Source organism: Lygodium microphyllum, chromosome 20, assembly GCF_053477565.2.
Source record: "Lygodium microphyllum isolate KBCC chromosome 20, Lygodium_microphyllum_v1.1.10, whole genome shotgun sequence".
In the NCBI taxonomy this organism is placed as follows: domain Eukaryota; kingdom Viridiplantae; phylum Streptophyta; class Polypodiopsida; order Schizaeales; family Lygodiaceae; genus Lygodium; species Lygodium microphyllum.
Genome location: NC_141154.1, coordinates 116283053 through 116355141, shown reverse-complemented (window position 1 = coordinate 116355141; position 72089 = coordinate 116283053). Strand labels below are relative to the sequence as shown.

General features: G+C 37.9%; 1 protein-coding gene across 1 annotated transcript; it reads right to left on the bottom strand.

Moving 5' to 3' along the window:
- Positions 1–19278: 19278 nt before the first annotated feature.
- Positions 19279–58667, bottom strand: LOC148019287 (uncharacterized). Its single transcript, XM_087701330.1, has 3 exons — positions 57724–58667; positions 57058–57681; positions 19279–19400 (listed from the first exon to the last, which is right to left on the bottom strand). Exons 1-3 carry the CDS (start codon positions 57875–57877, stop codon positions 19279–19281), a joined length of 900 nt encoding a protein of 299 aa, XP_087557456.1. The 5' UTR covers positions 57878–58667.
- Between the last annotated feature and the right edge of the window lie 13422 nt (positions 58668–72089).

Genomic DNA, 72089 nt, shown 5'->3' with positions numbered 1-72089 from the left:
TCATACTTACCTGTCCGTTGCGTGCTGCGCCCCTCCCTCCTTGTTCCTTCTTCCTCTATAGCCACCAACCCTCCCTCCTCTTCCTCTCCCCCTCCTCCTCTTCCTTCCCCTTCCTCCTCCCCTTCTCCCTTTCCTCTGCTGCTGCTGCTTCTTCTTTCCTTCTCCTCCCTCCTTCTTCTTCTCCTTCCATTTCTTATACCCCCCCTCTTCTCCCTCTCCAACTCTGCTGCCTGCTCCCGTTGGCCACCTCCTCTCCCTCTCGCGGCCTCGCTGCTGGCCACCTCCCTTGCCCTCTCGAGGCCTCTTTCTCTCGGCCCCGCCTCCTTCTACACTGGCCCCGCCTCCTTCTCCACATGGGGCGCCACCGCTGCCATCTCCTTCGGCCGCCGTTGCCACCTCCTCCAGGCGCCGCCGCTACCTCCTCCTGGGCCTCCTCCAACCACCGTGGCCACCTACACCACCTCCTCCTCCTCCCCACCACCTCCACCTACTCCGCCGCCTCCTCCTCTGCCTCCTTCTCCCACCCTCTAACCACCCCCAAGTTAGCAACTAACCTAAGTTTAGTTAACACTAACCTAATTGTAGTTAATCACTAACCTAGCTTTAGTTAACCCTAACTTAACTTAGGTTAAAAATTAACCTAACTAGGGTTAGGTCACTACTAACCTAACTAGGGTTAGGTTAACCCTAACCTAACTGTAGTCAGTCAACTAACCTACCTCAGGTTAGTCCCTCCCCCACTAACTAACCCTAGGTTAGTTAGTTTCACCTAGGTTAGTTAATGCTTGCCTAGACTAACTTTACTTTTCCTAACTGACCCCAGACTAACCTAATTGACACTTCACCCTTCACCCGTAGTTTGCGTTTTTTGTGTTTCTGCGTTTTGCATTCAGGGTTTGCGCTTAGGGTTTGCAGCCCCAAAAAGGGGCACCATCCTAGATTGATTATGCCTATTTATAGGCCACTCTCGTTCATTCGTCACAGTTGATTCATTCAATCCGTCACCTCTTCTCTCCAGCCTCTCCATTGCCCTCACACCCCTTCAGGAGGACATTGTGGTTCATGGTCCGTGGTTGTCTTCATCATCTTCCTTATGCTATGACACCCTTGTTCCCTTGTATCGCATTCACTCCATGATTCAAATCTTCATCATTTCATTCATTAGAGTTTCTTCTCTCTTCTCTTCTCTTCTCCATGTTTATCGAGTTCACTCCGTGTTCCTCCCCGCAAACCCTACTGTCTCGCTGGTACGTCATCTTTTGACATGGTATCAGAGCTGGATCTACTCAAACAGCGGCAAAGATCCTCCACTCCAGTAAAGGCAAAGACCGGTGGCAAGTTCAGCATCCACTTCTCTTCTTCTTTTGCTGCATCAAAATCTCGTTTTTGCAAGTTTCAAGTGTTTTTTGTTTGCTGCCCAGACTTAATTACCCCTAGACAAACTCAGACTAACCTAATCACCCCTGCCTACCTTGACTACACCACCCTGACTTACTTGACTTATCTAGACTAACTTGACTTAGTTGACTTAACTTGACCTTACTTACCCAATTAACATGATTTCCATCATTTAATTGATTTACTTAATTTAAAAATTCATTTAAATTCAAAAAAATTACAAAAAATATCTAAAAATTCCCAATATTTTTGTAATTTTTTGGAAATTTTGTTAGGTAGAAATTTCAACAAAAAAATACAAAAAATTAAATGTTTGATAATTCATTCAAAATTACCTAAAAAATGCATAAATTTCATTTAAAATTAGTTTAAAAACAAAAAAAATTTAGAAATTTCCACCCATCCCCCTTGACTATTTTTCACTAATTTCTCACTTCAAAATATTCTCCTACAAGGCCCCAATATTCTTTGAAGATGAAAAAAAACAGAATAAACAAAAAAATACAAAAACTTATTTTCATAACATAAATTGTGGATATTTCCTAAATGGCTGTTTTTTTTTTCCCTTTCCTCACATATCCATGTGCTTTATATCTTGATTTAATTATTATTCCTTTTGAAAAAAAACAACCACATACAGTTTATTAAAAAATAAAAACGAAAAAAATAAAATAAAATAAACAAACAAAACACACTTAATAAAATAAATTAACTAAACCACACTATTCAACCAAAACAAATACACCTAAAATATAACCCCCACACAATCTAAACTAAATAATAATAATAATAAAATATAAAAATAAAAATACATTAAAAACTATTAAACCCACTAAGGGGTTTTCTGTTTTATTCAGTCAGTGGTCTTTGATTTTGTTTGACTGGATTCATTGCTTTTGGGAGACTCTTCCGTGCGCCTTCAGGCCATTGCATACACACCCCTGCCATGTATTTATTTTGTGAGCTTTATTTATTTTCATTCCCCCTTAATCACAATTAATTGCTAAAATAAACTATTTATTCACCCACATTTTCCACGCGCATTCACGCTAAATACACAATTTAATAATTTAAAAAAATCAACCAGCCGTTCACTTTGCACGCATTACGTGCACTTAAGAGGCACCTTAATTTGTAATAAAAATGAACCAACCGTCACGAAGAAGCACGTGCTGGCAAAAAAGTGCTCCACATCACTATTAATTTTTAATTTAGGAATTTGCATTTAGAGATCCAGTCTGGGAATCGTAGTCCAGGTTGCGCTAAAGCACCGTTTAACCATAATAATTTGTAATTAAACTTTTAAGAAGGAACCACCGTTTTCTTATTAAGATTTATAATCTAATAAAATGACACCCATTGGTGATAATTTCTTAAAATGAACCCTTCATTAAAATAATTCCCCCTCATTGCACTTTTTCCCCCTTTTTAATAAACATGCTTCGTGGGATGGGCGCGTAAAAGTCTTTTAGTTGACACTGATAGTCTAGGTTATGGTCAAGTCTTGATGTATATTTTTATGGTAGTCTGATTTGTCTGTGTTACGATTACGGGTACGGTGTGTAGTTCTTTCTTTCTTGCCTGATACGGGGATTTGGGTGCTTGAATGTTGCATCGCATGAAGCTTTCGGTCGCATATGTGTAGAGGTCATGCTGAAATTTTTCTAGGATGTGTATTGTCTGGGGTGGTAATTGGGTTAGTTACGTCTATGTTTGTATGTGTGTCCTTCTTTTGGATTGATTCCTTTTTTATAGCCCTTTGGTTTTTTTGCAAGCATTCTTTGTGACTGTCTGTGTTGTTGTGTGTGTGTGTTTTCCATTTGAACGGTGCCTCACGCTCCTCCCCCTATCCAGTATGTCCCACTGGTTAGTAGGGATTACTCTTCCCTACTCACTTTTGAGCCTATTGCGAAGGCAGGACTTGCGACTTTTGTGGCTACCTCCTTCCCCTTGATTCCAGAAGATCCATCCATGTGTGATGAGTTCCTTGCCTCATAGAGCAAGAAGTCGATATTGGTCCATGGTACTTCCATGACATTGACACCCCGAGGGTTAGGGAAGGCTTTGTCTCTTCCCTACAAAGGAGAGCCCTTTGTTACAGCTCGACAACTATTCTCTAACGATAAGATTTTGAAGTTTTCACAGAAACAGACCAAGGAAATTCTGGATATCAAGAAAGTGATCAACACTTCACGAGTTTCATTTTCCATGATCATTGATCTTGTGTGGAAGTTGGTCTGCCAGTTTCTCCAAGATAGGTTTATCCCTGCCAAAATGCCATCCCATTACTTGTCCAAAGAGCTCTTTATAGCTTCAAGGATGGTGTTAAAAGGAGTAGCTATTGATTGGAGCACTTACCCACTCACCAAGATGGATCAACATTTCGTTAAAGTAACCAGGGGCAATGCCACAAATGTCACCTATGGATCCTACCTGTCTGCTTTCTTGACATACTCAGGTTTAAAGAAAGGTGTGCCTCCACCTCCTCCATGTGATCCAGTACCTCCCCCTCCACCTTCAGAAGAGTCGAAACCAATTGATATAGATGATTTGGATTCTCCTCCTCCACTGGTCATACAGCGCAAATGCTTGAAGCGGGTGGCAGATAAGGCTCCTTCAGTTCTTCCTTCAGTTACAAATTCTGCTACATCTGGCAGTGACCTCCCTGCTTATCTCACATGTAACAACCTGTTCAGAGCACATAGAGAGGGTTCATTGGACATATCAGTCCCTTCACTGAACAGTCTAGTATCGGGAGATGCCATTCCATTCCTATGTAAAGTCATCCAGAGTTCAATTGAACTGTAAGTGACAGCCTATGTTCAATAGTTGTATGCTTTCTTTTATGAAGAACTGATGCAGTCCAAAGACCAGTTGCATAAGGCAACATCAGAGTTAGCCTCTACTAAAGACACATTAGCATATTTGTTTAAGCAGATGGAGCAACAAACCCAAATGATTGAGACCCAAAGAGAAGAGATATCTTCTTTGAGGATTCAGTTAACAAAGGCTCAATCAGAGGTCACTAAAATCTCAGAGGAGAATGAGAGGATGTCCAAAGAAGCACAAGAGTTTCAAACTCTTTTAGATGTAAAACTCTCCGTCTTAGAGACTGCTAATGACACGGTGGAATCACAAGCTTTCCAAATCAAGCAGTTGCAAGATCAACTGGCGTAGTCACGGTCTGTTCCTCCAAGCCCTAATGTTCCCCTGATCCCTTCTCTCTCACAGTAGGACTTCGCAGTTCTTCAAAGACATGCTACCTTGTGTCCTTTATTCCAAGATAAAGTGGAAAGATTGTAGTCTAGGATGGATCTGCTATGGTCTACATTTGAGCATTTCTAGGAATATGTTCCTCTGGACCATTCTTTCTTTGTCCACTATCAATTGCAAAAGTTGGCCTTTTACATGAAGCTTTCAATGATGGATCTTCCTCTTCCAGAGGATGGTTGGAGTGGGGCTTGGTCTATTGAGTTGTTGTGACAGAAGTGGTCCATATGGTATTTGAAGATTCTGTCATGATGGATACCATGTTGCTGTCATATATGTATCTACGAGGTGACTTGTTGATTCCAAATGAAGTAGATATGGCCTGGTATGTGGGCGATGTGGTTTTACAAGCTGTTTTGCATATCAATTATTTGGAGTTGCGAATAGATGACATATTCCAGAGTTACTCCTCAAAAGTGACTACTTGCCCTGATAATTCCTGGCACTCCATGATTGATTCTGTGGTCCTGAATCAACGACAGAAGACAGCTTCTACCTATGTATAGAGCATTAACCAAGTAAGTGTGGATCTCTTAGCTCACCTTTCCAAAAATAATCCATTTGATTCAACCTTTTTTTATGCCTATCAGAGAAGATCAATCTTAGGTCCCTCTGTTTCTAGCCTACTATATTACCAACAAATGGCTCACCATTATGATACATATATTTCCCTCTATCAAACCAATTCAACCGCAATCTTACCCCTTCTTTTCCAACCTCAATCTTTACCTCAAATTCCAATATTTATATATTGCTCTTTTATCGAAGATAGAGTATTTTTCCCTTCTCCACCATGCCATTTTCCATCCATTCATGTACCTTCTACCTTTCCTATTTATCAATTAACACCCTTCCTAACTGATTCCCTAAAAATTTCAGCCACTCCTTCTTTAACCTATTCCTCCTTTTATGATTTTTCTTACCCATCTCTTCATCCTCTTTTACTTATTCCACTTCCCTCTCCTACCACTTCTATCTCTCAACCCCCTCAGTTGGTTAGTGAGTATGAAGGGTTTGATAAGCAGATTACCAGAAGAAGAGGATGGAGCTCGACTGATTCTCTTACAGGACCTCAAATAAACTAGCCAATAATTCTTGGGGATTGGACAACTGCCAGTCAAGCATACCAGAACTACCTTCATTTTGCTCACCAATATTCACAATCGCTAGATCGTTCAGTGAGATTGACAGCTCATTTTGCTTGGTATCTAACATACATGCATAGGCATTTCCATAATGATCAAAGGGCCATTCCAAAACTTTGTATGAATGTCAATGTGAACATTGACTCCCACCTGTTGGATGTCATGTACTTCCATGCCCTATGTCTACCTAGCAGATACCTTGTATTGCTAGAAAGGATGTGTTGCTTGCAGTTCTTTCAAAATCCTCCCAAGACATTTGTAGATGAATCCTTCTCCATGGATTGCTTTCGAAACCACCAAGCCTTCAAAAGGGATCATCTTCACTGATGCCTTTGCAATGTATTTTGGATGATTCTTAATGATATATATCTCTTTTTGGAGGTGTCATTCAGATGGTTGTGTTAGTGTTTATGTGTGTTGTAATAATTGTGTGTGTTGAGTTCGTGCTGGTTGAGAATAACTTGTTCGAGAGTTCTTTTCAACCGATTGATGGTGGATAAAAAGCCTACGGTGGAAAGCTGAAGAGAACCTCTTATATCCTTTACAAATTTTTTATGGCTTTTAAATGATTAATCAAATGAGTTAATGAATGATGAAAGTTTTCCTTTAGTAGTATTTTTCTATCAGATACAGGTGATAAGTTGGGGTTGTGCTTTGGAGAGATTATTGAGGAACTGACATAAGATAAAATTGAGCTCTTTAGTAAACTTATATTCTTCTTTTCCTTAGTTTGTGAGGATGCTTCCTTTCTAAGTGTGGGGATATGTTGAGAGTGGAAAAAGACTGAATTTTGGATTGATTTTTGTTGTTTTTGAGGACTGAATGATTGATTTTTGATGGATTTAGAGTGATGTATGGTTGTTAAAGGAAGTATTTGAGAGTGTTTTGGATGATATTGATTATTTTTTGGAAGTTCATGATGATTCTCAGTGGAGGTATGAGGTTCTGTGATGTTCTGTTGAGGTTCTGATTGGTTTTGTATAGCTTCTATTTTGTTCTGATTGTCTTCTGTATGAAGCATGGATTGATGATTGATTGAGATCTTTTGGAAGCCTATTGGATATTTTTTGATAGTTTGGAATGGTTTGAGTATGACTTATGAGGTTTTGATGACCTTCTGTAACCCTCTATAGACCTTCTGTAGAGCCTTTGTCTCTACTTTGTAACTGTATTGTAACTGTTCTGTCTCAAAACTGTAACTGTTCTGTAGACCTTCTGTAAGTGTTCTGTAGAATGTATGTGTGACTTTGGGGAAGTTTTCTAACCTTTGAAAAGGATGAATCTAAGTTCAAAAGAGCTAAAACAAGTGGAAGAAACAACTGCTGAAGACTGAAGAGAAGACTAAGTGACAATGACAGTAGTGAGCTGTGAAAAGACACTGTAGTGGCTCTGGTGACTCTTCATATCAGACATACCTCTTGGGAGGTGCATCCACGACCTAATAAGGATTATTGAGAGTTATGATGAGAGCATTTTAGTGAGGATATGATGTACTATTGATGGAGAGAGAGAGAGAGAGAGAGCCAAATATAGTAAATTCTATCAAAACAGTGTAACTGTATGTGAGAGATTGAGAGAGAGAACTATGAAGACATTGAAGATGAATAATATGTGATTGATTTCCATTCAAAGATGGTGTATTCTTTTGTGTTCTTTGTTATATTGATGGATTCTATGAAGATGTTGAAGATTATGGTTGATTCTATCAAATCCGTGGGAGAAATATACTATGATGCTGTGTGAAGAATTACTGTTTTCTTTGTTTTGATGATCAAAAGAATGAAATAAAAGCTTGTTGATGTTACAAGATAGAATTTCTTGCAAGAGAATTCCCTTTTCCTTGGTGTTCCTCTTGGAGCTGCAATGGATGGCTTGCATGATACAATTGTTGAGTGTTTTTGCCTCATGCATAGTAAGAATGAGGTTCTTGATGTCATCTCAAAGACCCCATCTGAATTGGTTGATAAAATACTCCTTACGCCAAGTGAGGTCACATATTAATTGTCTAAATTGAGATGCATAATCAAAGGCAAGGCGGTTACCTTGTCGTAGCTTATGAAGTTTTGTTTCTACTACTCGACCAATGTCTACATCTCCAAATGTGAAAGTGAGCTAGCAATGAAATGTCTCATAGTTATGAAGTACTAGCATTTTATTTTCCAAGATTGGGGCAAACCACGATAAAGCTTGACCACAAAGAAAAGTCCCAATGAGTTCCACCTTAGTAGCATCATCTAGATACCTATCCAATTGCATGTAGATATAGAGCTTTACTTGTTGCCAGAATCCCCTGAACTTCCAATGATCACCATTGAACTTCTCTGGCATGCTAATCTTGGGTTCTCTTGTTGGGGGTTGATAAACACACAGAATCATCTTATCACTTCCTCTTTTGTTCTGCAAGTCTTGAATCTGGACTTGCATCTCTTTAAGCACAAGGCCTAGATGCATAGGATCTTCTATTTGAAGTTGTGCTTTTCATTCATTCAAGTCTTGAATTCGTTGTTGGAGGTTTTGAAGGGAAAGGCCTAAATACATAGGGTGCTCTATTTAAAGTTATGCTTGTCATTCATTAAAGTCTTGAATTTTTTGTTGGAGGGTTTTGAAGGGAGGCCACAATTCTTCCAAGGGTCACCTCCATGGTGCTTAGTAGGGCTAGAAAGTAGTCTTGCTAAGAGCACTAGACTATGTTGTCAAGAGACTAGACTCAATGCAAGATTTGTTACAAGAATTTTGATTAAGATAATCCCATGTAGGGGCACAAGGAACAATGATAACTTAAGAAGATACGGAATATCTCACAACCCAGGACCATAAATATGGACAATAGGACTTGATAGGATATGAAGGATCCCACAACTTGGGACCGTAGGTATGGGTACAAGATATCAGAATTCTAAGATCTCCCTCAATGAGGATAAACAAGATAGAAGATAGTACTAGACAAGATCTCATACTACAAGATTACAAGGTGACAAGACAAGAAGAGTATAATGGAAGTCAAGACAAGACTAGAATACCATGACTAGATAAGAACTAAAACTAGAACTCAAAGTTACTTACTTGGAGGTCTTGACTCCTTGAGCTTCTTAGACTAGCATTGGCAAGATTGAGCTCTATAGTAAGCCCCGCCTTTTATAAGTGTTGGAGGGCAACTAAAGATTTTCTAGAATGTTCCTTGATGACATCATCAATGATGTAGACAATGACATGGCATATTTTTAGAAGGTTCTATGATGACATCATTGATGATGCAAGCAATGACATAACATATCTTCTAGAAGGTCGTACAATGACATGGCAAGGGTGGGTTCACATGGTTAGTTTTTGAGGATGTCCTATTAAGGGTGCATTCACATAGGGTGTGGATTCATATGGCATGAGCAAGAATTAATCCGTACACTTGATCATGGAATGTTTGTGATATCCATTACCTTCTAACTAAGTATGACCATCAAGGTTAGTTATCCACCAATGCAACAACACTGCTACCACAGCTAGCGAGCTGCGTGATGCACCACCTTGGGTAGGGCCATAGCCAACCAGAAGTAGTAGCTATCATAACCATAGTCCTTTCCATAGGCCTTGTCACACCAATCAAGCTAAGTAGAATAAGGTCACTGACTTAAAATATTTCTTACACCATAGCTAGTATTTGACTCGTATAGGTTTTCAACTTGGGGTTGAAGCATAACAACTATCGAGATTGATCTTAAATTTTTTCAAAATTAAAGGTCTTGGATTACTAACTCTCAAGTGAAACACAACCAAAATGCACTGGATAGCAATTCAATTCAAGCTTCATTGTGATAAGATAAAGGGTATTTTTTTAAATCATGTTGTGCTTCCTTGCATAATGCATGGGATTTTTTAAAGCTTTAAAGCTTTAAAATTTAGCTTGATGACCAATAAAACCTCCAAAAACTAGAATTTGGGCTAAATTTCTTCCCTATTTACCCCAATTGATACCATTTTTAAGTGCCTTATCATATCAATTGCATGGGAGCATGTGGGAGATCAAAGAGGAAGTTAAGAATGAAGGAGTAGATCTAGTTGATTAAGGGCTTAATTGGATTATGCCATTGGTTGCATATTAAACATATGAATCTCCTTGTTCACTAATTCCACCACTTCCTATCCATGAACTAACATTTGCCTATACCCTTCACATTAATAAGTGCATAGTACACCCTTGTCTATGGTTGTGGACCATCCTTGTGCACAAAACCTCTAGTGCACCCCACAATTGTGTACCCCATGAGCACACCCTTTCTCATCATGCACCTATGCACTTGATACCTTGCACAACATTGAACCCCGAGGAGTCCACCTTATAGAACATGTAAGATACCACGTGAGTTCAAAAGAAAGGATATATTTATTATGTTGACTTACAGTTTTTAAAAAACACAAGGGGTTTATAAATGTGCTCAAAGTAAATTCACATTATGGGTTTTATTATTCAAAAAATTTTAGAGGCACAATTTGGGGGGGGGGATGTGTCCTGAGGGGAGGTGTGGGGTGCGAGAGGGGATGGGTGGGGGAAAAAAGGGGGAGGGGAGGCAATACTTAGACTAGGTTCTCTCTATGTGTGCATTTGTGCTTGATTGGTTAGGAAGAAATTGACATAGCTTGCTAGATTCTATATAAAAGAATGGAAGGGATGAGCCCAAATGTACCTAATCTAATCATTCTCCCTGTCTATTGTGCCCTCCCTAGTAAGATGTAGACGTAAATTTTGAGCCAACTCCTCCATGAACAAGGAAAGTGGCAGTACCCACCAACATTGTTGAAGTCTCTTTAAAATTGATAGCATTTATAATGTAGTTGACCCAGGATTTGCAAACCAAAATGTCTACAATCCCAAACTTGGTTTAGACTCCCTCGTCATTACATCCATTTCTCAAGCATTTGCAGAACAATGCGAAGGAAGAGTTCATCGTATTGGATTGGGCAAGTGTTACTTACCAACTCTACACATAAAGTGCATATGAAAATGAGATGCCTCCAACATATGTCCTAGAGTTTTAGAGAATCAACCTTGGTATGCCAACTTTATAGATGAAGGCTATGGGCATTAATGATTTATTAAATTTATTCTATATATAATTTATAAGTTTGCCCCTCAAGGATCCTGAACTAACCAAAAGGCTACCAAGCCTATGTGGTATAAGGAAGAGAAGTTTGATATTCAAGAAATAAAGAGAGCTTTTTCTTGAAGGGTGAGTGGGGGTTATCTTTACTCTTTCTCTCTCTCTCTCTCTCAACTAAACACACACACTCTCTCTTTTCTAATTGAGAACACACACATACTCTCTCTCTCTCTCTCTCTCTCTCTCCTTTTATTTTTAAATTCAACATAGCTCAATTGAATGCATGCACATACACTCTTTTTTAATAAAGAAGTACACACATACTCTGTGTCTCTCTCTCTCTCTCATTAAATTCAATATAGGTCAATTAAACACACACACACACACACACACATAAATATATTTGTGAGAGAGAGAGAGAGAGAGAGAGAGAGAGAGAGAGAGAGAGAGAGAGAGAGAGAGAGAGAAGGAGAGAAAAAGAAAAAGATAGAATAATAACGAGAGGAGAGTACTTATGGGCTCACATATATCAAATACACACATGCACACATCTAAAAATATATATGAGTGAGAAAAAATAATAGTGGAGAGAGAATGAATACACTCACACACACACACACACACACACACACACACACACACACACATGTAATGCATACACACATGTGCATACACACTCACACACATATATATATATATACATACATACACAACATGCACACCTATACGGAGATGAGAAATAAAAATAAGAGTTCGGTCGCATAGAGGGTTAGGAGGTGTAGTTGGAACCCGCTCTCCCTACTAGCTCTTGGTTGCATTAGGGAGGTGCATGGTGAGTGGTGGAAACTCAACCCCACAATCACCCTACGAGGACCTTGAGGAAATGGGGTTTCTCAATCAGTGCTAGCCGGGTTAGCCAAAGCTTAATTTGCGATTGGTGTGTTAGGAGCTTTCCACCCCACTTGCTTGTCAACGTGAACAGGGGATCCAATCTCACTAACTTGTTTTTTTGGGAATGAAAGGCACTTAGTAGTGATTCAATTATTTCTCTCTCTCTTTCATTTCCTTCCCCCTTCAAATTCTGACAGAACCTTAGGAGTTACTAAAAGCCATTTGCGATGGTCACCTTGGAACGACATAGCTCTAAAAGAGAGAAAATAAAATGATGAGAATGAGAGAGAGAGAGAGAGGACATACATTTATGAGACCACACAAATAGACACACATATTAAACACACACACACATATACGCGCATGTGTGTGTGTGTGCGTGTGTGTGTGTGAAGCTCCTAAGAGCTGAGTCATACCAGCTCTTACGGTGTAAACCCAAGCTTATGAGGGCCCTCGCTTCCCTGTGGTCGTGCCTAGGAGAAGGGAATCTTTTATTTGAGCATTAATGGCTGATAGAAAGGAGGGGATTGGTGTTGGACTGTACCTATAGCCTCTAACTGGTGAATAAGAGTCGATGCTCACTACAAACCCCATTAACCTTTTGCTAAAACTCCCTTTTTTGCAAGGGTTTGTGGGGTAGTGAATTGCTAGTAAAACCCCACTCCCTCTAGGCACTTGTTGATGCGACACAATTTTTGGAGGGGGGTTATCTTTCCCCCACTAAATAAGACATGGTAGCTCATGGTAGCTCTAGATGTTAGTATGATGAGTCATGACTTGACACTGTCAATGAGGCTCAAAAATTCCTCAACTATGTGCAGTGTAGCCATGGCATCATCCCATCCTCCCCTTGTCACCTTCTCTCAGGTGCAGGATCAATAGCAACAACAAGAAGAAGTAGACAAGGTTGTTGTTCAGTCATCCATGGGTTCAATTGTCAATGCGCCATTCCCTTCTTCATTGGGGAGACTTGGCGGTGGGCATGGCAACTACTCAGACCTGACCTCTAGATGGCTTTCTTTCCCTGTCTGCCTCCTCTTTATCTGAGCATCGCCTACTCTCTAGCTCGACTATGCTATTGTGTTCACCAAAAAAGAGCATGATCGGTCCATGTGTGAGTTTTGCAAGTATTTTAGGATAATCCGGAATGCATATTGGGATCAGGGGGAAATTCTAGCTGGATTTCTCTCTTGTGTATGTATTCAAATTTCCCATAGCTATTAAGGAATATCTTATATATGTTGGGATTGGTGAAAAATCCCAGTTGGACTACTTGCTTGTGTATGTATCCTTATTTTCCCCATGGTATTTTCAATTTCTCACATTGGACTTACAGGACTCTTTGTATGCTATGGGTTTTATAAAATGACTACATGTATATTATATTTTTTTAAGAGACATCAAGGCCCTCTTTACTAATATTAGGAGAGGAGGTGCAACTAGCTTCTAGACAAGGCACATGCTTATGGTGCATAAGTCTGTCATTATGGGCTCACTCTATGTCTATGCATAATTACAAGGCTCAAGATTTATCCCATGTGCAGATTTGTGCATTGCCAGCTTCATTGCTTGAAGAACTCAAGGTTGCCTATGGTGTAAGTAAAATTCTTCTATTTCTTAAGCATCTCCTTTACAAGTTGAACTATGTATCAATCAGAAAAAACATTCATGACATTTTTCCTCATTACAAGACTCAATAATCAATAGTTGGGAATTTTTTGCATTGATACAACCCTTAGAAGTTTATGAAAAAATGGGCAGATTGCTCAAAAACACACAGAATATGCTTATTGTGAAAACCTAGTTGCTTGTTTACCATTGTTTGAATGTCACATTTTGGATAAGAAAAATGTTGTGTGTCTAGGCAAATAAACTATCTTGGGTCTTTCTTTCTCATGCTCAACACATTGTTGCACAAACTCTTGCATTAAGAATCATGATATCCCTCAAGGGCCCAACACAGAAGCCTGGAAACTCGTTCTCCATATTGTGGAGGTGTCGGTTTCATGTAACAATCAGCAGTATCTCCCTTTATAGTACAAGGCTTGTGAACTTGTATTTTCCCTTTTGGTAGGTTATTTTTTGACTTTTTGGCTATCTGCTATACTTGCTACTCCTTGGAGATCAGCCTTTTCTAAAGTCAAAGACATATCTTTGATATATGTCAATCAGGAAAGAAAAAGAGGAGAGAACACTACTAGAAAGGAAAGTTTATCAATAAAACCTAGATATTTTAGTGTTTTCGTGGTGATCAAAGAAAACTAAATCACCATCAACCTTTTGAAAATGTGTGAAATACTAGTTGGGGTGGAGGTCAAGTAGCTTAAAATTTAAAGTCAATCCTTCAAAAGTATTTATGAGCAAGTAGTTCAAGAGGATAAAATTTAAAAAGGAGCATGAGAAAGGGATCTCTTATGGCAGTATTCATCCTTGTTTTGCATGGATAAATCGACTACTTTCATGTTGATATTCTAGAAGATGTTGGGCCTGTTCACAACTTAATTTGGTGTTTTTTTCTTTCTCTTTCATTTCCAATTATCAGTTGCTATTATCAGTATCTGGGATAAAATATGTTCCAATTCTTAGTTGACATTATCAGTATCTAGCATAGAAGATGTGTTTGTGTTGTCTATCTTTGACTACCTTAAAGTAGAGTGAGACGATTTTGTTTGCATTGTATAATTGATAGCTATTCTGCCACATGGTGCATGATCATGTGCATTTGAAATTGCAACATGGAGGCTTATGACTTGTTCTCTACCTTTTGCCTGTAGACTTTTGATACAAACAGATATGATGTTTTGGACCGAGAAGAGTTTGCTTCATTCATCCATCATTTTACTTCTTGAGTAGCAAAGAAAGTTGGTCAAAATCTTCTCATATTTGCTATTGTTGCCCCGGCTCTGGCATTTTCCACAAAAAAGAGCTATTGAAAACATACCTCATGTGGGGAAAGTTGTGCGCAGAGTCCTGAATGCACTCTATGCAACCATTGTGATTTTTGTGGTATTGATGATTGAAAGAACAAGCCAGAAACACCCATGATTAAACAGTCTTCGGGTGGCTTTTCTGAAACTGGGAATGACCTCCAGATTGTGGTTGTGACATGTTAGTATGTACCAATTCTTGGGTCAATGTGGAGGCTCTGTAATTTGACATGATATATAGTGAAGTAGTTGTGTCTATCTGCTTGTGCAGTTCAAGCAATGTTGGATTTTGTAGTTGGAACTTGGGATACCCTATATTGATAGGCAATGTTGATTTAACTTGTTCTATTGCAACATAATACAGAGTAAAGCTGGCAAAGTGCTATTTGTATTAAACCTTGATACAATATCGGTTGTAATTATATATTTTCCCCCTTGTTATTCATGGTTCAATTTACTTTTACCTCATTGATGTATATGGATAAAGTGCATGCTTAGGTGCTAACATGTCAATGTGCCATGTCTAAAACGGAGTCATGCATGCATTGATGCAATGCCATTGGCTCATTTGGATTATGTCTTGATCAGGCACAGATATTGGTGCTAGTGTTAAGATAACATCAACATTCTGTGGTGTTATGCTAAAGTAATAATGGGGAAAGCTTTCAGCTTGATTGCAAGCGGCTAATATTGGTAAGTTTAAGGTGGCCTTTAGGGTTGTATATATGTTGACATTGGCTTCTTCACTACAGCTTTTTCACTTGGTGCTAGTGATTTATTGTTTTCAAACAGGTCAGTGGAGACAGTTGCGTGTTTGTTTGAAGGCTTCCTAATCTTTTGACCAAGATGATGTGAAAATGCTGCAGTTTACAATCCGAATTGCAAACATCCAATCCATCCATACTACTTATTTACTCAAAAGGGCAACTAAACAATACTTCTTCAACCCCCATGAGATGTGACAAGTCTCAAACACAAGAATTGGATGCTTTTGGTACTGTCCTCTATAACCTCATTATGTTCTAGATATTCTAGTTAAGGATATATTCATAAGTTGTTCAAAATAGAAAGTCCTTGAGGCTTCCTGATAAATGACCGCTTTGTGAGCTGCTACAAAACATGGCCATTATGTTTGTCATGGTTCCTTCAATTTTGCACTATTGTTATTGAGTTGCAATGTTTTAAGGGATTGCCTTGAATATTAGGCACTTGCAGCTGCCAAAGATGCAGCAAAAGGAGTAGCTAAATTATTGTAGAGCATGACAAAATGACTCAAGCTTGATGCAAAAGATAGCATCGTAGAAGACAAGGCTATTGATGAATCTGTAGAAATCACGAGATCATAATCTCCCCAGGATGAGCTGTGAAAAGCTTAATTAGGAAAGCTTGAAGGAGCTAGTTAAGATTCTACTTTTGGACACATATACTTTACATTATGTGCTATGTAAGTTTCTTTCACTTCTAACTAGTTTGAAGTTGAGTTGATGGTTTGTGCAATCCATTTTTGTGTGAGTCTAATTATGTGTACTGCTTCTTTAATTATGTAGGGACGAATTGTAAGTCATCTAGGAGACCCAATTCAGTAGTAATATGGATTTGAAGAACACTCTCTGATCATAGATGTTCCACAAGGTAATCCTTTATCTTTTGTTTCATTTGAGCATGAGTTTGGTACTTTAGATTTATCCTCACATTTTCTACCCTTTCCTCCCACTTTCAATGAGCATATACATTTATCTACATCAACTCTAGGACCATACTTTAGACCAACCATAGGTTATCTATTCTTAGCACACATTGTCTTTGATGCACATTTAGGCTTTAGGCTATCATTAAACACTTAGAGGTGTACCACGTTGCACCCTAGTGCTTTGTTGTTGGGAATGGCAGTTGTGCATTATGCACCTCCCCCATATCTGTAAGTGCACCATACTCTATTATCTGATTTGGTCATGTGGGGAATCTCCCCTAACACATTGTACCACCCTCCATCGTTGCTTAGAGGCACAAACCCCACTCATGTGTTGATGAGTCACCTCCTTGCTTGAAGGAAACATGAAGTGGAAAGGAATCACCTCATATTTAAACCTAGTCCTACATCCTCCCTGATTGATCAATGCCAAGTTTGGATCAGTTTTGGGTTGCATGAAAGTGTATCTTCCATGTTGGGCTATTTTTCTCCCATTTTGGGTTGTTTGGGGGCCGATCTAAAGGAGAACTTAGTTATGAGTAGGGGAAAGGTGTGTTGAAGCTCTAGGACAGCAGGGTAACGTGATGTTGAGCAGATTTTGGGGCTACAAATGACAGGTTGTCCTAAAAACGTGGTTATTGACAGTTGTTGGTGTAGAAATTAGGGTTTCAAACTAGAGCAAAACCTTAAAAACTAGCAGGTGACCTCATTTTTGCTCTCTGAAACAACAGAGATTGCTGTTAGATCACTTTCTTGGCAGCATATTGAATGTCTCTCTCTCCTCTACTGTGTTCTCCCTCATCTTAGCAAATCTGAAGATATTCAGCATTGTTTTGCTGAAATCAGGCCTAATTATTGTTGTAATTAGGATTTTTCTGCTATCTTGAGAAGTGCACCATTGAATATTGGCCCTTCTCAGTTTTTCTCACATGTTTGAAGGTTTGATATCTTTACAATTTATATATATATAAATAAAATGTACTTATATTTATAAAATAGTTTTTTTTTTCATGTGATATATAATGATCATGAGAATGATTTTATTAAGAGATTTCAAAATGAGAATGTAGAGATTGTTGCTAATGCCAGAAAAAGTTTAGAGAGAAAAATCCTTTTGTGATTAAAAAGCATATTTAGACAGGCTTATTTATACTAAAAATTTTGTTATTATGAGAAGTGCAAACAATGCACTATGTCTTGATTATGTACTCCTATTGGAGTGAAATATTTATATTAAAGCCTCTTATGAAAACTTCAATTTATGATATGTAAACTTGTTTGCATCATTCTTCTTCATCGATTCTTTAATATTCATGCCTTTTGGTACTTCCTCCATGATATGTTCAAGTCAACCTTGGCTGGAGGCGTAGACTTCTTATTAGATCAAAATGTAGTTGTTTTACTTAGCACACAAACTTTGCTCTGAAGGGTTTTTCTCAAGGTCGATCGGCAAATAGAGTTGAAGTACATGAAATCAAAATATTGAAATGTTTGGATCTGGAATATGCACTTAGATTAGTAGTGTTTATGGGTTCAATGATTGAGGGTTTTAAAAAAAGAGTCCTATGACTATGTGAGGTGATTTACTACAGGTTCTTTGTCCATTCAAGGGTATCGTCACTACTAGTGATGTTTCTTCGGTGCCTATTAGTGATGTTGGAACCTTGCCTCTATTGTTTAACTCTTCATCAAGCTCTATTTTTGAGGCCCTACATGTTCTTGCCTTGGTCTTCTCTCTTCTCTCAATTCATGGTCTTCGTAGTCTCGGGACTCGTATTGTCTACATCGAGCTAGCCGTCTTTGTTGCAAATTCTTCTACAGGAGCCACTTTTGTGATAGGTTGGTAGGAGAGGGGGACTACAGGACCTCATGTTAGTCTCAAATGTCTCTATCAAAGCATATGCCACATGCAATAATTTACATCCATTAGATTCAGTTTGATCCTGTTCCAGAAAATTGTCCTATAGGACCACCCTGCAGAAAACTGTTTGTATCCTTGGTACCTTCATGTCAGTCTCAAACATATTTCTCAAAGCATATGTCACATGCAATAATTTACATCCATCAGATGCAGTCTTATCTTATCTAGAAAACTGTCCTATAGGACCACCATGCAGAAAACTGCTCATATCATTTGAACCATAACTTGGATCACTAAGCTTTAAAAAGCAAAAATGTAGCCCCGCTTGTGATGTATAACTTTTTTGAAGACACCGGGATCAAATTTTGAAGTTTTCAGCCCCTAGAATTTTATGTGCAACCTACAACTATTCATTATAATATGCTATCTTGGCTAGATATCGACCTTCCCGACTTTGTATCTCCTGCATACGAACATTGGTATCAACCAAACTTTGTAGGACCCTTCCCAAGCAAAGCCTATTTTGGATGTATTGATCACTATTAATCCTCTCCCAATTAAAACAATTTTACACATCTTCAATTTAGTGTTGTGTGTCCACTACAATTTTCAATAGCCACATTGCCCTCGTGGGTCAAACATCCACTAGATAGTCAACCAATAAGGCATAAATACATGTAAGACATCCCCTTTGGCTTTAAATAACTTGTATATCACATGGAATATTCCAATATCAAAGATCTACATCATTAACTCACTTAATATATTTCGGTTGTCTTTCTTTGCATCCCAAATGACGGTATCCTCTGTAACCTGGATCAATGTCTCTTTGGTATTTTCTATTATCTGTTTACCCTTAACATTATCCACATTCTCTTTCTTAGTATCATTCATTCCTTTGAACTTTGTAGCATCTACATCTTCAGTCTTCATATTTGCATCATCAAACTCTATAGCATCCACATCCACAAACTTTGCGCCATATTCGAGCTCTTTTTTCATCCTAAATCTCTATATCATTTGCAAGCTCTTCCATAGCTTCCTGTGTATCATCAAGTTTTTTTGTATCCAGCATGTCATGTTCTCCATCTGCTAATATTGTATCTGTAACTACTGTTAATGCATCTGTATTGTCGAAATCTCTATATCTTTGGTATTCTCCCGTAATGCCTTTAGTGATGTGGGTACCTTGCCTCTATTGTTTGACTGTTCATTGAGCTCTATTTTTTAGGCCCTACATGTTCTTGACTTGGGCTTCTCTCTTCTCTCAATTAATGGTCTTCCTAGTCTCGGGACTCATATTGTCTACATCGAGCTAGCCGTCTTTGTTGCAAGATTCTACTACAAGAGCCACTTTTTTTATAAGTTGTCAGGAGAGGGAGACTATGCGACCTCGTGGCTGTCTCAAATGTCTCTATCAAAGCATATGCCACATGCAATACTTTACATCCATTAGATCTAATCTGATCCAGTTCAGAAAACTGTCCTATAGGACCACCCTGCAGAAAACTGCTTGTATCATTTGAACCATAACCCAGATCACCAAGATTTAAAAACAAAACATGTAGTTGCGCTCATGATCTACAACTTATTTGTAGACAGTTGGACCAAATTCTTAAGATTTCATCCCCTAAAATTTTCTGCGCAACATGCAACTATTCATTATAGCATGTAGTCCTAGCTAGACATCGACCTTCGCGACTCTATATCTCTTGCATACGAACTCGGATGTTAACCAAACTTTGTAGGACCCTTCCCAAGGTATAAAAGCCCATTTTGGATGTGTCATCACCATTAATCCTCTCCTAATCAAAACAATTTTAGACATCTTCAGTTCATTCATGCGTGTCCATTGTAGTCTCCTACTTGGTCAAACATCCATTCAATAGTTGACCAAGAAGACCCACATACATGCAAGACATCCCCTTTGGCTTTAAATAACTTGTATATAACATGGAATATGCCAAGATCAAAGATCCACATCATTAACCTATGGTCGATCACATTAGATATACAAATATTGATTGAAGTCTGCCTCCATACACCCCCCTCTCCCAAAGGGGGTTGTTCATTGGATGATACACATCGTTAATCTAGGCATGTTAGGTTTTGGAGAAATCACTAGTTGGGTAGAGAGGGTGTAGAAGGAGGGTGGCTTGCCTTAATTATAGGCTACTTGACTGATTGGTCTCATCAAATTGCAATCCCTTTTTGTGTTGTAATCCACAATCAACCCCTTTAGTAACCTCAACATTTGTCATTGTCATCAACAACTTCTTTCCCTACAACACCCATAAAATTCTATCTAATAACATTAGGCAAGTCTTGCAGATTTTGGTGCCATCAAGTGAAGTAGTTTACATATCGATCAGTACTGTGAATTTTCTGATTTGTTTGGTGACTGGACAAACTAGTATATTTGTTAATTCTGTTAAGGCCGTGTACATGTGTCAGACCTTGAACTCTCAGCGTGGCCAATTCTAGACCTTTTTCTGATTGAACAGTGGTTCTATTTGCCCTCTTAAAAGAACTTTGGACTACATCTTTACACAGGTTGTTTCCATAGAACCTATTTGTTTCAATTGTATAGACACATAATCTCTAATCATACAAATATGAGTTTTCTCTAGTAGTCCACTTGTGAGGCACAGAATCATTAGACAAGAGAGAGGATGATGCATGCCTCTAGCCCACCCAATGATACTCTAATCTCACACAGCACCACAACTGTCAGTAGTAAGAAATAGGCTTCCCCTTTGTCAAGCAACATGGGCAAGTATATTAGAGATGGGGTCTTCAACCACATGGAAGAATTACAAGCATGGAGTGGAGGTTACAATCACACTCTTTTATTGGGGCTATCTTGAAAATTCATGTGAATTCTTTATGTTTTAGTTTATCACTTGTTTCTATGGTGAAGATCGAGATGATGCTATGCCTAAAGTTGGGAAATCCATTGGTTTCTAGAGATCCTTTGATAAAGGGGAGGTTCTCACATCATCACAAAATTCTTTAAAATTTGATCGCGAGCCATGGTCTTGGTCCTGAAAGGAAAATCTATGTTTTATGTTGTGTAACTAGATCCATGGGTCTAGAAAATCCATGTAATGGGTGTTTCTTTTATGGGATGTATTCACCTTTTCAAAGATATAAACTTTTACTCACATGAGAGCCCCTCCAAATCTCCCTGAAGGTGTAATTGATATCATTTCTTGTCTTAAGCTAGTCTAACATATGACCATTGTATATTTTGTTGTATCTACTACTCAAGCTCATGACTTTGTATCTTGTCTTGGCTCTTGCACCCACAATTTAGGCCATGATTATCTATGGTTGTTGTGTATGGTTCCCAAAGAGGAGTTTACCCTCTAGTAGGTGGCTCTTGTATAGGGTTGTAAAAGTGTAAAAGACTATGCACTCTAGTGTTTGGATATTCAACTTAGATTATCATGAAAAAACTCGACGTAAACTGGTGTGGCATTGTGTTTTTATTTGAATTGTATAGAAGGGGTTATAAAAATGAACATCATCTCAAAATTTAGATTTACAAAAGGAACATAAATATTGCCTTCAAAATTCAAAAAAGGGGTATATAAAATGGTGCAATTTTTTTAAAAAGGGGTTTTAAAAAAACTATTTGAACGCATGTTATATAAAGGGTTAACCCAAGGTGGACTCCTCGGGCATTGAACACACTACTTTTACACAGATCCTTGTATACTCGTGTGCACATGTACACTTGTGTGTGCTTGTGTGCATTTGTCATACATTGTAGCAAATTAGCACCTTAGACCTAACCTTAGAAACTAGCTAGTACACACAAAAACATTGCACCATGCATAGTGTACAACACACAATGCACATGTGTACACGAGCACATGCACACCTCACACTTGAGTCCTCTAGTGCATACCCCCACTTCATCACCCATCCACACTCTATGTACCTTAGTGCACTACATTTTTCACTAAGTCATCACACTTGTGCACATTGTATATACACATATGTACACATACTTGTGCACGATGCATAATGCACTCTGCACAAAAACTATTACACACATGTGCTAGTGCATTCTAGCTTAAGATATTTTAGGGTATTCACTCACACATCACTTGCATATAGTTTGGTGTATGTATTCACTTTAATTCACCTTCACACACACACATTTTTGCTCAAAAGCACATTCATGCACACATGATAGAAAACCATCATATGCTTTTATCTCCACCCAATTACATGCCCTAAAACCATTACATTCCATGCATCTCAACTAATGATAGATCATATCCATTCTTCAATGGTTAGAGAAAAGAGACACATCATTAATTGCCACATCAATGCACAAGAAAATTACTTCGCATGCATTGGGATGATGCAAGGTTGTGAATTAATGGACATTGCTAAAGTAAACCTCAATAAAGGTATAACTTGTGGATAGTTCTTTAGTCTAATTAGACATTGCTTGGAAAGTGGAAAGCCTAATTGAGAAATGTGCACCGCTTGAACTTAAAAACACAAGGTAACAAAGCTTGAATGAATGAGTGCAATCAAGAGAACTCGTGAGAAAAACTTAGGACCTCAAATACCACATCACTTTATGTGTGCTTGCAAAATGGCCATGAAATAGTCTTGACCACATATGAAACATGCCTAGAACTAGAGACCAAGCTTAAATTCCCCTTTGTAGCTAGACAATTAGACGATTACCATGATCGAGATTATCCTTACAACTTTGTGGAACAATTTGAATAAGATAATGAGGCAAGCAAGCTTATGTGGGTGATGCTAAACTTATACAAGTCTTTGGATTGTGCCTAGGTTAACCTAGGTGAACAAAAAAGAAATTGGTTCCCTATACTTGATGCCACATGGAAGGCCTCTTTTCCATTTCTCAAGAAAGTTTTCTTCAAATGCTTTGGAGAAGCCTATAATGGTGATAATGTTATCATTTCACTAACAAACATTAAGTAACACAAGGAAGCATATATGAGGATACATTTAAAAAATGAGGAGCCTTTTCAAGTGATACAATTGCACTATGACCTACAGCCCAAGGCCATAACAAAAGCTTTCATCAAGGTATGCTTGATGAAAATATTTATGAAACCATGGCAAGAAACTTTGGGCTTAATCACTCTAGTATCAATTTTGTGCTCCATGAAGCCATATGCATTGATGACCTATGGAGGGAAATAAACAAATATAATAAAGTCATAGAATAGCAATTAGAATATTAGTTTAGTCAAGGTAAGACTCAATTGAACAATGCACAAAAGTGTATAACCTATGTGTTGAAACACACAAAACCTTGTAGTTGATCATGTGATGAAACTCACAAAACCTTATGATTGATGTGATGAGAAACAATAAGAGCTATTAAAAATGGTTTAAACCCTTAAGTTGTCCCAACCCTATTATTATAATGTGCAATGCATACATTGTGGCAGCAAAGACCACATCCCTTCAAAGTGTTCATGGCATAAACATGCACTTGCATTATTTGAGGATGTCTCAGTCATGATGCTACTTATTGCAAAGCTCCTTAAAGGCTCCTAGCTCCTAATCTCAATTATGGCCACCTAACATTCAAATGCGGTCTCAATTACTTAAAAAAACCCAAACAAGAATAACAACTAGCTTTATCAACCCCACCCATTCAAGGACCTATTTCCTCCTATCAACCCATTAGTAATACCCAAGAGCCCCATCATTTTCTCTCTTCAAGTACTAGCAAGATGAAGCCAACATCAACATGGTGTTCTATCATGTAGAGTACAAGGTAGCTCATTTTGATGCATGTGAAGCAATATGGTTAACGTGGATCCTATGGCACATGGGAGTGTAGGATGAAGAGGCCATTTTATTATTAGATGTTCATACAATTTCATCAGTATATGTGTGATCTGATCAAGAATGGGTAGTAGAGTTAGTCTACTATGTAGAGTCGATATACTAGTATTTTCTTTCAATTGTTTCCCTTGTTTATATCCTCCAATATGAAAAAAAGATCCATGGAATTGAGAAACGAGGCATGCAGATCTAGTTTGGATGGACTTTTCAAATGTACTATTTGTTGGGGGTTGAAATGACTTGATTTTTTGGGCTGATTTTTGTTGTTTTTAAAAGGTTGAATGGTTGATTTTTTTAATGGATTTTATATGATGATTAGTTGGTTTGGAAGTTTTTGAGAGTGTTTTGGATGAGGTCAATTAGATTTGAGAAGCTCATGATGATTTTCAGTGGAGATATGATGCTTTGACATGTTCTTCATTGATGTCATGTTAGTGTCTGATTGGTTCTAATTAATTCTGTTGAGCTTCTATTTTGTTATGTTTTCTTTCTGTATGAGAGGTTAGAATGATGATTGATGGAGTTTGAGAGTTTGGAAGCTTATTGATTGTTTCTTGATGGTTTTGAATTACTTAAGTTGAGCTAAAGGCTTTCTGATGATGTTTTGTATGGTTCTGTATACCCTCTATTGAGCTTCTATAGAGCCTCTATCTCTGTCATGTTCTATTCTGTATGTAACTGTAAGTGTTATGATGCATGAATGTGTACTTTTGGGGAAGTTTTCCAACCTTTGAGAAGAGATGAATACAAGTTCAAAATAGCTCAAAGAAATGAAAGTAGTAGCTATTGAAGACTCAAGTAAAGATTGAAGTGATAGTGACACTATTGAGCTACAAAAGGACACTATAGTGGCTCTAGTGACCTTTCATAGTAGACATACCACTTGGGAGGGGTATCCACAACCAAAGAGGGGTTATGGATGATTATTCTTGATTATTCTAGTGTACTATTGAGAGAGAATGTATGAGAGAGAGAGTGTGAGAGAGATAGCCAAATCTATGCAAAAACAATGTATCTATGAGTAAGAGATTAAGGGAGAAAGTTATGGAACTATTGAAGATGAATGCTATGTAATGATTTCCATTCAAAGTGGTGTATTCTCTTGTGTCTTTATGGAGTTTGCAAGTTTGTGGAGCTGAGAATATCAATTAACCTATAAGCTCTAGTAGTGGAAGGTGCAAGACTGTATGATGAAGTTGAAGCAAGGCTATTGATGACCTCAAGAAGAGGAGTCTTACCTCCTCCCATGCCAAGAATAGTATACACACCAAGTGCAGTCCCAACCATAGTTTCCTATTCCTATCCTTAGATACAAAAAATGTTGCAATATAGTGCACCAAATCCACAATGGTGGCCACACACGGCAGTACCTCAAATGATGGTTCAACCACAACAACAGTGGCCTCAAATAGTTCTCCCAATGGCAACTCAACAAAAACAATGGAACCCTACCAATTGGAACCAACAACCCCTAGTCTCAACAGGAGCTCTGGAAACAGAATCAGAACAGAGGACCCTCTAGATCAATCCAACTTGCCTATGTAGTGATTACAAAATCTTTCCAAAACCCTATTTCAAGTACTCAGGAGGAGAAATTTTGAAGGACTACCTATCCAATTCAGTTGCAAGCATCAAGAAAGGAGTTGATAAATGTGATTATAGAATAGCTGCAGATGTGCTAAAGGTATTCACTGCCAATATATCCACTCTTGCATAAGGTGGACGAGATGTGATGCAATCAAATACATGGTGAGAAAAGTGCCATCAACAAGCGAGACATTTACCCCCACTGAATGTACCCAAAAACCAACCATCCTTGGAGCTTTTTGTTCATACTGTTTATTAAGGAAGAACCATACAGAGGATATTTTCTCTCTAAAGGAGGTGCATAAACAAAGAAAGAAAGACGAAGAGGCAAGATTCAACTTGTTGAAATCAAAGATGACAACTCAGGTCATCAGACCAAGGCCTAGAGAGTTCGGTCCTAATTTCGGCCCAAGGAGGTTTCCCTCTCATAGTTATAGAGGATGATAGTCTAGCATTGGCCAGAGATCAAAAGTTGAGTGTTATAGATGTAGAGAAAAGGGACATATCTCATCAAACTGTCCAAACTCGAGAAGGTCTATGGACTACAAACCCTTATGCAATCGATGCAAAGGAGAAGGCCACACTGCAAAATATTGTCCCAGTCTAGCTCATGTAAAAGCTACCTCTGATACCCAACAGAAGACCCAAGAACGTGCCTCTAGATGGTGGAATTGGAAGCTGCCGCAATAACACATGCCAAGAAAGGAGAACCCACAGTTCCAAGAGAGAACATTCCCCCCACCAAAATGGTGAAGTTCAATATTTCCAAGGAGAAACACAATAGCATAGAGTAGAACAATGTAGTACATAGCACTATAGTGCCACAAAGAGCTACAAAGGATAGTTATAGAGAGACATGATCAGAGGTCCAAGAGATGGAGGATGATGAAGTACCTCTAGTAGTAGAGGAACTGTAGATCTTGCTGCCTCTAGAGGAAAAAGAAAATATAAAAGTGGGTATTGCCCCATTTTCTGGTTGATTGGAGAAGCCAATGGACCCTATCAGAGAATATGACTTGGTCAAAGACCTAGACATCTTCAAATAAAACTTGACATTCTGGCAGTTGTTGATGTTGTCTCCTAGCTCTTGAAAGAAATTCAAAAGCATATTGACCAAAAGAACAGGCCTAAGGATTGCTCCCTCAATGGCAACCAAGTCCAATAAAGCCCTAGAGCTTGTGAAAGAAATAGATGTGGCTAATGCCTTCCTGGAGCATGGTACCCTAGAGATTGGCATGCGGATTGAACGATGCTTTATAGCAGACACATTGATTGATGGAGTTTCATCATTGAACATTATGACGGATGTGACAATGAGGGATCCAGGCTTGCAAGGTATGTAGCCTACTCCAGCAGCGCTTATCAGACAGGCAAATCAAAGTAGAATCAAGGCTTTGGGTGTTCTTCCATATGTGAAGACAACCCGCACAGGAAGAGACTATTGGTTAACATATCTAGTGGTAAAACCAAATTCCTACGAGACCTCATACCCTTTGCTGCCTGGCAGCAGAAAGACCATGGCTTTCTAAAGCAAGTGCATCTCATGTTGAATTATTGCCTTGCTCACATGCCTCAAAGCATCGGCAATTTTATCATTAACCAGTAATCTTCATTTGAGTACCCTCACCTAGCTTTTCTGCAAAAGCTCAAGCAAAACTTCGCTGCCACCCTTACCTATTCAGATCTTCATGGCCACAAGTATTTCCTTTTCTCTCTATTGAGACCCTTATGAGATGCATCTTGAGATCCTTAAACTCCATCTCGATTAAGCCCTTAGTCTTTTGTTGCAATACCTCAAGATCTCCTTCTTAAATCTTCTAGAGCTTAGATTCATATCTATGATGTCTTGTGCTTAAAATTTATGGATTCTTAATGTATTAGCATCTTCAATTACCCATTTTTATGCTTAACCATGTCAATTTATCCTCTCTTGAAAGTAAGAATCTTTGAATTTTAAAAAGTAGCCTAAAAGAAGGACAAGTGATCTCTCTGGCTTACTATGCTCTCGATCTACAACAATCAAACATCTTATTTATTATGGTCTTCAACATGTACAAGAAGTATCCATCCATGAATTTATCTTGAGTTCTCTTCATCTCGCTTAGTGTCCCTATGACGAGCGACATTCATGAACCCTGTGCATATTATTCTGTGCAACACCATTGAGGAAGATCTTGCAATTCTGATATATTGTATCCATACCTACGGTCCTAGGCTGTGGGATTCTTCATATCCTATCAAGTCCTATTGTCTATACCTATGGTCTAGGGTTATGGGATTTTCTGTACTTTGTTAAGTTATCATTGTACCTTGTGTCCCTACATGGGATTATCTTGTAATCCAAATTCTTGTAATAAATCTTGCATCTAGTCTAGTCTCTCGAGTACAGTCTAGTGCTCCCATAACATGTGGTGTCCAAGAAGATAGTCACGAGCCTACTAGCACACTGCAAATGAAAAGTTGTAACTAAAATAGATAATCAAATAAAATAAACAATTAACCAAAATGCAAGCAACATTCCATTCAACGTAGTTTTGTTGGGAGTTCATGAGGATAATTTCTTTGGTAAGTACGTCAATATATATAAGACTCTAATGTTCTGTGTAAAACAAAATGTTAAATACAAAAAAGAACTATATGTTAATCCTTTTGGAAAATTGCATACCTTCTGACGTAAGGAAAAAAGATATGGTAGTTTGTGATGGAATCAAAATATTCCAAAATTTCAATCTTATCCACCGTTAGCTCAAAGATGCTTGTCTGTACAATTAATAATGCTTTTCTCATTTCATGCACTTGAGCCATGTATGTGCAAGATGTAGAGTATAACCTTGTACAATAGCCAAGCATCATGTTATAGCCTTCTCCAACATATCTTATGTAGTCATGAATATTAAAAAAAGAAGGAGTTTTACCTGTAGAAGGATCCTTGGGATAAATATTTCCATCAACCCACATATATGTATACTTTTTTTCTTGTATTCGTAATCTGTTAACCTCCATTTTATCTATTAGTACTGATGATGTATGCTTCTCTAAGATGTATAAATCAGATCTAGTTGAATGGTAAGTTTGTACTCTCATATGCTTGCATCTTTATTACTTGAAGAGGTACTACTAAAAATTTTAGAAAATCAACCACAAATGAATCTCACAGTGATAAGAAAGTGAACACAAAGAAGAGAATGGCGAAAGAGTATGGTGTGCGAAAAGAAGATGCGAAAGCAAACAAATGCAATTTTGGTGCATATATCTTGAAAATAAAAAATCTCCCAACTTTCAAGATAAAAATGACTAAAAAGATAACCTTGATGTAAAATAAAAGATGAGTGTTGGGACCTAAAATAGGCTTGACACTGGCTCTAAGGCACTAGCCGGGCCTCTACCACTTACCTAAAACCACCCCACACAATCTCGCAGCATTGCTAGGAGCATCTAAGAACATTGTATTTGTCTAATTTTGTAGTCCAACAAATAATTATTTTCCCACTCCTCAAAGAGAGTCTTGAAAAATATTGGTGTTATACACCATGTAACACACACACACACATAGGGAGCACCCCTCGGTTGATCTCATTGTGGTTCCATAACAACTCTCCTATATCTCGAGGATTGGCCCCAAGATGCATCGTGAACATAAAACAAATTTGAAACAAAGCTCACTCTTTCAATTAAAAGATCCATAAGATTATAGATAAACCTCACCAAATAACTCCCAAGGAACCGAATATCTAGCCCTATGGTTTGGGATACCTCACACTCTCAACGAGTCGGCCATTACTCATACAAACAGGTGCTATGTATCTAGGATATATGGTACCATGTGGTGCATCAATGCAAGTGTATATATAACCATCATGCTCTAAAAAATGTTCATTGAAAATCAACAACGTGAAAGTGCGAAGACAATTCTTTTCATGATTTTTTTCTACTACGATAATGCTTCATTGCTTAGGGCGAGCATCGAGCTTCCTCCCTTGTGCTACTAGTCCCTTTTTAAATTTAAACAACTGCAAACTCTATATGATATGCAACATGAAACATCACAATTTAATGAAATTTATCCACTCAAAAACCCCCTACTCCCTACCATTTAAAATTTTGCATGTGTTGATAGATGTAAGGCATAGTTTTTTATGTATTTTTCTTTGAAAATGATAAAAACTCACCCTAATAAAAAGATAGGATTGATCTGAGGCTAAACCTCATGCTTCACATCTATCATATGTCCACACACATTAATCTTACTTTTTCTTATTTTTATGATGCAAAAAACTAATTTTTTCTTTTTTTATATTCATTTATAGAAAAGTACTTATACTTACTAATTTTCTAGTTTAGATAGATTAATCTTATGGAAAATGATTTTCTTAGCATGTTTCATTCCATAGGAATGGAAAGTGCACACCAAACACCCAAAAGCCGTATATTTCCTCTTAAATCACCTAGGCTTGAGTTTTGCGTGTTTTGCATAAAATCATTACACGACTAAGGTTTTTGTGATTCCTTGAACATGACTGATCAAACTGAGTATGGGCAATCAAATGCAATCATTTCTAACCATTTCAAATAACAATTGATCATAAAACGATAAAATCTACATTTTTCTCATAAAATTACTCATTTGACGCGTGTTTTTTGATGTTGGAGGCCTATTGACGCTCTTTCATGGCAGTTGATAATCCATCCAACTTTGATTCACATCTCTTTTCACTCCCTCATCATCGCACAATAAAAAACGTCCATCTCAGTCGATGATCCCCCTCTCTTTTACATTGATCTATGAGAACAAACCACAAGAGGAGAGAGAAAGAGTAAAATCAGATCTTTTTACTAAGTGCATCAATTTCTGATTAGATTGGAGTGATGGATGGTGGAAAATTTTAGGATGTCATGTGCTAGAGCATTCATCTTGATTCCCATGATCAGAAAAACCCATTTTTTGCCATGAAAGGATGCACCAAAAAAATGGCACCCCCTCCCACATTCAATTTTTTTGTGTTTATGCCCCCCTTAATCAAGTCATTAAGGCTTAACATTAAAATATCTAGTTCAATCCTCAAGTTTCACATTGTAGACAAGTGATTTTTTCAATTTCGGAGGGGCAAACGAGCTCAGGCTCCCTAATCACTAGCTGCTTCATAACGCAAAACCTTGCATGGATTAAATGGGGGGTCAAATGGACTTCGATCTATGAACCAAGACTTGCATTGGGTTCTCGCATCAAATTCCATCCATGAAAACTCCAGCTCATCTATCCATAACAGTTTCATATTTCATGAAAATTTGGTCTTTTATGGCCTTCCAGACTCTTTTCTGCTTCAAAAATGGCCTTTAAAATCCACTCTCAATGAGGACAATGTATGGCTGACCCCTTCAATGAACCAAATATTCTCGCATTAATATAATTTGAGGAACCAAATTTGGTGGTTTCATTCTTTCAAAATCTCAACTCATTTTAGCAACTGAATTTTTTTTTACATGTGCCTTTTTTGAAGCATTTTTTGCCCTAATGTATAGAGGTGCCATATTAGCAGTATATGAGATTACTTGATTGTTGAAGTTATTGATAGATTTGGATATGTAAGTAGATACTCCAATCAGTATAATGTATTATGACAACATGAGTAGTGTACTTCTAGCTACGAATCCTATGTATCATGCTAGATTTGAACACATAGAGGTACACTATCACTTTGTACAAGAGATGGTACTTGCAAGGCGGCAGATAGATCTTCTACATGTCAAAATCAAAGGCCAAGTAGCTAATATATCTACCAAGTCACTAGGTAAAGATAAGTTTAATCATTTTAGAGAGCTACTTGGGGTGCATTGTCTTTCTTGAGCTTAAGAGGGGGTGTTGAGTCAAGGTCATCTTATCCCAACATTGACAGCCATAGACTAGCTGTCACTAGCCTTGTGTGACTTCCTAAATAAGTCGAGTAGGTTAACTCTACTTAGTTAACTATGGTCAGCAATAGACCTATCTTATTACACTATTGTAGGCTAAGTCTAGGGTATTATAGATAAAGAATAATGGAAGAAGATGAGAGCATACAACTCTCTTTCTCTCTATTTCTACTCCACCCTCTTGCCTTTGTTTCTCTCCTGTCTTGAACCTTCTAACAATCACCTCCAAAATCTTAGAAGATGCAATAATCAACTTCTCAATTCATTTATTGATGGAGAAGAGTTCTAACATTATTATTTGCACTGTTAGTAAGGCATTGAATCAATCATCACTAAAGGCTGTGTGGGCTAACTACATGAGGCTAAGATTCTCATGTAGCTAGTCTAATTGCTTAACACATTTAGTGTTTGCCTTTCTTCTGATTTGACATTAGTTATATCTTCAAAACCAGCATGCGAGTACTATTTTCTTTTTTTATTCATTTTTACCTTCTATCATGTATCGTGTTTGCATTTGGAATTGGCACAACCTCTATCATCATCAAGTATCTCGTCTCATGTTATCCTTCAACATCCCCATCCATAGATATATCCTTTATGACAATTGACTCATCAAGGTATTCACCTTTTAAAGTGAGGATTTGTTCTCCTAAAGATAAGGAACCCTCTTTATCTAAGATTTGTCTCTTCAAATTCCTCACACTGTGTGTACATTTCACTCTATATATTATAGAATTATCTTTTTTTGTGTTGTATATTATAGATACAAGGTCAAAAAGATGAAGCACAAGATGTAATGTACCCCTTAACGATGGGGAGGTCATTCATAAATGTATGTATGTATCACATGGGTTCAACATAAGGAATTTTTAAAATACCATTTTTTAAATAAAAATTATATACATAAGGGTCCCATATAAAGGGTTACTTATAGATTGAATAGAAAAGGGCCATGTTTTATTAAGGAAAACTCATAGATGCAGATATTTATAAAAGGTCTTGAACACGTGTGATATAGAGGGTATGCATATAGTGAACTACCTGGGCTCTTAACTTACTGCATTTTCCTATAGTCTCTTGGCTTGAATAAGCTCTTAGCTATAATTCAATGTGTCATGATAGCATTGAACGATGGTTGTCTAGAGTACTTATGCAAATCCTTCTTCACTCTTTTTTGCATGTTTGTGAACTATTATAGAGTGAACTAATATAAATGCCACCACCTCTCCAATAGCTCCTTCCCCACACCTTGTCCCTTTCTTGAGCAAGAATTAGATTCGAACAAAGGCTCTTCATTAAATGGGATTAAAATCTACAATAGTCAACATCCACATTCTTCTTTCATGAGGCATACACCTCAATACCCTTTCAAGGTCGGCTTGGGATCTTGGTAAGCATTGAAACCCATTTTGGCATGTTCTATGAGAATTTTGAGAGAATCAAAAGACCTCAAATACAGTGGAGTCTTTTGATAGTTGGATACTACTGTGATATCTTAGAAATTTCTTACCTTAAGCTATACGATTCATCTTACTAACTAATGTAAAACTTAATATTGATAACTTTTTTTTAAACAACTGACTCTTGAACTCTTGTAACCTTGGCACTCATGATGACAAGCTCCACTATAGTCCTAGAATTATCCATCAAGCCAACACCTTTGCATGTGTGTGATGCCATTACATTTTTTCTAAAGTCTTTGAAGAGTGTACCAAAATTATTAAGATCTTGAATGAAAACATGTCTCAACTCTATTGCCTTTTGAAAACCTTAATTGCATGTTCATCCTCCCCAAGGGCATATAAAACTAGACGTACATCATTGGTGATGTGGTGTAATATTACTCATCGTTGTGTTAGGTGACCGATATGAGGATATGTCAGTGATTCTACAATTGGACTCCACCCACATAGTCCATCCTTGGTTATGGCACATTTATTATGCCACCTCTTATATCCTAGTAGGTTTACACTTACTGACCGCATATATATACATTGTGGTACTTTGATATTAGCCTTTTATCATATTGTAGACTTAGTTCTTTTGTGTGAAGAAGAATAAGATTTCAGCCCTATCTCTCTATGTGTTCAAGTCTCCATTGCCTTTGTATGTGTGTACTCTTAGGTGCTTCACTTGTCTCCCCTCTTATCTATTTTCATGTTATGAGAGTCATCCCACGGATGTGCAAAGCTCGATCGAAGGCTGAGGTAGAGGCATTGAAGCAAAAAGTAAGTAGGAAAGCAACAGGTAAGAAACTCTTCCATCTTGCTTGATTTTCCTTAGGTTATAGCCACTGCAAAAGGCTCTTGAGGCTAGGAGGGCTACAGTCTCCAATTGCAGTGAAACTTTGCGAGTAGGAAGAATAATGTATATATTGTAAGCATGTCATTTAAGGCATATCTATTGTGATTTGAGGTCATTTTGGCCTCTATTTTTGAACATGCAAGTGGTTACAATAATAGTTTTTGGATATGCTATAGTTTTGGGTGTGTTCGTCATTTATAGTGCACAAGTTATAGATTTTGATTCTATAAGGCTTCAAGTGTTTGCTAGATTGCAAACATGAAAGGCATTTGTATACAAATTGTAGATTGTAGTTATTGTTATGCAATCATTGAAAATGGCTCCATGTTTAGCTGTGGTGCACTTGGTATCAGCTTGCTTACAGCTTGTAGGTTTTGCAAGGTTTTCAGTTTTGTCAAAATGTCTGATAACTTCCATCCTATTATCAATGAGAAGCTTGATAAAAACAATTGCTCGACATGGAAGTTCAGAATGACTAATTTCTTGAAGGGAAAAGGTGTTTGAAATTACATTGAAGGAGACATGGTAGTAGCACTTAAAATTCTTGCACAAAATGCTACTACAAAATAGTTAAACATTAAGAAAGATTAGGAGCAGACATAGAGTAAAGTCATATATTCGCTATCAGTCAATGTCACAATAGCATGATGGGCTATTTGTAGAAATCTGAAAGCTCCACTATTGCATGGAAGAATTTGGTAAGGTTGTTTGAAGTAAATGCAAAGGCCAAAAGGCTACAATTCAAGTCAGAGCTAAATCAAGTGAAAAGAGAGAACATGTCCATTAATGATTATGCCTTAAAGATCAAGAGTATTATGGAAGCTCTTGGATCTATTAGTGTAGTAGTTGATGATTATGATATTGTGCATGCATGCTTAGATGGACTTAGAGATTAATAAAAGAGCTTTAGGTCATCTATGAATACATGGGATAATATCATTGATTATGCAAACTTAATTTCTATGCTGATACTTGAGAAGAAGAACCTTGGATTGAATTTCTATTCTTCTCAAATCAAGAATAAGTCTAAATATGTGTTTTACTCTATTAGCAAAGGTAATGATTGTGGCAAAGATCAAGGTGGTGGTCGTGGTCAAGGTTATGATACATAGTAATCCTCAACTAGCTCTAGTAACCAAAGATCATTATGAGCATTCAAATCAACAATAAAGCTTATGTGGTTTGGATTTATACCTTCGTATTGCATATGATAAAAAAGTGATATCACCTAATCACCATGTCCATTATGTACATCCAATGTGATCATGGTATTCCTTGAGACCAAGCTTCAATAATGCATCTTGGTAAAGACTACCCTAGCATCAAGAAAGTTCCCACATTTACCATGTATATTAACAAGGGTTACGCCTAGGTTTGTATTTAGAAGAACACTCCATCATGGAATTCGGGATAATCATGTCTTCTTTGCATGCTACCATGATGTTGCATATGCATAAATAACAGACAAAAAGTTGATTATATCAAGCTATGTGCACTTGAGGTGCATCTAATAAAAAGATCCAATTCCTTTAAGTAGTATCTGTTTTGAGTGTAAGTTGTGACCATGGTAGTCTAATCGACAAGATAAGTTTGGTGAATGCTCTAAAAGATGTTCTCCACAACCTTAAGATTCCTACGCTAACAATAAACATCGATCATGGTGTTCAATGTGCATGTATCAAGGTTTGATACTCTTTCGAATACTCTGAGGGAAAGATGGGTGTGCCCACACCAAATGTATAGATTGATAAGGATGTTCCATGAGCACTAGTCTGTTGGCTATGGGATGCCATTCAAGATAGCCCATGCAAATGCCAATTGGTCATAGACCCCACAAAAGCATATGAGGGAATTGAGAAGGAAGGTATTGTTGTCATAGCTGTAAGGGGTGATGAGAACATGCAAAAGCCTATCTTGAGAGAGAGCCTTGGCCTTGCCATGTGTGATACAAGAAGCTCAAGAAACTTAGAAATGCCTTGGTCTTCCACATGCTCTATTTTCTCATCTTAGTTTACGCGAAAGACTGATCATTATGATATCAACCAAGGATGCACTATTGTTTCTACATGTGGAGAAGAGAGAGAGAGAGAGAGAACCTTTCTTTAAAAACAATTTTTTTCTTTGTCTAAAAGCAAGTTGCCTACATGTTTCAAGACTAAATGGACCACGTAACTAAAATTAACACTAGGTAATTCTTTTGGGACCTCCACCATCTTGTCACTACATATTTATATAAGTATATTCTCTAAAGGAAAATGCTAATAGATATGCAATGATGTAGAGAGATGATAGGGTTTGTAAGGAGAAACATATAGTGTTTACAGCAAACACTGAGAGAGAAGAGAAATTTAGAAAACATAGGACACAATGATGATGTGCTAAATCATGCTATGAGAAGAAAAGCTAATGTAGTGGAGAAAAAGTTCATAACATGACTATACTCTCTTTTTTGACTCAAGTGGTAGCACTTATGGGGAATCTACATACTAAAGGGACTAAAACACAATCCTTCAGGAAGAGGGCTATCGAAGATGTATGCTGATGGTAAAGGACAACTGTCGAGGGAGCAAACAACAGTCCTCTCATGTTATCAAAGATGAGGAAGATGATCACCAGCTATATCAAGGGAGCAAGCCCAATATTTGGAAACTAGGAAGATAACATAATAAGAGACTAATATGAAAGTACCAAAATGTATGTACACGTGGTCACTAAGTGTGAACCCACTAGGAAAGAAGAGGTGATACAATAAATGTGCCATAACCAAGAGACTAATATGAAAGTACCACAATGTATGTACATGTGGTCACTAAGTGAACCCACTAGGAAAGAAGAGGTGATACAATAAATGTGCCATAACCAAGGATGGAATAAGTAGATGTAATCTGGTTGTAGAATCACTGGCATATCCTCATGTCAATCACCTGACACACTAGTGAATAATATAATGTCACATCACCAAGGTATGTAGTGGATGCCAACCCATGTAGAGCTTGACATCTCAACACTCCCCTTCGAGCTCAGCATGAGTTCATGAACTCCAAGCATAGTCTTGAAGTGTCAAAGCTTCTCAGTTCCCAAGGCCTTCATGAAAATGTCAGTAGCTTGTTCCTCTATGTACTGGCATAAACCAAGTCAATATCACCTACCAAAACCCACTTCCGAATGAAATGATAATGGAGCTCTATATGGTTGTTCCATGCATAATACATTAGACCAATTGAATTCTACTAAGGTTATCACAGTAGATGATAACCTTGCTATCCGCCTGCATCCCCAAATCACCAAGTAGCTTGCATAACCAAGCTATCTCACATGCTGCAATTGTAGCACCTCTGTACTATGCCTCCTCTTGTACTAGACAAGGCAATCTATCAAAAGGTTAGACCATGCACCAAATGGATGTTAAGAATGCCTTCTTGTAGAGGGAGTTGGAAGAGGAAGTTGATGTGCAGAAACCACCTTGTTATGTGAATGAAAATAATCTAGATTATGTATATAGGATTTGTAAGGCCTTATATGGGTTGAAGTAAGTATCTAGAGGGCATGGCATGATAGGATTACAGAATACCTTGTTAGAATTGGATTTCGTAGAGCACAGATTTATCACTCACTCTATGTATGTGATAGTGATGCACGTATTGTGGTCTACTATATATGTGGATAATTTGATCATTGTGGATTATAGTGAGACAGAGATTGACCACCTGGAGGGTCTCCTCATCAAAGCTGAATTTGAGATGAAGGATTTGGAAGAGCTTCGCTATTTTCTTGGCATAGAGATAATCAAGACTCTAGAGAGTATATGGTTATCATAGAGAAAATATGCATTGAATATGCATTGCAAACCTATCTCTATACCTTTGGATGCTAATGCTAAGCTTAGTGCATATGAGGGTGACTTGATAGAGGATATCACTATATATTGAAAGATTGTGGGTAGCCTTATCTATTTGATGATCACTAGGCCAGACCTAAACTACACGATTGGTTTGGAGAGTCAGTTTATGTAGCTTCCACGAAAGCCACATTTAGATGCAACACACATTATGCTATGTCAAGTCCACACTGGACTATGCCTTATTCTATGGTGCAAGTGTACCATTAGACTTGCATGGTTACATAGATGTAGAGTGGGATGGTAGTATTTCAGAAAAGAGATTTATTAGTAGTTTTATGTTTTCCTTTGAGAGTGCTGCTATTATTTAGAGCAACAAGAAACAACCACTATAGCCACTACTATGGCAGCCCTTATAGTGGCCTTTTTAGCCACTGGAGAAAAATTATTCTCATAATCAATACCAAATTTTTCTCATAATCAATACCATGAGTGCATAGTACCCTTTGGCAACTATCTGTGCATTATAGCACTCAATAAATCTATCTTTAACATTGTAAACCCATTGACAACTAATAGCTTTCTGGCCAAGTAAGGGTACTAACTTCCATGTGTCAATATCCATAAGTACAGCCATTTCTTCATCCATAGCTTGATCCCAATACTCATCATCCTCTCAATAGTGCATCTTTAAAAACAAGTGGGTTCCATATCCTACACAAACTTAACCATGTATGCATAGTGATGAGCTACATAGTTGTCATATGTCAATCACTCTGTTCACTTTCTCACTCTACTTAACCTACATGGACATGGATCACTATCAAGTGCTTTAGTATTCTCTTGTGCCTTTTGCACACTACGCATTTTAATAGATGGAATCCCAAGCTCATTATCCAGGCTCTTCTCAGAGCTATTTGAATTAGTATCAACATGAGAGAAACCTAATGACACATCTCTCACAATAGGTAAGTCTTTAAGTTTCTCTTTACCTTTTCTTAACATCTACAATATACTTGGTGGAGTAACCTATGACTTCAATCTATCACTCAACGTTTATCAATAGAACCATGACTAGGAGACTCTTCTGGCCCACTCAATGTATACGTCACACTCTTATGCTCATCAACTACATTCTACACATTACTATATCAACTACTCATTTCATCAAAAACAACATCCCTATTATCTTTTAGCTCATGTGTAATAGGGTTATAACATCTATATCCCTTCTTATCAAGAGAATATCCAAAAAAAACACATTTTTTTACTTTGGGATTCAATTTACTATGCAACTCATTAGGAATATGCACGTAAGAAATGAATTCGAATAATTTAATATGGAATAGATTTGGCTTTTTGCCTGTAAACTTCTCTCCTGATATCATACCATGTATAGCAATATGTCTTGTTCATAATGTATATAGAAGTAGCAACATCTTCAACCCAATAGTAATGAGACATTTCTTTTTGACATCAATGTGTATAAGCCACCTCTACAATATGCCTATTCTTCTACTTGGCAACTCCATTTTGGTGCAGTGTGTATCACATATATACTACCTAAGTATACCATTTTTCTGCAAAAAATCAAAAAAATCATTGTAGAGATAGTCTCTTCCTCCATCTGATCTTGGGCATTTAATGTACAATCCTATCTCCTTCTCAACCAAAGACTTAAATCTTTTAAAGTGAATAAATACCTTACTATTCACATGCATGAAGTAAACTCATATTTTGTGAGTATGATCATCAATGAAGGAAACATAATACCTGCAACCACTCAAAGTTGCAGTCTTTGTAGGACCCTACACATCAAAATGTATCAATTCAAGTGACTTCTTACATATATGCTTTTCGTGTGAAATGTCTTATTTGCTTTCCAAGTTGACATGCTTTACATACTTTGTGCATCCCATCAACTCTAAGCTTAGGCAAGCCATCCACAATTTGTTTTGACCACATGTTTTTCAGTCGCTACACATTCACATGACCATTTCTATTATACCCAATTTTAATATCAGCCACAATACCTGAGCCTGGTGCAAACATTGTAGTATTCATTTCAAGTAGACTTACATTAAGAGTAAACAATCTACCGGCATATTTCCCTTTTGCAATCAACCTATAATCATTTTTTGGATCTTTTACATAATAATTATCAAATGTAAACTGGACCTATAATCTCTATTCTATCATCTGGCCAATAGAAATCAAGTATTTTGTAATATTTAGTACATACAACACATTAGCCAAGTACTTGGTTTTGCTATCTTGTATACTCAAAGAAACATTTCCAACATGAGTAATGGGGTGAGCTATATCATTCCCTGTCTCCATATAGCCCAAAGACTATGGACTATGCATCTCTAGAATAAACCACTCTCCATGAGAAATCATGTGGTTAAAAGTACTTAAGTCTACATATCATACATTATTCTTTGATGAACCATTAGCACTCATAGTATTCATAAAGTGCTACATAACAAACAACTATCCGCTTCTATCTCATCATTGTTTCTACTCTTGGATACATAGTTACCTTTTTTCTTTTTTTCTTTTCTAATTTTAACCTTTTTTAAAGTGATTTTTAGAAATGTGGCATTTTTTACCACAACGCTAGTACTCTCTATAATCACAAGAATTCTATTGCCTATTAGAATCTGCAACCTACCCTCTTTGGCTCCCCCTTTCTTGAGATTGTTCTCCTCTATTTTGTTAAAAGTTTATCTGATCAAAGAATCCTAGCAAGTCCACTATCAACTCCACAAATTATATCACTATCAAATCCATGCATATCCATTACTGATAGTGGAGGGAGGTTTATATAATCAGAAGGCTGAGGTTAGGGAAACATAGTCAAAGAATGGAGCAGGGGGTATAGGATAAATCATAAAAAGTAGAAATATTAAAGTGATAATAATTCTAGAAAAGGAGGAAAAGAAAACAAGAGAATTTGAAGAGATTTGATAGAAAAAGTGGATGGAACAAGCAGAATAATAGGAGGAATAGGCATAACAATAGGTTCAATGATAAAGGGGCAGGGGGTAAATATAGGGATATGAGAAGATAATGCAAGGTGAAAAGTAAGCATAGAAATATAATCACGATTAGTGTTAAGAAGGGAGATATAAATAGGAAGGTATTGAGCAATCTTTTGATAAGAAAGGAGATCAATAGGATCAATCGATAAACACAAGATCGATAGTTAAAGGCTTGAAAGAAAACATCTTTGAATAAAGGATGTTCTACAATGTAAGAAAGGACTTGTGAATGTAAGGTTTGATATCAAATTTAAAAAATGTACTCCATCATCAACGATGAACTAGTGAATCCTCCTCTAAAGGAAGATGCCAAGCATAACCTTTACACCATGAAGTCTTATGGATATATGTGTGCAATCCATCTAAACGTCTAAGATCCACGAAATGAACATACATGGCTACTTGTAAAATAACATCCCCCACATAAAGATTGATATCCTTCTCATCAAGAATCTATAAGTGTCATCTGGTATATGTGAATGACAATAACTGTGCCTCATGGCAAACTAGATCATCAAGAGCATGATCAAACACTAATTTCAGTAAATCAATAGGTTATGCCACCCCTTGGGGAAGTTACTATATGTATATCCTCTACATCACGTGCGTTCAAGGCCTATTTATAAATATCAGGATCTATGAATTTTCCATGAATACAACATAACCCTTTTCTATTCAATCAACAGTATTAAGAGGCATATATAGGGAAAACTTGTGATGTTGGTATTTAATCCAAAAGATGGGGGGAGGCAATACAAGATCAGCAATTTAAACTTTGATGCAAATAATCAATGTGATATTGAATGCGGTCCACCTTAGCAAAAAGAGCATCACTTAATTTGGCTTGTTGCTTTAGGTTTTTCAGCTCCTCTATGGAAGATTGAAGAGAAGAGACTACATGAGTAGGGGAAGGAACAAAAAGTTTAGTTACTTTGCATTGCAACTCAATTATCTTATGTTGTCCCTGCAACAATTTCTTTGGAATGTTGTAACTCACCCTCACAAGTACCTAGCTTAGAAGTAAAATCACAATATCAAATAGGGAAAAATCACTCTCCTATGCCAAGGACACTTAAACATCTCTAGGAGCAGCTCGCTTACCTATCATTATAGCAATAGCTTTTTCTAGCCACCCAACAAATCCATAGCTTTAGTCATCTCTTTGTGAATACCACTTAGAGTTGCTCTTTCTAATGCTAAATTATCCAAAGCTTTACTCAAGTAACTAGTCCTATCTATAAAAGCATAGGCCAAAACAATACTATTTTGAAAAATGTCAGAGTTTGAGGATCAAGTTGCCCATCCCTTTGTGTTGCAAATAGACTGGTACAAGAAAGGAATGTAGGAAGAGAACTAGTTGAAATAGCAAGAACAAGAGCTTGTATAGGAGAAGGATCAAGAATAAGAACAAAACAAGAAGGAGTATGTAGTCAAGGGCATTCTCTGTGAATCACCTTGGTAGGAGGTTTATCTTTCTCATCAAAATTTTCTTGTATTGGAGGAGGGGAAGGAATTGTAGGGGGAGGTTGCACAATTGCATCATCAAAATTAGGAATAGGAGCACAACCAGATGAAAGCTTAAAACCAATCACATTCTAGAGAAAGGCTCCATAAGAAACATTACTAAGCTATCCTTTCTAAACTCATTGAAAATGTTAATCTATCTTTGTCAAAAGAAACTGTGCCCAATTAAACTTCACACCCTCAAGGATCTTGACAGAAGCACTAAAAAGCTCCTTAGATAGGCATTTTGGTGCAAGCTTGCCAGACATGAAGCAAGATCCTATGGAAATGAGCATAATTGCTTGTAGATAAGAGAGGAGATACTAGCCATTGATACCCCTGAACTTGTAATGACTTTGTTGGCTACCAAGGGGATGGAAGTCTCTTTCTGAAGAAGAGAAACAATCTCCTCACCTGATAAACAGATGGTTGCTACTAGGAAAAGGAGAAGTAGAAAGATGTAAAAATAGAGCTTTATTGATGTTGGCAGAAGATAAATAGAAGTTGCAACCATACACCAAGCGGGAATGCTTTCTATAAGATTCCAAAAAGGAATAATAGAGTTTAGCATCCACAAGTGGGAATGCGAGGGCAACAAAATGATGGAGACAACTCAACAAATACAATCTACATCTAGCAACAACAAGTAGTCCTAAACCAATAGTGGGACATATTGAACCACTATCACTGGCCATCCAAACTACATAGGATATACCATACATACAAAAACCAAGAAATAAGAAAGGGAATTCCTACAAAACCAACACAAAGACTACCACTAAGAGAAAATCAAGGAATAACACTAACTAACATGACTAGACTAGACCAAAACCCCCAAATAATCCACAACCTATGTAAAGGATTCGACATGACCTATGCACACATGCGATCAATAGCTTCATGATATGCAACATACATGCACTCTAAAGCCCCATAGTTAGGTACACAAAATAAAATCAAAGATCAAGCATACTGTGAACCTTAACATTGACTAGAGACCAACTACAAAGAACAAGAAACTCATAACATGACCACAGAATTAGCAAATAGAAAAGATAGGGACTAATAATACCAACTTGGGCCAATAATCCTATCCCTATAAACACATTTCATCAACCTATAGTGCAATGAGGTGAGTAGGTAACAACTATTTGTATTCATTTTATGAGTTAAAAAGTATGTAGTAGTTACTTTTATGTGAGCCCATTAATGCAATGTGAATCGACTTTCACAACCCAACCCTACTCTAACTTTAACTCGAAGAGATCTCTACAAATACACCTTCTATTTACAATTAGATTATGTTTGGCACAAAACACATGCATACATGATAGTGGGGGTTTATTTTATTACAAGTTAATATGTGTGTAGCACGTGTGCACGTGCACATATGACAGTGAGGGTTCATTTTAAGTTTAAAAATTAAGTAGGATTAGAGTGTCATGTACTCATGCAAACGGTGGGGGTTCCCTTTACAATTTATGGTTGGCTTAGTTTTATTTAGAAATTAGGGGACGCAGTCTATTCATTTTGTGGTGCAACATCGGGTTGATTTTATTTACAAGTTAATTGTGTCTTAAGGTGCACGTGGAGAAGGAAAAAATAAATAAAACTGGTGCTATATGGGACACATGCAAGGTCTAGAAAATAGCGATAAGGACATGACTCCCCTCAACTCCCTTGATGTGACCAGAAATCCACAAAAGAAACAAACAAATAGGTGACTAGAAGCTAGTCAACCTCCTATAAGAATATTTTTTTAAAAAAGGACTTAACTAATTATAATGGCTAAAACAAAAGTTGATATAGACACGTATGTATGAATCTGTGTATGTGAATTCTTATACTTGATTTTTGGTTGGCTTTATCAAGTTTTTTTTTTCATTTTTTCATGATAATTTTGATGGATTTTTATTTAATTAAAATAAAAAATATATTTATTGGATATTTGAAAATTTATTTGGTATTTTTTAATATTTAATTTTCATTTTTAAATGATTTTATGATACTTTTTAAGTTATTTATTTATTTTTAAAGGATTTTCTAAATTTTTATACAATTTTCAATTTCCAAAATTTGGGGAAAATGGACTAATCATTAATCTATTTTTGGGGATTTTTATGATTTTTAAAATTTATTGTCGAGGTGTCTTATATTTTTAATGTTTTTATGTGTTTTCATTGTTTTATTTGAAATTAAACAAATGTGTGCTTTTGAAATTAGGGATTGGTAGGAAAAGGATGGGTATTTGAATGGATGTGTGTGAATAACTCCGAGCTCCATGAGACGAACAAAACAAGAGCACGTCCTCGTGCATGAATGGTTATCAGCAAAAAACCACCTATACACAAACCACCACCAACCAAGAATATGAAGAAAAGAATCCACATTAACCATTGCAAACATGCAGACATGAGCTGGCTCAAGGGGGATGGTGAAGGGGCACTAGTGAGGAGGGTGTCAGAGATGCATGGGGGCAGGTCAGCAACAAGGAGGGGCACGAAGGAACAAGGGCCTATAGGGGGTTTACACTACCGGGAAGTGGAGATAGAGGGGTTACAGGTTTGGGCTGGGTGGATGGGAGGGTAAAAGGGGGGGGAAAGGGCTGATGGGGGGGTAGAGGATAGGAAGGGGGGACTTTTTTTGGGGGGGGGGGGGGTGTGAGGGAAGGCTGGAAGAGGAGGTGGTGATGGGGAGAAGAAAGCAGGGAGAAAGTGGTGGGGAGGAGAAGGGGAGGGAGAGGTGGTGGAGAGGGGGAGAATAGGAGGAGTGGGGTGGAGGGGGAGGAGTAAGGGAGGAGTAAGCAAAAGAGGAGCTGTAGGAGGGGAGGAGTAAGATGAGGAGAGGAAGGAGGAGGTAGGGAGGAAGAGGAGGGAGGAGGTAGGAGGTAGGAGGTAGGGAGGAAGAGGAGGGAGTGGAGGAGGAGGTGACGGAGGTGGCATGGACAACATAGGAGGCTGATGGTGGCGACAAATGGTAGGGGCAAGGGAGAAGAAGGACGAGAGGGAGGAGAAGAGGGGTGGAAGAAGGAGAAGGAGGAGAGGGGAAGGAGGGGAAGGAGGGGAGGGGAAGGAGGATACGAGGAGGAGAAGAAAAGGGGAGGGAGGGGTGGAGGTGGAGGTGGAGGTAGAGGTGAAGGTGGAGATGGAGGTGGAGATGGAGGTGGGGAGAGACTGGGAGGTGGCCTGCGAGCACACAGGGAGAAGAGAGAGAGAGAGACAAAAAAATGTAAGAGAGAGGGGATGGTTACGAGGAGAGAGAAGGAGGGAGAGAAAAAAGTAAAAAAGTAAAAATATATAATCATTTTTTTTTAAAGAAAAAGAAGGGAAGGAAGAAGATGGGAGAAGGGGGATGGAGAAATAATAATATTAATAAATAAATAAATAAACAAAAAAAAGTGAGTGTGCACCCTCCCCTCGCGGTTGCGAATACGCAATACGGTGTGGGATAAAATAAATTTTCACTAATGAAAGCAAAATGGGTGCATGGGGCATGAATAGGCAAATTCGACGTGTCACAAACACAAGGTGTGTGGCATACGACAAATAAAGGACGTTCACAAGGGCACATAAGGAGGCTGAATCACGCGAAAATACAAAAAAAACAAGGTGATAGCAGGAAGAAGATTGATGACTTGAACAAGGTATCCGGCATCAAAAAGAGACATTCATATGGAAAATAGACAAAAAAGCACATGCACAAGCACATAAAAATTAATATCGAGAGATTCCTCTACTGGAACAAAGTGCAATAAAAAGGAAAACTATATGCAGTGACAAGTTGCACATGACTATCAAGTCAAAACATAACTTGGTTGTGAAAAGGGCAGGTTCACATGAAAAACATCAAAAAATAGACATAAAAGGAATCACAAGTTAATTCAAGAAAATCTGTGAGTTGAAATAGAGTGCAATGAAAAGAAAAAATATCGAGGTGGAGGTGCCCAACTACGGTGTCACGGGTCAAAAATGTGGTTCCAATGTGACTAGGGGATATTCACATGGAAAAATAGTAAAAACACGTGAGAAAATACAATAAAAAAGTAACAATAAGAAATCCATGTGCTAGAACACGTGGTTTTTTTTTAAAAAAAGGTCCAATTTGATGATCAAAGCTGTAGAGGGCTATCAAGTCAAAATACAGTTCTGAGGAGAAAAGAGGACATTCATAAGGAAAAAGAGCAAGAATATATAAGAGAAATTTGCATAAACATGCAAAAAGTAATAATAATCAATCCATGCGTTGAAATGATGGTCTATCAAAAGGAAAAATATCTGAGGGAAGTAGAAGGCTGTGGTTGTTATGTCAAGTCTTCAGTTGGATATGAAAATGTACATTCACATGGAAATATAGAGATTTGCATAAAATCCTTCAAAAATTAATAACTTGTGAACTACTCATTGAGAGCTGTAAAAGGAACAAGAGGCTCAAAGGGACAAATAGGACTATGATATCAAATTTCACTTCCAATGAACTTAGAGTGCATTCACTTGGGAAATGCACAAAATAAGAAAAGGGCAAAAAGAAAAGGGAAAGACCCTTGGGTGTGGGGTATAACATCATGAATGGGTGAGGTAGAAACCCCAACTAGGTTTAGAAAAGAAACATTCTCAATGGGTCAACTATAAAGGATGTTCACATGGGTTTATGCAAGATGGACATGTAGGGACGCATCTGTACACTTATGACCTTACAACATTAGGTGAAGACAACCAACAGGGCCTATGCACTAATAGAGGACTAGACTATGATGTTCCCACACTTAGGACATAACATACACATATATATGTAAGAGTAAGGTTAGAAACACTTGGCCCGTTTCACCAGTTGTCAAAAACGATCATTGATGCACATCAAGGGGTCAGAGTCGATTGTAGGAGGTACTACGGCTTAGCACAACATGCTCCAATCATGGTAGGGACCATGCAATAGCACCGAAAGAGGTAGAGTTATTGGTGAAGACCACCACTTTGCCACATTCATGAAGAATATAACACTTAGCTCAATAGTCACTCATGTTGGAATTGTAGATTAGTCATTTTCCCCATGGCTCATGTCACTCGAAGAGGAGTTGAAAAACCCATATCTTACACCAAATTTAGAAATATACAAGATTGAGGGACTTAGAGAGAGTATGCCAATGTGCACAATAGATGGTGCATCAATGTATCCTGCCATGTCTAGCATTGGTGCAAGAAGGAAAGCTAGGGAGCCTTATAGTGCAGTGCATAAAACAAAGTGATGTGTCTTGTTGTGGTTGCAGAGGTCTATCCCATGTGTGCAGAGGAAAGTGGGAATGTACGTGATTGCTAATTGTCATAACATCCCTCAATCCTCACCTCTCTATTGGTGAAAACAGAAGGTGAGTCACTCACTATGTTCCCTCTGTCTCACGCTATATTGATAAATATAGGAGGACATCCCGGTTCTATTGACACAATCCTTCTAGCATTGGTGCAAGAAGGAAAGCCAGGGAGCCTTATAGTGCAGTGCATAAAACAAAGTGATGTGTCTTGTTGTGGTTGCAGAGGTCTATCTCATGTGTGCAAAGGAAAGTGGGAATGTATGTGATTGCTAATTGTCATAACATCCCTCAATCCTCACCTCTCTATTGGTGAAAACAGAAGGTGAGTCACTCACTATGTTCCCTCTGTCTCACGCTATGTTGATAAATATAGGAGGACATCCCGATTCTATTGACACCTATTAATATAATCCTCATTGTCATTGTGTGATGGTTGTATGCCATGTGTGCAATTGATGATGTAATCATACATCAGGCCATGTGCCTACATATAATGCAATAAGGAAGGCCAAGGAGCCTTATAGTACCAAGTACAGAACGAATCGTGCTTTGTGCATTGAGAAGCCCAACCCATACGTGCAACACTCCATTCACACAACTCACCTCTCATTTGAATTGAAGCAAAAAAGACTAGTCACTCACCCCACCCTCTGTCTCACACTCTGTTGGATGAATGTGGAGGAAAACTCATACTCACATCCCCATCTTGTTTAAAGTAAAAAAGACTAGTCACTCACTCCACCCTCCCCGGGGGATCCACCTTATAGAACATGTAAGATACCACGTGAGTTCAAAAGAAAGGGTATTATATTCATTAAAATTTATATGATTATATTTATAAAATATATTTTTAAATTACAATTTGAAAAAAAATCCATAAGTTTAGTAAAGTAAAAGGGGTCATGCTTAATATCATTTGAACACACGTTATATAGATGATTGCTTATAGGTGGACTCCCCAGGCTTGTATCTCATGCTCTATTGGATGAATGTGGGGGGAAATTCATACACACATCCCCATCTTGTTTGGATGAAATCTCATATCACTCTCAATGGTTGTTGATGAAGATCACCTTTGGCTTATCGATGATGTCAAATATATGCTAAGAAGATGTATACCCAAGGAGGTAGCCAATAAATTAGGAACGTGAGTTGGATGAAGATTATTGGTCTACTCAAAGGTCTACTAAAGTAAGAGGGGCATAGCACTCAAGGAAGGTGGCTTCAGAATTGTATCCTAAAAATATCATTAAGAGAGGTAAGGTATTTGGATTGCAGGGTATCGTCATCTTTTCCATAACTAGCTTCCTATTGAAGGATATTTGGCACCATTCCTTGGAGGGAGGCCTGCTATGATACATAATTTCTTCCCTTTCTCACATAATAGATTGTGTGCATATATTTTCCTTTTTTTTTCTTACCCTACATGTGAGGGTGTTTTCATCTTTTCTTGAAGAGTAGGTAGCCATGGCAAGGACCAAAGTCCTTTTCCCCCATAATCTATATTTTTTTCTTTTTCATTTTTTAAAAGGAAAGAATACCAGTGTTCAAAACTAGCTATGCCATATCTATTGGATGGAAAGAAAGGGGAACAAAACAGGGGAAGGAGAGCTAGAATAGAGGGCACAATAGAAATCATCCACTTTATTAACATAATCCATATAATGATTACTATTAGAAGAAACATGAGAAAAACTAAGGAGCGATGCCAAAGGAGAATAGGAGCTTTTTGCTATGATTGTCAAGACCCCCAAGGAGGAAAATATTTTTTCAGGTGATAGCCATTGATCAAAAAGGGATCATCAAAGGCATCTATGGCTTGTATTTACATAAAGCCATTAAGGTTGACTGCAAGTACCTTGTAAGGGCCCATCTAGCATTGTTGAAGCTTTCCAAGAAACGTACCAAAGCGTGAATCATATGCTAAGACAAGGTCATTTTCTGTGAATTCTTTCTATTTGATGAAACTATCATGGTAAGCTTTACGTCGAGCTTGTGTGGATTCCATACACTATAGGGCCATCTTTCAAGTCTCATCCAAACATTCTAAGTGTAGGAGACAGTTTTGTAAGGACTCTACATCTCCTAATCATTTTGTGATAGTGCTACTCTCAAAGAGGAAAATTCTAGCTCAATAAGAAAGATGGCTTCTATACCATAGACCAAATAGAAAGGTGCATATCCTGTTATGGCCTAATGGGAGGCTCCATATACCTAGAGGACATTCATAAGTTGATTATCCCATCATGGCAATGTGTAGCAATCATCCTTGTGAGGATTGAATAAAGGATGGAATTAGTGACTTTGACTTGGCCATTGGCTCTAGGATAATGGAATGTGGACACACGATGGTGGCAGATATACAAGGTCTCGACTAGCTCTTCTATGATCTTGTTTAGAAAGTGAGTGCCTTTGTCTCACTGACCAACTCCAAGGGACTACCAATTTGAACACACATTATAATGTTCTTGTATAGGAATAGAGCCATGTTAATTTCATCATCTCACTTGAGAAATTTGGCTTTACATCACTTCCTCACATAATCAGTACATACCAAAATGTATTCATTTCTTCTGGTTGCAAGATCGATCGAGCCCACAAAGTCAATGCCCCATTTCTCGAATGGCTTCAAGGGAAGGGAATTGCACTAGTTTTTTTAGGCTTTTCCATTCATTGGCAAGCATCATATTTCTTATAGTAATCATTAGTATCTTGATGAAGGGTTTGCCACCAGTATCTAGCAAGTAAGGCTTTCCTTGCTATTGCTTCTCTCATAAAATACCCACCACATGCCTCATCATGGTATGCCTTCAGGATGATTCCAATCTCATCTCCTATTATGCATCTTTGCAATACTTTGTCTTTACCTTTCTTATACAAAGCATCACCTAGTAAGGTGTAGGGGGATGATTCTAATATAAGCTTCTTCTTCTCTCCTCCTAAATATACCAAGGAGGTATTGTTGTGTGGCCAATAGGTTGGCAATGTCTGCATACTATGGGGCCATAGTCTCCACTACAAACAAAGCCACATTAGAAAGATTTGGATCATCTTACTCCCCTTTGTCACTTTAAGGGATTTCTGATAGATGATTAGCTAGGACATGAGAATGACCAAGTTTAGTGACCACTTCAAAATCAAACTCCTAAAACAAAAGGAACCATATCGTCATTCTGTCCTTGATATCTTCCTTGTTCATTAGGAAGGATAGAGCCTCATGATCTACATAAAACTTGAAATGTGTTGATAGAAGATAATGACAAAACTTCTTCAAGATGAATATCATCACCGAGTACTCAAGCTCTATCATTGTATTGTTCTACTCTCTATTAGTGACTTTTTCATTTGCATAATAAATTTATTGGGATAAGCCTTTCTGAAAAAGAACTACACCTATCCCTTTGACTAATTCATCAGTGTATACAATGAATTCCTTCGTCCAATTAGCAGGTTATAGGATGGGTGCTCTAATCAGGCACTACTTCAAGGTATTAAATGCTTCTTCATAGTCATATATCCAGTTAAACTTGGCATCTTTTCTCAAGAGCTTGTTTAGGAGGGTTGCCTTTATTGCGAAATATGCTATAGAGTATGAATCTCTAATGGACCAAAACACATGGAAACTTACTGACCTACCAAATGGTAAGGAGGCCATTGAATGTAAGTGGTTGTATAAAATTGAGTTGAATGTTGGTGGTACAATCAATAGATATACAACTAGATTATATGCTAAAGGATTTGCTCAAACATATAGAGAAGAGTGAAATCTTTTCTCTAGTTCCAAAAATGAAAAGTATGACTTGTGATTGTTCTAACTACTCATTTTTACAAATGGCCCATACACCAAATGGACATAAAAAATGATTTTTTTAATGGAGACTTGCAAGAGGAAGTTTACATGCAACAAGGAGCAGGATATATAGATGTTAACCATCCATACATGGTATGCAAACTAAGAAAGTCTCTATATGAGCTAAAGCAAGCCCCTAGATCTTGGTACAACAAGATCAACTCTTTCTTGAAATCTCATGGAGTTTGCAATAGCAATGGTGATCCTAATTGCTACATAAAGAAGGAAGAAATGGATACTACATTGATCATTCTTTATGTTGATGATCTCATACTCTCACGAAAAGTAGTCTTGCAAGAATGGATGCTATCAAACATTAGTGAAATGGAATGTAACATGAAAGATCTTGGTGAGTTAAAATACTTTCTTGGGCTTGAAGTATTAAGGGATGAAATTTATATTTTTATTTGTGAGTATAAGTATGCCAGTGATATCTTAAATATATTTAATACGTAGTCCTATAAACTCTACTCCAATGGAAGTCAAATCTCAAACTTGTGAAAGATGATGGATCCAAACTTGCTTATGCCAATCCATATAGGCAATTAGTTGGTTGCCTAATCTATCTAACCATAAAAAAGGCTAAACATGCTTTTGTTGTAAGCGTTGTTTGTTAGTTTATGCATAAACCCTAGCAAATTCATTGGATTGTATCCAAAAGAATTATTAGATATGTCAAAGCTACTTCAAACTTTAGTTTACTTTTTGAGTCTACTTCAAAAGTTATTTGGATACATGGATGTTGATTGGACTAGAAATACTGAGCATAGAAGGTCTATTTAGGATATTTTTTCTAATTGGGAAAAGTGGTATAATATTTGGTCAAATAAGAAGCAACCGATAATTGCATTGTCATCTACTAAAGTTAAATATAGATAAGTATTTGATGTCACTTGAAAGATGCTTGCATATATTGGTGCAACAGTTGAAGGACCAAATGAGGTCTTTTATGATGATTTCTCAAGTATCTACCTTATCAATAACCCTATCTTACATGCCATGACCGAATATATTGAGATACATTACAACTTCACTTAAAAGAGTCTTGAATCAAGAGATTAATTTGACTCATTGTTCCACACATGATCGATTGTTGTAGATATCTTTTGAAAGCCACTTCAATCAAATAAGTTCAACATTTTCAAGAACAAGCTTCAAGTATGTAAGTACACTTCTGTGATTGAGGGGGAGTGATAAAAATCAAATGCTAATCAGCACATAGATAGCTACTAATGAGCATATATAAAATTGCTAACCAATTGTTAGATAGCTCTATTATATAGTATAGGTAACTGCTAATAGAGAGCTACAAATTAACATACAAATATTGATTAGCATATAGCTACTAATTGGTATACAAGTTAGTATACATAAAACTATGTTAACTAGCATATAACTACTTAGAACAATACATTCTTGATTAGCAAATGCAGGTTACTATTAACTAGCAATACCAACTAGCATACAAGAGACTATTATCTAGCACACTACATATTTAAATAAAATCATAATTAACATGAGATAAAATGACATGATAGTAGGTATCTCAATAAAGGACGTAATCCACTTTAAATATCCTACTTTACACCTGGATATGATTAGTCAAAACTACTCCTACTTTTCAACCCTTATTTTTTCTCAACTACTAAGGTTCCTAGAATTGTGTGAGATAGAGAATGATGAAATCTTAGTAGAGTTTATTCATATTTTTTATCAATATTGTACTTATATTCAATGAATACACAACCTCTCAATCACTTCTATTATCACTAGTTGTTTGCTTCTGTTGTTGTCTACTTGATTGTGAGTTCATTTCAAATAATTGTCTCTCTCATCTACTTTAAATTGTATGTGTTGAAGTATTGGGCACCTCCATACTCAAAGATTTATCAATCTGACCATCATGCAAGGAGGACAGTGAACATTTTCCAATATCTAAAATTGAATTATGTGAATCTTCATCTATCTCTACATAACTTGAACTTTGTAAATCCTGCATCTCTCCAAACCATTCAGCATGGCTTGTGATATACCCTAATAAAGCCATATTGAACTTTTTTTGACATGTGTGTAGATACTGTTTAGAAATGATTTTGAGGTCATTTTAAGCATTTTTTGACAAATTTTGGTGATGGCAAATTTTTGGTCAAAAGTTGGAAATTCTAACTTTTAGGCATAAAATCTATTTTAGAAGCTCATTTTTCTTCAAATGGAGTAGAATTTGATCCAAGTGTCTCTCACAAAGTTTGAAGAGAAGATCAATAAGAATATTTTGTTGTCTCACTGGATTGGTCCAATTCTTCACTATTTTGGAGATATGAGCCTTCAAAAATTAAAAAAAAAACTCTTTTTAATTTTAAAAAACATGTTGTGCTTTTTTTACTTTCTTTTCATTTTTGGCAAGTTTGCATATGAGTGATAATTTGGGAGGATCATGTAAATTTTAGGACACATTGTTATTGGAAAAGCCTATTTTGGACGCGTGAAGCCATTTTGGCAAGAAAAGCTAAATGAATCGTCATATTCTTCTTCTTCTTCCAAAATCCAAGATTGAGACTATGAAAGTGATTGTGATTGAGATTGTAAGTGAGAGAGATTGAGAGTGAAATTGCAATTGTTTTCATGTATATGAAATCAGCTCATCAAGGACAGTTGGGAGGTTTGAGCTTCGCATCATTGGAGTGCATATTTTGATGCTATTATTTGTTGCTTCTCTATTTCCTTCAAACTATAATACAAAATTTTCTTTCTACTTATGTCTCTCTATCAAAACTTGTGTTGATTTTTATCATATTGTGACTTGTCATATTGCAAGTGGTATCAAAGCAATTCTAATCAGTGAATGTGAAAAGCTTGGAGCAAAGAATAAACGAGAAAGAAGAACTCATTCAATGTCTTTTTGTTGACTTGAGAAAAGAACAAGTAAAGAAGCTGCAATGACACCAAAGATTGTTGTGGATCTAGTAGGTGAAGCGAATAAAACTGTCATGGGCAGATCAATTAAAGAGACACCTCAACAACCTCATTCACAACAACAAGCGAAGAGAAGAGAAAGATCTTTTGAAGATGACATTGGAGAATCTCTTATTAAGTAGGTATTTAAGAAGGTGAAAATAAATGAGTTTGATAGCAAAAAGAAAACAAGAGAAGATCTAGAAGCATGGCTAGAGCTCAAATATTTCTTTACACTATGAGTTTGATAGCAAAAAGAAGATAGGAGAAGATCTATAAGCATGATTTCAAGAAAAAAGAAAATATTTCAAGAAATTTGAAGAGGATAAGCATGATCTTTCTGCCAATGAATATAGAGAAAATTTCTTATAGCTCCATAACTATACTCCTTAGGTGACCAGAGATGCCCTAAAAAGTAAGTACATTGAAGGACTAAAGTTTGACTTGAGATATCAAGTCAAGGAATCATGATGTATTGATTTTCTTGATGCTATTGCAAAGGCAATGAATTATGAAAAGATGTAAAAAATACAATGAAAGAAAAGTAATGAATTTCTCTAGTCTATGGATTATTTCCATGGATCATGGTCCACAAAGTTCCTATATTTCTACTACCTCAAGAATAAACCAGGCCAAAATCTCAATAATGGTAGAAGCCAAAATATTATACAAAGAGAGCCTATACAAGGTTCTCAAAAATTACTAGTCCACAATCAAAATATCTCCAACAACAACAATTAGAAGAAGAGACAACCTCTTTGATGGCAATAAGATTTGGAATTTCTTGAATAAGCAAGAAGTTGGGACTATGTTACCACTACAGAGAGCAAGGCCATCGTACTTTTGAATGTCCAAATAAGGCAATAAACACTCCATCATAAGCCAAGAAGATTGATATGGACACGACGATCGACGAAGCGGATGAACAAGGTAAGTATCTAAATTCTCCTATCGAATGCATGATTTCTTCTATTTAGCAACTTAGATTATCAAAATTCCAAGTGAAATTGGCAAACTAAGGTAAATTTTCTTTTTGATTCTCGAAGTACTCATTGCTTTGTGTCCTTTGAACTTCTTAAATATCAGAACCTAAATTTTGATTAGAAAATAAAGTGGCCAATGGAATTGGCTAATGGGCGAAAGCATTTTGCTAAAGACTTGATTCAAAACTTAACCTTCATGTTAGATCTTTAATTTTCAAAAAAAAATAAAAAATTTCATAAAAGTCAAGAAAGAGAGAGAGATTGCAAATCTTTTATCATTTTAGCCTCAAAACTTTTGAGGGGAATCAAACAAGGATGTGAGATCTTTTTAATCTTTGCTAGAGAGTTGAAGCCGAAGGAGACAGAGAGGAATCTTGAATACATAGAGAAATTTTTAAATGAATACAATGATGTTTTTCCTTATGATCCTCCTAGATCAATTGACCATGCTATAGAGTTGTATCCACAAATACAACCTTACTCTAGAGTACCTTATTTGTTCAATATAGAAGAGATGAAGAAACTTAAATTGCAACTTGATTATCTCTTGAAAAAGGGATTTATCAAACGTAGTGTATCTCCTTAGGGTGATCCTATATTATTGTCAGAGAGAGAACTAGGGAGAGAGAAAGAGGAAAGAGAAAGACTGCAGAGGAGAGAGAAAGACTGCAGGAAGAGAGAGAAATAGAGTGACGAGGAGAGAGAAAGACTAGAATTGGAGAGAGAAAGACAGGAAAGATGAAGAAGCCATGGAAGCTTGGAGCAAGAAGGGAGAGAAAGATTGTAATTGTATTGATATGTCAAAAGATGTGGAAATTTACAACTTATCTCCTTATATACCAATGTCAGTGTGACATGGCATATTATCAACATTTTAACTATTTCCAACTTCTTACAATCCATCCCTTCCCAAAAGTTTTTGTCCTCAAAAACAAACCTAAAAACAAGCTAAAAAGGAGATGGATAGAACAGAGTACTACTCTGTACAGCATTACAAGGGATAAAAGAAAAGATTACCTAATACTCAATAGTAGTACTAATCTATACAGGAGGTCAAAATCAGCCTGTAGCCTCCCGGATCAAAAGGAAAAGTTGTATCTTTGCCATGCATAGGATCAACTTTCATAAGATCGAAATCAAATACTGCTGGAAACACGATCATCATAATAGTACTCACTAACAAAGTCTCCATTGCATGATGATCTTCCAAGTCCACATGCTGTCCATAATCTTCCTTCTTGAACTGAACTTCTTGTTGTTGAACTTCTTGTTGTGGACTCATACCAGAATGGTCTTCAACAAGATGTTCTCCATCATTTTCATCATAATATTCAAATAGCAAGATTATTTTGGCAGACTTTGCCCTACATGTGGCTTGGTGATTACAAGATAGTGGCTTCGCACAACGATAGCATAAGCCCGCAGCATGCAGTTTCCGTATTGTATCACTAGTAAGGTGTCTAACACGTTTAGCTTTAGATAGCAATTTACACACCTGTTCATCACCATTAGTCAGCTCTATGATATTTTTGACATGCTGCTCATAGTCATCTTGCTGCTCATGCATAACAGATGGCTGTCCATGCTCATCATGTACAACAGATGGCTGTCCATGCTCATCATGTACAACAGATAGCTGTCCATACTCATAACCATTTTGCTCATGCTGTCCATACTGCATATGGTGATAATAGTCATGCTGCACATCAGAGGGACAATTAGGTTGAGCATATGCAGTTGTTTCCACTGCAGTTTGCTGCTCACATTCATAAGCATGTTGCCTTTGATCATTGATCCCACTGTATTGGTCATAATCACTTGTTTGCTGTTGATCAAAGCTAGAAGTGTACTGATAAGCATAACCATTTCTGTTACATCCATAAGAACTATTTTGCTGAAGAGATGGATGCTCATAAGCATAAGCATGTTGACCATAATAACCATTCTGCTGCCAAGGTTCAATGGAATGATACTCTGCATTATGATATGGTACATCATATTTATAAGCATTAACATGCTGTCCAGATGTACTTGCATACTGCTCATATTCATTTGCATATTGTTGCTGTTCATATTCATAAGATGCATGTAGATCATAGTGTGTACCATCAGCATATAGATGCTGGCCATGAACATAAGCATTTGATTCAGGTCCTGCTGTTTTTTCCGTAAGTGCAATACACTGTTGAATCGAAACTACAAGTTTGTCAATATTAGCTTTTGTTTGAAGCTGATCTTGTACAAGTTTGTCCATTTTAGCCTGTGTTTGAAGCCAACCTTGTCCAATTTTGTCCATTTTAGCCTGTGTTTGAAGCCAACCTTGTCCAAGTTTGTCCATTTTAGCATGTATTTGAAGCCAACGTTGTTCACTAGAGCTGGAGCTATTGTTCTTAGCTACTGCCATTGTAGTCAAGTTGCTTTCAAAATATTCCAAAGCATAACAGAAGTCAGCTATAGCAATATCATGAATCATAAATCCTCAAGAATGCAGAGGTATCTTGTGGTTCTTGTACCAAACTTTACAAACAAGAGATATGTTGTTCCTGTCCATGTCTGTGTTGGGCTCCAAATCTGTAATCTTCAGTCAATTTCGTAGCTCAACTTGGCTGTCAATTTTTCTCACTTAACAAGTCTGGAGATTTAAACCCTGCTCACAAAGCTATGATGAAAGTGGCCAGTTCCAAGTATAAACACCAATCCTAATGTAATGGATGTCAAAACCACTGCTGATATTGGTTAATCTAACAAAGCTGTAGGCAGTAACCCAACTATGCCCTCATGCACAGCTCATAACCCAAAGAGATCATCTCCATGTTAAGCAGCAGGCTGTCATCTCAGGAGCCATTGTCCTTACAACAGCTGTAGCAACAGCCAAGACTCCTGGAATTGGGAAAAAAAAAAACACTGACTGTAACATCAGCTGCAATTGTATATCATCTTGCCAAGAAAATCAGGACCAGGTGCTGGTTTGTGCTCCTAGCAATCTGGCAGTTGATCAACTAGCTGAGTAGATCAGTGGCACAGGATCAGGTGTACAGAATGTATGGACAGCTCGCAGAGATGGGAATTTGAGCAGAATAGTTACTTCAGACTTCAGTGGTAATGATGCAATAGGGAGTGGACAAGTTCCTTCAGAATGGACACACTATGAGAGTAAGAACAGAGCAAGGCTATCGGGATTTTTGGTTTGGATGGGGTCTCCCTTGCGGCAATGGAAGATATGCAAAGCTTCTATAAGAAGTACGTGGAGAGTCGTATTGAAATTGTCAAACTGGGACAAACTGGGAGGCAGGTGCACCATCAAAATGTATGGCCCAACTGGAGCTGGAAAGAGTCACAACTTAGTCTGCAATCACAGGCGACTATCAAAGAACAGCTTCTTTACTATGTTCATCAAGAAGAAAGCCAAAGTGTCCTCAAAAGCTATGTGACACTGTAGCAAAAGTAGTAGCAAATGCTGCAGAGGATGCCTCGTGGTTGGAACTTCTTCCCTTTTTGCATATCATCAAAGCTGATGCAACACTGCTTGGTAAAGAGGTCCCTTACCCTACAATACACTGCACACTGCAAATCCTACCACAATGCACACTGTAAATCCTTATGAGACTCCCCAGTAGGAGTGAAGTGTTGAATGCACTGTTAAATGAGGAAGAGCTGGTTAACACGGATGCATGATTTTGTTCAAGCTTCACAAGCGTGGACACCGGTGTATCAACAGATGCACAAATCAAACTTGGAATGTGCAAGATAACCTCCTTGCCACTTTCTGGTGCAACTGACCAGGCTGGTACAAATCATTCTTGTGAGGAGCTCACAATTTCTTTTCAGTCTGTTTCATCACAAGCCCATTGCATTAAAACCAGTCGTCCTTCAAGGAGTTCTGAGTTTTCAGAAACTTGAACTATGCAGCCCTCTTGACATTTCCAGAAAAAATTGTGGGATAATGAATTCATATTGCTTCTGTGAAGTTAAAGCTCTTTCCAATGCTGTAGCAGGCTCCAGAATGTATAACTGGAAAAGCTAAAACCAATCCTCCAGGCCTCACAAAATAAAGCCCAGGCCAACAACATGGCAAGCTGAATGCCAAGACCTGAAGCAGACTGTCACATCCTTTTAAGTTGGGTTATTGAGCAAACTCAATATAAACAATCGTTGTTGCAATTGGACTCCCCAGAAAAAGCACAACACATCCATGGCTATAGAACTTGTAGTTAACTGGTAAGCCCTCATCATCAATCCAACACCAATGCCAAGACCTACACACATGCCCAAGCCAAGGCCCACACCAACACGTACACCAGCATTGAACCAGGTGATTTCACCCAGCGCATCAGCAAAAGAGGAGGAACACCAGGCAGAAGCAAGTTAGCCTTTCCCCCTTGCGTATTTGGAGCAGAAGCATTTTCAAATGGGTCATCCGTGATGCCAAGCATTTCTCGAACAACTTGCAAACTCTAGATCAAACACCACCTTCGCCATTTTCCTCGTTTGTGGCATGTTATGTTCTGTAGTGGTCAGCATTCCCGGAAGGCATAGTCCATAGCTCCGTCATGCTCAACAATCTGTGAGAGTTGTCGATAGCTTTGACAATGGTTGATGTGTGGAACAGGGAAAGGATGCTGCAAGCTATAGAGGCTGGCCAGCAGCCTTGGGAAATGTGCCCGCAGGAATTTGTTGATCACATGCCTTGCGAGGACTCCAAAAGGATGTGGCATTTGAGCAGAAGAGGAGGAACACCAGACAGAAGCAAGTCAACCTTTGCACATAGATTCAGTCCTCACGTAGCTACACCTTTGGAATCTCCATCAGATAGTCCTGCTTCATGGAACTCTTCACAAGCTCGCTTTAACGGAGAAAGTGATCTTCTTCGTGGCCAGAGACTGTTTGGTGTTCCTCAGAAATCAAACTCTACAGCCAAAGAACTAGCAAAATGTTTCAAAAGGCTTCTGCATTTTGGGAGAAAAAGTCGTGCATCTGAAACAGTTGCAATGGATTGTGTTTCTGCATCAAGAACATCTTTTCCAAGATAATGGGGCAGTAGGTGACGCTGATCCTGAATGATGATGCATCTGTTGCTGAGAAGCAGTTCACTTCGTGTGAAGAAAAGGTTGGAGAGCAGCTGCTGCCGATGGCAGATGTAGGTGACGCTGATCCTGCTACAACGGAGAACACCTTGGAACCTAAAAAGGCCACAATGGAGCCGTTTGGTGCTGTGATGTCTCAAGAGACACTTCTCAACTGATTACTGGGTCTGCGGCGGCTTCCAAGCACATTTCGTCCTTGTGTTGCACTGAGAACAAGGCCTTCCTGGACCTTTACCTTATGGCGCCGTTGCTCTGCTGCGCGTTATCGAGGATGCTGCTCCAAAAAAATCACCTGACCGAGGCGGATGAGTTTGAGGACAAGATGAAAGAGCTGAAGAACGTGTGCAACCGTAGCATTGCCGCAGAAGATCGAGGATGCTGCTCCAAAAATCACCTGGCCGAGGCGGATGAGTTTGAGGCCAAGATGAAAGAGGTGAAGAGCGTGTGCAACCCCATCATCGCAAGGATGTATCAGGGAGGGGCTTCTCAACGCCAATCTGTCACCCTCAGTGTAACAGACAATCCCCTGGCATGCTCAGTCCCTTGCACTTACCCTAAGCAGTCGGAGGATGCCTTCGAAGTCCCCTATGGAAAGGACGAAGTACAAGCCGAGGTTGAAGTGGAAGAAGCAGCCGGAGGACTCTTTCAGGCAACAATTATGCAGCAGTCTTGTGAAATGGATGACGGAGCATCCGAAATCACGCTGCTGCTTTAATCATCATCACGGAACTACATTCTCCCCGTCCCCTTCTGAGCCGGACATTCGGCTCTTGCAGCATCTTCATATAGTGAACCCTCTGCAATACAGCTCCTGTCCTGCAGTGGCACAATAGTGCTGAAAATATCCTCCCATCCTCCAAACAGCCACATGGATGATGCAAGGTTAAATGGTGCTCAAGGTGGAGCTCTAAGTATAAGGAATCAAGTCATGTATGCCTTTGGAATCATGGGAGTCATGGGAGAAAGGTAGAAGCAAGAGGTCCTCCATGGGAGCTCTCAAGAAAGCTTGAAGGAGGTAGAAGAAGACTTCTCTTTGAAAAGTAACAGTGGTTTAACTCTCCCTTAACTCCTGTGTAGATTTTTCCCAAAAAGAACCCTAGAATTTCACCTCAAAGTTGGAAAACGAGCTGCCATTTTGTCTCCATGCCTTCAAATTTGATCAAACCTCCTGACATAGCTTGTGTGGAGTCCAAGAAAGCTGCCATTAATGCTTCTGCATGCAGTCCTTGTGGTCCAGAGATGCTTTGGAAACTCCCCTACTGCTCCCGTACTTGTGTACCTGTGGCTCAAAATTCCATGTAACTAGAAAGTTGTAACTAGGTGAAAATGAGGGACTAACTGGGACCAAGAACCAAGGCTCTGATACCACTTGTCAGAGAGAGAACTAGGGAGAGAGAAAGAGGAAAGAGAAAGACTGCAGAGGAGAGAGAAAGACTGCAGGAAGAGAGAGAAAGACAGGAAAGATGAAGAAGCCATGGAAGCTTGGAGCAAGAAGGGAGAGAAAGATTGTAATTGTATTGATATGTCAAAAAGATGTGGAAATTTACAACTTATCTCCTTATATACCAATGTCAGTGTGACATGGCATATTATCAACATTTTAACTATTTCCAACTTCTTACAATTATTCCAAAAGAAGAAGGATGGGACATATAGACTTTTTATTGTTTATAGATGTCTTAACAAGAAAACCATAAATAACAAATATCCCCTTCCACACATTGATGATTTATTGAGCCAATTGAGTGGTATAAAGGTGTTTTCAAACATAGACTTATGGTCAAGTTATCGCCAAATCCATATAAAGTCTCAAGATATTCCAAAGACTGCTTTTCGATCTAGGTATGGTCATTATAAATTCATAGTTCTAGCTTTTACATTAACTAATGCACCAACCACATTCATGTGTTTGATCAACAATACTTTTTATCCACATCTTAATGAATTCATTCTTGTATTCTTGTTTGAAATATTTGTATATTCTAAAGATCATCAAGAACATGAGATACATCTTAGAAAAATTCTTTAGATTTTGTGGAAGTATAAACTCTGCTAAATGGAGTAAATGTTTCTTTACAAAAGATAAGATTTCTTATCTAGGAAGAGTTATTTCTAAAGAGAGAATTCATATAGATTGATTGGCATGTACCAAAATGTGTGAAACATGTGAGAAGCTTCTTAGGGCTAGCTCAATATAAGAGAACTCATATTCGACATTTTTCTAAGATAGTTATTCATTTGATTATATTGACTAAGAAAAGTAAACCTTTTGTTTGGTCACATGCATATCAAGAAGCCTTTGAAAATTTGGAACAGAAAGTGATTGAAAATTGCACATTAAATTTTCCTAAGATAGAAAAATTTGTTGTATTGTTTTGTGATACCAGTGGAATAGAATTAGGATGTATATTGACACAAGAGGGGAGAGTAGGGGCTTATGAATCTTAAAAATTAAGGAGACAAGATGAACTATCTTGAACACAACTTAGAACTTGTTGTTATAGTTCATGCTCTAAAACATTGGAGACACTTGTTATTTAGTGTGAAATTTGAGTTAAGAACTTATCATCAAAGTCTGAAATGCATTTTCACTCAGCCTTTTTTAAATAATCGACAAAAGAGATGGTTGCAATTGCTATGTGAATATGACTTTGATATCAAACATATATTTGGAAAGAAAAACAAAGTATGCAGCTCGCTTTGAGTCGTAAACCTGTGTAATAGTTTATCTATTATACAAACTGACTTGATTGATAATGTGTAACTTGAAGTGCAAAATGATCTATGTATTCTAAAATTTTGTTGTCCTTAAATAAAAACTTGGGAGAAATGTATGATGGGAAGTTTCATATGCTTAGTAAAAATCTTTATTATTCGAATCATTTGTGTATTCTTACTTCTTCAAAATTCAAGAAAAAAATTCTTAAGGAATGCCATAATTTTCCTTTCTCAATTCATTCTAGATTTTCAAAGACTTGCAACAAGGTCAAGAACTCATTCCTTTGGCCATGGACAAAGAAGAATATTAGAACATAATAAAGGAATGTTTAGAGTGCCAACAAGTAAAAATTAAATAAAAATGCATGCTTGGTAAAATGCAACCATTAGATATATGTGACCAAAAGTGGAAATCCATATCTATGTATTTCATCACTATAGAGGGTATGACACTAGCTTTGTAGTAGTGGATAAACTCACAAAAATGGTCATTTTTTTCATGAAAAATACTAATATCTATTTAAATGTAGCTAAATTATTTGTGAAATATATCTTCCATTTGCATGGTATGTCCAAAAGTATTGTTTCCGATAGAGATTCAAAATTTACATCTAACTTTTGGCAAGTCACATTTAAGGCCATTAGAACTTAATTAATGATAACTACTCCATTTCATCTACAAACTCATGAAGAGGCAAAGAGATTCAATCAAGTTTTAGAAGACATGCTTGAAATGTATGTAAATAACAACTAAAACAACTAGATTGAATATTTGGCCTTAATTGAATTTACATACAACAATTCATGGCATACATCGATTAAAATGACTTCATTTGAAGCAATATATGGTTATAACTTTGTGACTCTTGTTCATTTTTCTAATGCTTCAAATAGAGTAGAAATTTTAAAATAAATGCTTGAAATAATGGATGAGGAAGCAAAAAGAAGAAAGAAATACATTAAAGAGGCATATCTAATGTTAAAAATTTATTATGAAGATTATATGGTTTTCTTAAGAGTTGAACCCCATCAAACTAACTTGCTTCTTAGGAAATATAGAAGGTTATCTCCACGTTTTACAAGACCATTCAAAATTCCAAAGAAGATTGGTTCACTTGCATACATACTCAAATTGTCATATCATGTTAAGGTTCATCATGTTTTTTATGTGAGTTTATTGAAAAAGTGTGTTGCTAACTCTAATCATCTTTTGTAGGACAAGTTTAGATTACAAGACGATGGAACACTAAAGGTTGAAATAAAATTGATTCACTTGTATATAAACTTGAATTGTCAGTTTATAAAATTTAGATGATTTTGATTATCATGGATTTCATTCATTCGTCACATAATCCATGACTTGTCACATGAACACGTGCATGCAATGCTAGTCACACTATGCCTATTGGAAGGATATTAATGTGTTTTGTGTTGTGGTGAGCAAATAATTCAATGGAGTCAAACAAAATTATTATTTTGGATTGTGCATTTTAATGTGTGGCATTTATACACTTTAAAGTGTGGAAAATATTATCAAAAATATTATATTTTGTATACACCTCTATTAGTGCAAGGACTTTGCATTAGCACATGTGTAATAAATTTATTTTGATATATTTATTAGAAGAGATATTTTTTAATTTAAAGATATTTATAATAGAGTGTGTTTCATTTATTTGTGCTCAAAAAGGATGTCTTCAATATGTTTTGAGCACAAAAACTTAGTTTAATATTATAAATACATACATAGGAGAGGTGCTCGCGCATGCATCGAAGGAGATTGTACCCAACCTTACCTCCTGCAAGCTTTGGAGTTTTCTTCTCTTGTGCAATTTTTTCTCTTCATACTTTTCTATTAATTATTGGCTATAGCATTATACAGGCTAGCAACAATTTTCACACTTTCACTATATTTTTTCAAAAGCTCATGAAAACCTCATAAAAAGCAGAGTCATATTCAAATGTTTGAAAATGAGTCTAAGATCCTCTCTATATCACATTAATGTGTCGTAAAATTATAGATTTACCTTTTAAAATAAGCACATCTACTGAAACTCTTTTTATTGGTTTAAATGTTAGATATCCCATTTTGGGTTTTCTCATAGTTTAAATGTTTGGATTCCATTCTATCACTTTTTCTAGCTTTAAAAATGCAAAAGTGTGCCAATATTCTAATATTTTGTTTTATTTAATGAAAAAATGTTAAAAAGTCTTGTACATTAAATTAAATATCTCATAAATCACGTCTTTTTGTCACTAAAAAGTTGTGTAATGGAGACATTACACTTCAGGTGTACATTTGCAAATCACAAGTGTGGCTAATGGGCCAGAATAGAAAACGTTATGAAGGGGGAAGGAAGTGTCTACCAAGTGTAAGAGTACATAAGAACCAAGGAGTTACACATAAATGAAGATGGATTGAGTTCTAAGAAGAGGAAGTGCATTAGCATTATGTATATGTATTTATGTATGCATCTGGGGATACTTGGAAATGTTTACTTGTGTATAATAAGCATTGCATTCATTTGGGGTCATCCTCTCCCTCACAATTCAAGGTTTAAGGTATTTTCTTTCATTAAGAAAGACGAGAGAGGTAATTCTCTCACTAAGAAAGACAAGAGATGTGATCCTCTAGAAGTGAGGAGATAAGTGATTTTCCATTTCTAAGATCTAAAATGACACAAGCTTTTGTGTGGAAGTTAATCTTAAGGTTGAGGCCCAAGGCAATCTAATGAACTCTCCTTATCTATAGCTCAAGGTGGTTGCATGGACCATAAGTTAAGATTAGAGTTTAAAAAGCTGCTTTTCTTTAAAAAGGCATGGTGAATCCATTTTTAAAATATCTCATAATAGAAATCCGATCTTTAAAAATGGCCCACTAGAGTTATCGAAAACACTGAGATCTACAACTTTCCTGTTGGATGTTTTTCCATCCAAGTAATGCACAAAGAGATATTTCAAAATTTGTGCTGCAAAGTAGGTCCTGGAACAACCACAACTTGCATGAAGATCAACTTTTGCAATCTTGGCACTCAAGTCTCTCTCCAAGAAGAGAAGCTCTTGGAGCTATAAAAGGGGAGGCTCTCCTTGAGTGTGGAGGAGGTGAAGGAAGGATCACTTTGCGTGCATGCAAGATGTAATATCCCCCATGCCCGCGTGCCTTCCCCCCATGTGAACCCCCCCTTAAAATTTTTAAAATCAACACAATTTTTTTTACTCCCTCTCTCTCCCCTTGCCGACTGCATGGCGGGGGAGAGAGAGAGAGAATGAGTTAATGAAAAGGGGGGGCATGCAGCCCTCCCAGGGGTGGGGGTGGCGGATGTGAACAGTCATCTCCCCCCCCACCTTATAAGGGAGTCCTCCCCCCTCATTAGTCCGTAGCCCCCCTCCCTCATCACTTGCATCATCACGCCTCCCCTCCATCTGTGACAGTAGTAGCGCCCCCCCTGTGGCCATCGTCAGCTATCCCCCCCCCCCTGCTCCTGGGCTGAAACAAAACCCCCCTGGTGATCATCGCAGACAGAAGAAGAGGGAGAGAGAGAAGGAGAAGAATAAGAATAAGAAGAAGGGAGAGAGAGAGGAGAAGAAGCGAAGAAGAAGAGGGAGAGAGAGAAGGAAAAGAAGAAGAAGAAGAAGAAGAAGAAGAAGAAGGAGAGAGAGAGAGAGAGAGAGAGAGAGAGAGAGAGAGAGAGAGAGAGAGAGAGGAGAGGAGAAGAAGAGAAGAAGAAGAAGGGAGAGAGAGAGGAGAATAAGAGAAGAAGAAGAGGGAGGGAGAGAAGGAGAAGAAGAGGAAGAAGAAGGTAGAGAGAGAAGAGAATAAGAGAATAAGAGGAGGGAGGGAGAGAAGGAGAAGTAGTAGTAGTAGTAGAAGAAGAAGAAGAAGAAGAAGAAGAAGAAGAAGAAGAAGAAGAAGAAGAAGAAGAAGAAGAAGAAGAAGAAGAGAGAGAGAGAGAAGGAGAAGAAGAGAAGAAGAGAAGAAGAAGAAGGAGAGAGAGAGAGAGGAGAAGAATAGAAGAAGAAGAAGAAGAAAAGAAGAAGAAGAAGAGGGAGAGAGAGAAGGAGAAGAAGAGAAGGAGAGAAGAAGAGGAAGAAGAAGAAGAAGAAGGAGAAGAGAGAGAGAGAAGGAGAAGAAGAGAAGAGGAAGAAGAAGAAGAAGAAGAAGAAGAGAGAGAGAGAGAAGGAGAAGAAGAGAATATGAAGAAGAAAAAGGAGAGAGAGAGAGAGAGAAGAGAGAGAGGGAGAGAGAGAGAGAGAGAGAGGGAAGCTTCTTCTCCCCCCTCCTCAAAGAGAGGTCACACACCCCTTTTGTCTTTTCCTCCACTCAAGGAGAGGCGATGAATCTTGCATAGGAGAGTGCAAGAATTCTATCACTCGTACACACATCTTTGAGTATGGGCCCGAAGCGTAGTTCCACAAAGATGGCCAGAAACCCTACAAGCGTGGATGGAGGTTCGAAACAAGGTGGCACCGTAACCGCGAATGGGTCATCAGGCATCAATACCACTGGAATCACGGTATCACTCCAAACCTAGGTTGCTCTGTTATTAAATCATAGGTTATAATTATCACGGTGAAAAATCATATTCACATGCATCGCATTAATTGTACGTTTGATAATTTCCTAGGTATGAACTTAGTTGTGATGTATGTAACAAGCAAGATAATTTCAGTCGTAAGATGTCATCATAATAGGTAGAATTGATTAGAAATTGCATCGTAAGTTACCAAAAATTCTTGCATAAAGTGCATTGCTCCTTGCACAAGTTCTTGTTTAAAATGCATTTCTGAGGACATTCAAAGAAGCAAAGTGCATCTCCATATCGCAAGATGGATTCTAAGGTACATGTAATAATCTGCTAAAAAGATTAAAGTGCAACTAGGCTCATACAATGATCACATAAAGTTAGATCATTCAAGAAGGTTATAGATCATGTAAATAATTACATAGAGGATAATGTTAAGGTTGCATGCATAGAAAATACCTTCGCATGTGTGGCTTAAAATATCATGTGGATTATATCAAAATTGTAAGCATTGAAAGAAGGCATGGCATTACATTGCATGCATTAAAGTTGTTGGGGAAAATTCAACGTTGTTTGTAATTTACCAAATGGGACTGCGATCCATGAATCCCATGTCAAAGCCCTTGGTGACTTCAAGAGGGATAGGTAAAATCTTAGTGCTTGTGAGCATTATTAAGAGGGCTTAAGAAGGTTATACTTAAAGTCAGAGTAGGAATTGTTCTAAACAGAACCGTCTTGATCGGCCATGGTCAAGGGGATAGACAATCTTGATCAATTAAGATCAAAGATAAAGGTACATAGGTACTTCGAGGGATCTAGGAGATAACCAGCAAGTTAACCGATCGAGGACAATGGGGTTGTCCATGATCTATTTTACAAGAAGACCTAAGGTAAGGATAATTAGGTCGGTAGGGTACAAACCCTAATCCAAAGATAAAAGGGAAACATGCAACCTAGCTTGCCAAGCCCTTGGAATCTCGCCAAGTCGCGAACGATCCAGGATCGAATGCTGGGAGCATTTGGGAAGAAGGAATCACACCTTAGTAGTTGGTTGTACAAACAACCTCTGAGATGATCATGATTGTACACTTAGGTACATTGTTTGAACTTCTTTGCTCAAGGAACTACTCAAGGAAAAACACTTAATGCTTCAGGTTAAAGGCCTGGAGGGAGTGGTAGGTTCAGTTACCTCCGACTGCCTGCCTAGCCCTATCCAAGGGGGTTGTCAGCCATACCGGGTATGTGGACCGAACCCACTGGGAGAGGTCTCTCCATGGGTGCTGCTTGGAGTGGGAGGACGCTTGGGTGCCAAGGGAGGCTCTGGCTATAAATTCCTTGCCTCTGGATCCCTCACAAGAGGCCGATGTGACTCGAGATGGGATCTCGAGGCCTGTGTACTAGTCTACGGGCAGAACTTGGAGTAGCAATCCTATTGATTTCTGGGATAGCCTTCGGGCATGATACTTGATGTATTCTGGGACTATGATAAATAAAGATCAAATATTTGAAAAAGGAACTTGCTCGAATTTGTTTTTGTGTCAGTGCCTAAGTTACATAAAGGAACCTATGTTTAAATTGATTAATTAAGGAAGCTGCTTTTGCATGTCAAACATAATGTGGTAGGTAATTAGATAACTAAGCAAATCGAGGAAAGTGTGGTGGATGTGACTTGGGTCCCGTCCTACGGAAGGATGGTCTCGATTAGCTCGGAACTTTTCTCAAAAGATGAGATAACGAGACTATGAAGACCTAGCATCAGTAGAGTTAGAATCCCGATTTATGTTGTTTTAGGGGAACGGAATGGGACTATGCCTTATGGGTGGAGAGATCCCCATCAAGGATCAAGATCCGAAGCTAAAGACAAAGTCTCATGAATTATCTTCCCGATGGGCTGCTAAGACCTTAGGGAGATCCCCATCAAGGATCAAGATCGGAAGCTAAAGACGAAGTATCATGAATTCTCCATCAGTAGTGGGCTTGTCTACTTTAGGACAAGATTATGTATCCCTGCAAGCCAAACTCTCAAGCAAAAGATACTTTGGGAAGCCCATGACTCCCATTTCTCAGGACATCCTTGTTATGCCAAGACCCTTAATATGGTCATCAGAAAGAGCTATTATTGGGAAAGGCTCAAGGGTGACGTACTCAAATATGTCACTGAATGTTTGTCTTGTCAACGCATTAAGGTAGAACATGTTAAAATGTATGGGAAATTGCAACCACTTGACATTCCCCAAATGAAATGGGAATTCATTAGTATGGACTTCATTGTTGGCTTACCCCAAGTTCAGGGAGGATATAACTCTATTATCGTTGTAGTAGATATGCTCACCAAGGTCTTCAGACATCGCAAGATTATTCATCAAGGAAATATTCAAGCTTCATGGGTTACCCAGAATAATCATTAGTGATCGTGACTCTCTCTTCACATCACACTTCTGGAGGGCTATCTTTGAGGCTATTGGAACTCAACTCTATTTCAGTACAGCTTACCATTCCCAAATTGATGGTCAAACAGAATGAATCAATCAAGTCATTGAAGATATGCTTAGGGCATACTGTTGTCGCGAATCCAAAAAGTGGATTCAATACTTACCACTAGTTGAGTTTGCCTACAGTTCTTCTTACCAAACAGAGTATTCAGATGACCCCTTTCCAAGCATTGTATGGGCATGATTGTCGTACCCCTTTGAACTTCTCAGATCCAACTTTGAGCATAGAAGCTTCAAGGCAAATGCTGGAAGACATGGATGATCAAATCAAATCAATAAGACAAGACATTCAAGCTGCCAAGGATAGACAGAAGGCTTACACTGACTTGAAACAGCAAGACAGATCCTTCGTTAAAGGTGACTTGGTTTTCATCCATGTACGCCCTAAAAAGAGTTCACTATCCTTGGGAGATTACAAGAAGCTAAGTCCAAGTTGTGGATCTTATAAGATCACTAAGTGGCTAGGACCTAATGCTTACAGACTACAGCTGCTCGCAACTATAAAGATTCGTAATGTATTTCACGTTAGCCTATTGAGGAAGTATCTACCTAATCCGAATCATGTACTTGACGATCAGCAAATTGTAATGCCTAGCCAAGGAGTCCTTGAGCTACGGCCTGATAGAATCCTAGATGTTAGGGAGAGGCATTTGAGATCAAGGACCTTCAGAGAATACCTCATCCAATGAAAAGATTATCCAGAAGAGGATGCCACCTGGATGGACGAAAATACTCTCAACCAACAATACCCCCAGGTCTTCTCGAGATGAGGACATCTCGATTCATCTAAGGGGGAGAGGATGTAATATCCCTTGCGCCCCCGTTCCTTCCCCCCCATGCGAACCCCCCCTTAAAATTTTTAAAATCAACACAAATTTTTTTACTCCCTCTCTCTCCCCCTGCCGACTGCATGGCGGGGAGAGAGAGAGAGAGAGAGAGAGAGAGAATGAGTTAATGAAAAGGGGGGGCATGCAGCCCCCCCAAGTGGGGGGTGGCGATTGTGAACAGCCGTCTCCCCCCCCCCCCCCCCCCCCCCGTCAGTCCGTAGCCCCCCTCCCTCATCACCTGCATCATCATGCCCCCCCTCCATTTGCGATAGCATTAGCGCCCCCCCTGAAACAAAACCCCCTAGTGATCATCGCAGACAGAAGAAGAGGGAGAGAGAGAAGGAGAAGAAGAGAAGAAGAAGAAGGGGGAGAGAGAGAGGAGAAGAAGATAAGAAGAAGAGGGAGAGAGAGAAGAAGAAGAAGAAGAAGAAGAAGAAGAAGAAGAAGAAGAAGAAGAGAGAGAGAGAGGAGAAGAAGAGAAGAAGAAGAAGGGAGAGAGAGAGAGGAGAAGAAGAGAAGAAGAAAAGGGAGGGAGAGAAGGAGAAGAAGAGAAGGAGATAAGAAGATGAAGAACAAGAAGAGAGAGAGAGAAGGAGAAGAAGAGAAGAAGAAGAAGAAGAAGAAGAGAGAGAGAAAGGAGAAGAAGAGAAGAAGAAGAAGAAGAAGAGGGAGAGAGAGAAGGAGAGGAAGAGAAGGAGAGAAGAAGAGGAAGAAGAAGAAGAAGAAGAAGGAGAAGAAGAGAGAGAGAGAGAAGGAGAAGAAGAGAAGAGGAAGAAGAAGAAGAAGAAGAAGAAGAGAGAGAGAGAGAGAGAGAGAACGAGAAGAAGAGAAGAGGAAGAAGAAGAAGAAGAGAGAGAGAGAGAGAGAGAGAGAGAGAGAGAGAGAGAAGAGAGAGAGTGTGTGTGTGTGTGAGTGAGTGAGAGAGAGAGGGAAGTTTCTTCTCCCCCCCTCAAAGAGAGGTCACACACCCCTCTTGTCGTTTCCGAAAATACGCCCCTCCCCCTTCAATCTCTTCCTCCACTCAAGGAGAGGCGGTGAATC

Bases quoted from the DNA above. Each gene is read 5' to 3' on its own strand.
- LOC148019287 (XM_087701330.1), bottom strand. From the start codon at position 57,877: ATGATTCATGATATTGCTATAGCTGACTTCTGTTATGCTTTGGAATAT. The intron at 57,682-57,723 runs GTTGGCTTCAAA...AAATTGGACAAG, and splicing joins AATGGACAAACTTGGACAAG to GTTGGCTTCAAACACAGGCT. The intron at 19,401-57,057 runs GTTATGAGTATG...TCGACAATACAG, and splicing joins TGGACAGCATGAGCAAAATG to ATGCATTAACAGTAGTTACA.